Genomic DNA, 60,948 nt, shown 5'->3' on the forward strand with positions numbered 1-60,948 from the left:
AATTTATTCATCTAAAGGCTCGAAAAGAAAAGAGTAGTGCTAGCTGAAAAAAGAGAATGCGAAATTCATTTTCTTTGGTTGGTTTTCTGAGGGGACTCGAACTTCATATTTGAAATTATAGGATGATTTTCATGTACTCAAGAAAAATATATTGTGGCAAAGACAAACCCATTGTTCAAAATTCACTTAAATCAAAATGGTATCGTATATTAAGGTCCAATTACAACAATATGTACCAATTAGATAATACGAATTTTATACAAGATTTAATCGTGGTAAAGATTCATTAGACATTACGTACTATTAAAAAAATTGCATATATTGAAGCCAAAAGTAGAGTTTGCGCTTGCGGACTGCTTTGTTAAAATTTGTATGATTCAAGTGAATCTATAAGATAAAGCGCATATTTTCACATGGCTGGATAGATATATTGACTTTTGATGCAGCACAAGCAAATCCTTCACCTTTCTTTTCTTGTGGCAGAAGATCAATATTTGGTAGATTTGCTAATAAAGTATATAGTATGATCCATCTTCTTAAGTGGAATCAATAATAATTCAAGATTTAATGGGTATATATGTATGTCAACAATTAAAATTAAAAAAAAAACATTTTCTTAAATAAAATAAAAATGCATTATCATAAATTAAGCTTTATTTGTCATTATATGTGATGTGACAATTATCTCAACTTTAATTAATGAACCTTTTGACTTTTTTCCTGTGAAATGTTGATAATTTTGGATGGCAAAACTATTAGCCTTGTGATCTTGAATTATTGTGGATTTAAGCCTAATTTAATTTAATTTAATTTAATTTAATTATTGTGAGGTCAGTGAATTAGTTAGTGTTAAGCATAATCATGACATTGCATTTTAATAATATAAATTCCAAACTAATATTTTGATTGGAGTTGGATTTGTTAATTTGTAGATTCCATCAATCATCATGTTACTTTTGATTTCAATCATATGAAGTGGGTGGCTATGATGCTGCTTCTGACTAATCACTTGATTAAGTTGAATTTTTTTGTCATTGTCTTCCCATTATCCATCTATTAAGGAGAGTGGAACTTAATTAGTGTGACAAATTAAGGCAAAGAGAGTTCAACAAGGCTGTGGTATTTGATTTGTAGTACAAGCTTAAACTAGCACTTCTCTTTAGTGGTAACGCTTAAGGATATCCAATATCTAATTATCTTAAGGATGATTACAATGAATCTTATTGTATATCAAATCAAACTAATAATTTGAATTTTGTTAAGTTGACATCAGAAATGTGACATAAAAGATTGCAATTTATATATGATTTCACTCTTATTTGCACCAAACATTTTGCGATAAAACTCAATACTTGTCGAGTTGTGCAAGTTGTTAAGTTTAGACAATAATTAGTAATATACCGCTAATATGATTGAAAATCTTGACGATTCTCAAATCTTACTTCAGCACCCAAAATCTTTCCTATACATTTTCAATTTGGAATTCTAATATCATAGTTCACCTATTAATGGATCTCAAAATCTTCCACGTATTTAAAATAGTCAACTGAAATTGACTTTTGGATTCCTAACCCTTGCTTGTTTCATTACCCAAAATATTCTTATGCGCATTTTCGATGTGGGAATTGGGTAATAAAAACAATTTATCGTATACTTTGTGTAGGGATGACAATTCAAACTGTTAAACTCAATAACTGTAAATAACTGTTCGAATGGAGTGGATTTGGGTATGAAAATTTGGGTATATTATGGATATGGGGAAAAATCATGAACTTTATTCGGTTATGGTTTTGGATATGGTTATAGGGGTCTCCAATCCATATCCGTCCTCAAATCCAAACCGAATAATATATATATATATAAATAATATAATATAATATAATAGTATTCACCGAACCTATACTATATTCATTATCGTCAAATCCTATACTATATACATTAGGCACCAAACATTATGTTTATGCCAACATCATCAATGTTTTATTCAATACTCTTATTTTTATACTCTAAAAAATTCATTCATTGTTGTGTTTTTTATTATTGGATGTGGCTATTTAATGACAAAATTAGTATCTACGAAATTATTGTGCGTCAAGTGTATGAGTATAACTTTTTATTTTTGACGAAAATGGATATAACCGTTAATCGATGGGAAATCCATTACCCGGTGGGTATGGTTATGGATAATCTCCGTTGGTTAATTTGCGGTTATGGATATGGTTAATTTTTGTGGTTATGGGGATAGATATAGCATTTCCGTCCCCAAATCGAACCGTTGCCATCCCTAACTTTGTGGTATGTTGATTCATGGTAACAAAAAAAAATTAAACAATATGTTCTGCTAAACTTGGTGCTTATTATGAGGTTTAGAGTTTAACATTAAGAATCTGAATTAAGTTTATTACTGTGTCCAATTTCAAAACAACATAATATCATAAGATAGATTAAAAATAAACGATTTTTATGGTGTTTCAAAGTATTAGATATTCGAATTTTTAACCGTTGTTATGAGTTCATTTGAAGTAAAGTAAGATTCGTTGTAGTTAATTATGAGTTCATTTGAACTTGTTCAGCTGGGAATATTCTTGTCTGGCTTTAAAAATGAATTTTATTGGGGGATTTAAAGTATAAGTAAGAGGAAATTGCGGTAATAGTCTCTAAACTAAAATTCATGATCATTGGTCCTTTAACTCCTCAAAACATGCAACAATGGTTATTTTTGTTAGGGGTGGGCATAGTTTAGTTCGGTGCAGTTTTGAGTGAAACCGAAACCGAAACCGAAACCGAAACAGAAATTTTTTGCGGTTCGGTATGGTTTTGAAGCCAAAACCGAAATAAAACCAAACCGTTTGGTTCAGTTCGGTGCGGTTTCAAACGGTTTTAGTTTGGTTTTTAAGAAAAAATGTACAATTTGCAATTTAACATATTAATAAGCATTTTCCAATAGCAATAGGAAAAAGACATTTGTTATGTAAACAATTAGCATGTTGCATGCAGTTGTGATGTTAAAACATGTTTGTGCAACAAAAGGGTGTCCCTTATAATGTTTATCATAAAACAAGTTGAATAAATTTGAATTCATTAAACGTGAGCGAAACTTTGATACTAGAATATGTGATATCATGCTTCAAATGAGTGGACTTCATTAGATCATTGTTCGACTCTTGATAACAAGATTAGTCCACCCTTGTACATATATGTGTGTGTGATGGTATAAATTAACAAAGGTCTTTCAAGTTAATGGATGAAAGAAAGTGATGAATGATGATATTCTAGTGTGGTTGAGTCTCATACTAAGTGTATGGATTCTAACAAACAACCAATTAAAACATGAAATATAATATGGACATTTAATTAAATGTTTATTAATATTTTCAGTGTGGTTTTCAAAAGCCAAAACCAAAACCAAACCATTTTCTATGTTGCGGTTTGATTTCAAAACCGAAACCGTTTCTAAACCGCAAAACCAAACCGTTCGGTGCGGTTCGATTTGGTTCGTGTTTCGGTTTCGGTTTTCAGTTCTAAGTGCCCACCCCTAATTTTCGTTAACTCCATCAGAATTTTTGTCAAAACGAGTTAAGTTGGAAGAATCATTACTATGATTGGCTTAAAACTGAGAGACCATTACTCCAATTAGGTTAAAGTCGAGGGATAATTTCTCCAATTGGGTTAAAGTTTAGGGACCATTTCTACAATTTTCTCATTTAGTTTCCCATATTTTGTCCCTTGCCTCAAGTGTGTGGCATGTGACTCATTTTGACGGAACTTTTAACGATATTGACGAAAATGACCATAACTACCAATTTTAATGAGTTAAACGACCAATGGTCATACATTTTGAATTGAAGGACCATGCTACAATTTTTAATATAAGTAAATATGAGTTTTTTATTTTTTATTTTTGTGATGCGGTGACCAATAATAGGCTTATAATGTGGCTCAAATATTATTTGATGTGCTACACATTGGGCGCAGTACAAGTAAATGTGATTGACGGCAAAGGTCATTCTTTGTTGGGCCGATAGAGTGGGGGACATACTTACATGCTGGTAAAATTCGTACGCAGTAATCTTTTAGGATTGGTAAAATTTTGAAGTACTCTCGCCTTCATGTAGTATGTTCCTAAACGTGTGAGATTCTGGAGGTGGAGAGGTGACATATAATCCCACTAATGTCTCTCCATCTTGCGATGTTAGCAATTTTCTTTCCACTTTATTTCCAAATCTTCAAATGTGACATCATAACTAACATCGTTTAAACATCAAACCCAAAAGAGGAATATATCACGATGATCATTTTAGTGAAATATGTGCGGAAAACTAATGAAAATAATTTGAAAACTTTGAGTTTTAATCAAAATGACAAAAAGGTGTTGTAAGTGAATAGTACAAGAAGTGACTTTTTAGAGTAAAAATGTCATTTTTCGTTAAATTGAACGGTATTAGGAGTGTTTCGTTAAAACTTCCAAATATGTGATCATAATTATTTCATCAGCTAGATGTTGTCACATGGTGTATTGCACTAACATCGGTGAAGCGCTCAAGGAAAAAACATTTAATTTAATTTTTGACTTGAATTCTCCAAAAGTTCATATAGTTTTAATTTTATGGTAGTAATTTTTGCCACCTTCAATTTCCTCAAAAAAAAAAAAAAAAAAAAAAAAAAAAACCATTTAGAGATTTATGTAGTTAATTTGCCCTATTTTCAACCAAGTTCTTATACTTTGGTCAATTTAGTCGTCTCGACTACTTCAAATTATTTGAATAACTTAAGTAACATGTGTAAAAATGTGTAAAGACGTAATCATGCCGTCCATTGATTCACAAAAAAAAGGATTTGTATTTAAATTGCAAACACCAGACAACAAGGATAGAACTTAACAAAACAAAACTACGTGGACTTGACGAAAGCTGAGCAAGTTATATATCAAACGTAATTCATTGAACCATCGCTTTAAGATCTCGGCCACCCAATGTTATCCGAAGATGTTCAAATTATTGCTTGGAAATAGTATATGATCATCTCTCCTTTTTTCCATAAGTGATATAGAAGTCCTTCTAAAATGGAGCGTTTGATCGAGCTGTCACACGGGAGGAGTTGAGTGATCATTTTCAAAAACAACTCACATTTATGAAATTGCCATGAGTGTGACATTTCATCATTGGATTTATTGGTGTTGGCATCTCACAACAACTATATGTATAACACCATGCATTTTATTTTGTCTTATGTGCTTTTTAGGATTAGCAATGATTCATATACAGGACAAGATAAGATTTTGAAACAAGAGTTTTACATATTTACCTTTTCCATGTCAAAAATTTTACATATGATGCTTCGGGGTATAAGATATTTCGGACTTTTTAACTGTTGAATCTTAATGTATTTTTTATTAACGAACTAACGGTTAAAATATTCATAGTATCCGATACTAAGAAATATCGAAAACTACCACATGTGTGTTATATTACTATCTAAATTTCGTTGGTGTGCAAATATTTGTGGATGAAACTTTATTCATCATTCGGAAAAGAAATTGGATCACATGCATGTTGACACTCGGCACATCAAACGAATCTGGTGTTTTTAATTTTCCGTAAAGTTGATGTTTCTAGTTGTAGTTGACCAATACATCCCCCTTTTAAACCAGATGGTGGCACTGATCAGCACGCACTTAGACACATATAGAAGTGGGAGAAGAAATGAAACTGGTTAAGTCAAATTTTAAAGGTTAGTGCGAAGAGCAATTGCCCGAGTCATAGATCGATACATTTCCAAGTCAAGTTATAAATATTAAATATAAGTATTGGTACGTAGGACCTGTTTGCCACTTATACACGTACGATGGATGCCCTTGACAGATTTAGGGTTTGGTTATTGGGTTGGCCTATATGAAAACTACCAAATTTTGCACCTTTGTGGTTTGGTAAAACTTGACAAAAGCTATTAAAATTCAAAGAAAGAAAAGAACAAATTGATTACAAACTCTTATCATTATTTCATTGACCTTATATATTTACAATGACGGTTGCATGACATGAAAAGACTACGTTTTGTCAAACCTAATGTCGGTCAAGTAAGTCAAAATTTGTATTTACAAAGACCAAATTCTTAATAAACAAGAAAGCAATAGTAAATCTTAGTAAATAATAGAAAAATGATCATATTTCTTATCCTACTACAAAATTCTAGCACATAAAATTCCTAAAATACATGACATAAAATCACCAATTTACTAACTTATCCAATAAAAACAACTCTTTAAGTTACACTATTAGCTCCTCAATCTATTTTACTATATATCAAGAAAACTACCATTTAAGTATTTATTGATGTGGCAATCAGTGAGGGAGTTTTATATTTAATTTTTAATATCGAACAAATCTTCGTTAAGAGCAATTAAGACTAACATAGAAAATGCATGTCAAACGTGTGTCAAAGAGAAACCACACAACTCATGGAGTATGAATAAGAGGCCACACATGCCACAAGAAACATCATAACTCCACAATTACAAACTCACCACAAATAAAAGACAATTTCTCAGCCACAGTGGATTCGCATCCAAATTATAAGAAAGATAATATAGAAAACTAGATTTGAATCTTTAAATAAGATGAAGTTAAAAAAAATGTCTTATACAAGATTAAAATTTGATTTTAGTCCCTATACTGACACACCCCAAGCTAAATCAGGGCATGCTGCCGTCACATGGGAGTGACGTAACCATGTACACAATGCGGAAACAATAAAGATAAAAGGAAATTTTGAAGGAATAAAAAGCCAAACTACTAGCAGAACTAGCTAAGATAAAGTGCTAGTGCGAGATTAAGGGTGAAATACATAACCAGAGCATAAATATTCTAAGTGCAGTCAAGCAGGACAAGTGCTAATTATACAACACCCAAAGGTGATCCTACATTTATGATATTTTGTTAGAACCCCCGTCGAAATCCTTGTGATCCACCAAGCACTTCTACCTAAAACCTGGAGGGGCGCAAAACAGAAAGTGTGAGTGGGCAAAAACAAAGCTTTTCAAAATCATTTCATTTCTCAAAAGTTCTAACCCCTCGCTGTAAAACCTGTATAATTTCCAAGAAAATAATAATAATAATAATAATAATAATAAGTTGTATTCGAAATCATACTCAAGATGAAAATCCATAGAAGTATACCATGCCAAAGTATCTCAATGCAATGTTATAGGTAAACCAGGCAAAATATATAAATGTCAAATATCGCATCAGCCAAATCTCTCTAACTCAATCTGCACGACTGAGTATATAGCTAATAACCAATCTCAATCATATCAAATCAAATCCTGCACACGAGTCGGAACCACCTAAAGTGGTATGTACGACAAGACTAGGTGTAAAGTAAATATGCTCTAGTGCTACATATATATTCTATTTAATGACAACATATTAAATGTCTCTTTTATTTATTTATAATTTTATGGTGTTCATAAATTAAATTTTGTTAAAATATTATAAATTTTAATTCTCTTTAATTATGGTAAGTATCTTATATAAGAAAAAAATTTGTAAAGATTTTTCGGTACACATGTTTTTGCATATTTTATTATGTGCCACTAATTCATTACAATATATTTAGGTATGAACATTTCGGTACACCATGTTAGTATAATATGTTTAGGTATGGATATTTTGGTAGACTAGTTTATTATAATATATTTAGGTACCAACATTTCGGTACATTAGTTTAGTATTATATATTTAGGTACAGAATTTTTCGGTACACTTATGTTTTTGCATATTTTCTTATGTGCCACTAATTCACTACAATATATTTACGTATGAACATTTTGGCACACTAATTTAGTAAAATATATTATGATACGAACATTTAGGTACACTAATTAGAGGAAATAAAATAAATATAATGAATTAAAATGTGTATAATAATAAATAATTTTAATTTTAATGTAATGACATTAAATAAGATATCTATTAAATATTAAAACAAAAATATAATATAAATTTAAATTAAGTACACATTAGAGGACTAAAATCAATATCGAATCTAACACCAGGTTTTTTATTGAATTTTAATCTTCTTCAAGGATTAAAGTTCAAAAACCCCAAGATAATATTCCCAAGACATAAACCTTGCAAGTCAGTGAACTACTGTAAAGGCACCATGAGGAAAAAAATTGGGCCAAACTCTATTGATCTTGTAACCATCAACAAAGAAGCATTGCTATGAATTACTTCCAACAAATGTCAAACTTCCTCTTCATAATCTTTTACCAAGCACACAAACCACAATCCAAGATATGATCAAAAGTCATTGCTCTATGATTTATTATTGAGCAGTGAGTCATATCCGCTACAAAAGGTTGTTCTCAATAGAGGAGAGAGCGACCACAACCACAAATGCTCTTTTTAATGGAGCGAAAGGGGAATCACAACCTCGATATGAATAAAGTTAGAAGATAAGAGAATTAGGAAGAGAGAAGAGAGGGAGCAGACCAAGAGGAATTGTCACTGATCCCAAGATCAAAGGCAGGGGGTCGGTGGTGGGAATGCTTTGCTTTGTTTTCTCTCTAGCATGTAGAGTTTTGAAAAATAGACATCGATGTAGAGCATGTGCTTTGTTTACAAGTATTGTAGGACGTGTGGAGTTTGGTTGGGACGGTATATTTGTTAAAGGATGAGATAAGTAATTAAGTTTAACGGGAATAGAAATCTCGTCTCGAGAGGATGGTATGATAGTATTTTGTATCGCAATAGTAGTTGTCCATGTGTCCGTCATTCTCATCAATACCTATGCCCTAAATAGTAGGTCCACAAGAAAAATGAAGATTTTAACGTAGGAATGAGAGTCGTTGGGCAGCAATTAACAATGCTTCTCCCCATTGCAGTGTTGCAAATTCATACATTCCTTTCGTGTCCTTCTTAATACAGCCCTCACCACCCGGTCTACCCCCACCACATTCACTAAAAGCTCATCAAAGCATTCACTTTCACCAGTGCCATCACGTGCTAGATATTGTGCATATACATGATCTCTATGCTGCCACATTGCTGTCATTGCTATGTGCTCTGTATTATGCCACAATGCTACTAGCTCTCTATACTAATCAAATGGCTGGAAATCTTTCCCTCTCAGTTTCCCTTTCAGCGAAACATGCTTGTGCCACCGATCTACGTATATAATTTATTCAACTAGCTACTTACGACATGTATTTAATGATAATCTTCATCAAAGTTTTAGAGACATACACTAGCTAGCGGCTAACTACTAATCACATTGTTGTTCTAATTTAACTATTTGCACGTTTCGACAGATGTTGAGTTGTCTCACAAAAGACCTCTGTTTAATTAGAAATAAATATTCTCACACATTTCTGATATAACTCGATCAATCATTTTGTGTATGTCATATGTTGGTTTTGATGCAAAAACTATGCCGTTCTAGTAATAAAATTTCTAGTTACAAATCTTTTAAGACGTCATCATTTCTCTCCTTCATCCACGTCAACCAAGTTTCAGCAGTTTTTCATGAAATCGACGTCCCGCGGAAATGAAACAAGGAAACGTTCATGTACTACTTAAATACGTGATAGTCGAGGCCTTGGAATCTCATAACAAATGTGAAAGAATCCAACGCATCTTCTGATGAATGATAATCTTGATGGAGGAAGCTACGGACTCTAAATACATTCTCTCTTTTTCGATGCAATTATTATGATTGCGTGACAGCCACAGGGATCGTAGCAGTTATATATGCATGGCATTGGCATGTGCTTCAACAGTGACAACCTCTCGCATCTACCAACCGGAGGCCGGGGATAATCGTTCAGAGTTTCATCACAATTTTTAATGATTATTATAGTCCTATTTATTATGTATTTGCCAACTGATTAATTATATCTAGCTACTTTATAATCTGATTAATCCTTTATGGACGTAATATGATTAACTACGCATGCAGACGACTTTACCTCGCTAGGTTTTAATCATCTAATGGCACTGAGAGAGTTACCTAATACATTCAATGATGGAGCTAGGAAATTTATCGGGTGAGTTAGTTTAAAGATTTAAATCTTTATAACAAAAAAACTTAATACTGTATTTTTAAGAGTATGCTCTAGCTTAAGAAAATTTCACAAGGTGAGCTAAGAATTTTCGTTATTAAACAAATACGTGTTAAAATTCAAATAAATCCAAACTTGTACATGTACAAGAAGTGTCACATCTCGGCCCGGGTCCACCACATCCCGGGCCCGATCCACCACCGTAGCACGATATTGTCCGCTTTGGGCTTACCATTCCCTCACGGTTTTGTTTTTGGGAACTCACGAGCAACTTCCTAGTGGGTCACTCATCTTAGGAATGCTCTGGCCCCTTCTCGCTTAACTTTGGAGTTCCTACGGAACCCGAAGCCAGTGAGCTCCCAAAAGGCCTCGTGCTAGGTAGGGATGAGAATATATATTTAAGGATCACTCCCCTGGGCTGGGATGTTACAATCCACACCCCTTAGGGGCCTGATGTCATTGTCGGCACACTTCCGGCCAAGGATTGGCTCTGATACCATTTCTCAAATCCCAGCCCGGGTCCACCACTCCCGGGCCCGATCCACCACCGTAGCACGATATTGTCCGCTTTGGGCTTACCATTCCCTCACGGTTTTGTTTTTGGGAACTCACGAGCAACTTCCCAGTGGGTCACCCATCCTGAGAATGTTCTGGCCTCCTTCTCGCTTAACTTCGAAGTTCCTACGGAACCCGAAGCCAGTGAGCTCCCAAAAGGCCTCGTGCTAGGTAGGGATGAGAATATACATTTAAGGATCACTCCCTTGGGTGATGTGAGATGTTACAAGAAGCGATGAGAAAAAGGGTGTAAAAAAAAGAGATGGTTTGTAAATTGTATTATATAATTTTATATGGTTAAACCAAGAAAATTAAGATTAATGACTAAATATATAATAGGCTACATTTGAAAATCAATAAAAATTTCATGTAAAATATTAATTTTTTACGGAAAGCTACTTGGGCTATAGCTCAGTGTAGCCCTTAACATGGCTACACCATTGAATACATTTATGTTAAATCAATACAGTACTTTTGGTACTTAATTTCATTCATCCAATCTTTATAAGATAAATGCTAGCAATCTTCTCATTTGGACCTTCTTGTTTTATCTTATTAAGTCTTTTCTTATCTTGAAAAGTTGCAGAATGATCCAATCTTTATTTTTATATAATTGATCCTTAAAGAGTGATGTAAACAGTAAACGATTCAAATTACAAAGCAACATTGTAGAACTAAAAGCAAAGCTGAGAAGGTCGTTTGAAAAGAGGTTGCAAACATTATTATTGCCACATTAGTTAAAAGAAAATGGAAAGCGAAAAGATTAATTTAATTCTTCTATCTTGGTTAACTAAGTTAGGGAAAAATTGTGTGTCTCCCAGCCCATCAATGCCAGGGAGATATACATTTTAGAGCACTTTGAAATATTAGCAAACTATACATAATGATTAATAAATCTAATTGGATCCAATTATAGAGATTGTAAGAAATTAGACCTAAAGTACAACTGAACTACATACTTTATATTATACGTACATACGTTTGGACCATTGGATGCATGCACGTCGATATGTATGTTAAAAACAAGCTTGGATTAAAAAAATATAAAACAGTTATTATTATGTTTGGACATGTAGACCGAGTAATTTAGTTAGCCCATCATTGGGTTCTGTCCCTTTTGGGATGAATTTCAGACTTTTGGCAAGGAGAGAAATAATATTCCCACCAGATGGTGGTGGATGGTGGAAGAGATGATTTACCATAAACCTTTATCTTTTCTTCACCAAATTCTTATGAGCCCCAGCTGTTTAAGAACCTGACAAATGCTTGTTAATCATCCTTTGTTTTTCAAGTGTTATCTTGGTGTTCTTTTCCAACATTAGTGCTTATCCGCCCCACATCCTCATTATGCAAATGTTGCTTTTTATAACATGGGGTGGGTTAGAAAATTTAAACATCAAGATTTTTTAGTTTTTAACCTACGGTTTATATGCAACCAGTTACATCTGAGACATTCTCTCAAAAAAAATGAAAAAAAAATTTATAATTTACCACCAGTTGTATGCAATTATGTATCTCTCTTTTATCACAAGACTAGTCATATAACGAGAAAGATAGACAGTTGTATACAATAGGTTAAGACTAAAGTTTACTTGTGACGAGAACGATAGAAAAAGAAAAGAAAAAAGATATTAGAAAAATGTGCATAATTTGTCTATAATATGTAACCTTCTACACATGAGGTATTCTCTTTTGAGAATGGTGAAAAAACTTCTCTATCACCTTATATGTAATTATGTGTTTATCTGTTTTGTTGCGAGACTGGTTATGTGATAAAAAATAAGAAAGATAGATAGTCGAATACAACCGGGTCAGCACTAAAGTTTCTCATGATGAGAATGATACTCATAAATGAAAATTTTGGAGGGAGACATTGATGGCTGCCGGAATGTGCATCAATATGTAAAATATGTAATCGTGTAGGCTTAAAGCCTAACTAAGATCTAAGCAGATATGATTATGTTGTCCTAAACTTTGCAAAACCTTATTTTTACCATATCAACTTATTTAACTGTTATTGGATCGATCTATCATGTGCATTGGTTCAAATTTCATGTGCCATGGTGATTTAATAAAACTATATATAGATTAAGAATGGCAATGATATGGGTGCCCAAATGACATTGAAGTTGTAAGATACCCATCCTTGATTCAAGAGATTTTTTAATGTTTTGAACATGAACCGTCATAATATAAATGGAAGAATATTAAAAAATACATTCTCTCTTCATTTATATTATTATTATATGTGATATACGAGCTGTGTTTTGAAAAATCTCTCATTTGATTTGATGCAAATAGTTTGTGTAGCCAAAAACATAATCAAAATCTCTCATTATTATAAGTCAAAAGAGAAATGGGGTAGCTTAAGTTGGGCTGGTCAGTGGTCACAATTTTGGGACCCTTTATTATTTTTAATATCGATAATTATTAATTATTATAAAGCTCACCAATACATAACCTTCTTGCTATATATTTTATATCAAGTCGTTTTCTTACATATATTCATGGAGTGTGGTCAAAGGCATGTGTCCCCTTTAATGTATGAGAAAAGGGTTATCTTATTGGCAATATTTGCCTTACCATGTGGATTTTCTGTGTATGGGCGTGGGGATACACTACTTAATCATTCAAACGGTCGATAAAAATATTGAGGAGAAAATGATTTGGATAGTACCAAGCAACTTGTGGCCGATTTTTTGATCTTGTGTCCTCGTAAAACTCAAGCAAAAGAGCATGATAAATGGCTGCCATATGCATGAGGTGCATTGATAGTCAAATTAAGCCGCAACATTATAGAAATTTTAACTTGTGGTAAAAAATTAAATAAAGATATATTTCACTGAGACACAATTTAGTAATTTCGATATGAAGAATTCATGGGCCAACAGGCAGACGATACAGAATTGGCGGACACTATAAACCAAATTTGGTTTTCGCCGATAAAGCGTTGGTAGCTTGCTTCCTATTAATTAGTCCAACATGAGTACTATATCTAACTTAACCAATTTAACATGGCAGCAAGTGTGATGTTTTATCAATAGCCAAACTAGTCGTTTATATACATATATTTTAATTTATCAAGTTTGTTGTTAATACTCAAAACTGATGAGGTTAACAAAAGTTGAATGAAGAGTGTTTATCTTTGATAGATTTAGGCTTTGCAAACAAATATGAATAGACACAGAATTTAAGTGATTGACCCTTCAAAACTGGGCTACATCCATTGAGTTTTCTTACATAAATTGAGGACAAGGTTACAAATAGCGCTAAGCTAGAATAGTATAATTCATCTCTCAATTCGTCCGACCCCCCTCAAAGGACTACTCGTCTTCCTTATATAGGCATTCTTCTCTACCTTCAGTCTCTAGGTCCAAGTCCCCCACTTCTTTGCATTTAATGTGCAAAATCCACATACTAAACCTACTAACCGTCCCTCAGTTCTTTAGCCGACACATGGAAACGAGGGGATACTGAGCAGGTCCATTTGTCAGTTTCTAGGATGACATAGCTGATTGATTGGTAGAACTCGTATTTGAGCGCCCTACCTATCAGCCTTTATGTCCCTTCGTAAGCTTATGTTCTCTTGTCTAGCTACCACATGACTTGGAGTTGACGTCTAACTAGGTCTGTTCTTGTTGTCTTTGGGACCTCGTGCCTTAAAGTTGTTAGTTGCCAAAGTTGCCAACTTGCTCTTTGATGCTCGGAAAATACCTTATGAGGAAGCACTCAGCTTGATTATTGATAAGATGTTCGAGGCCATCAACCCTTCGGAGCTCGCAAATTCTTTGGGCCTTGACTCTCATTTGGGTCCCGTGTTTCTTTGTGCCTGTCAGGGTAAAAAAAGACCTTGCATTAAAAAGACATCCAACTATTTGCCCAAGAGCTCTTCCTTGAGAGGGGAGTTGCAAGAGTTGGTTGGGACCTAAAAATGGCATTTTGAAATTTGTGTAGTATTCTGAGAGTGAGGGCTATGAAGGTCGGGGCCTTGGACGCTCGGCTCGAAATTTTATCGGTCTCCAAATTTAGGAGTTGGAGATTAGTGCAACTTACTATGGGTGTATGCTGATTGTGTGTCCATCGTGGGTTAGAGGACAAATCAAGGTTGTGGGACCATGATTTCCTAAGGCTGGAGTAAGATGGATCGGAGTACACCTACCTTAGAAGACCGGTCATAGACTTCACAGCCTTCATAGTAGAGCTAACTAAAAAGATTAACGATGCCACCATCATCCTGTTCCGGAATCAGTGGACAAATTTCATCGCTTCGCTGAGATAGATCATTCTTGTTATGCAACATTCAGTAATCCAATCTAGTATGGAATCAACAAGTTTCCTTTAATCTTGGAGGCCTTACAATCTAAAGGTTGAGGTGCGTCACAAGTAATCACACTCTTGAGAGGATGCATTATCTACTTCTTAGATATCCTCATGAATTCTTTTGGTTGAGTAAGGATTCTACTATCCTAAAAATTCATCTCCTCGATTGGTATAAATATACCATTATAGGGTTCATCTCTAGTAACGCAAACTCTACACATTATCCTCTCGTCCACTACTTGAGTTTTAATATTACTTACTACCTTTGACCGGCACACCCTACCCACATGTACCAACGGTTGTGCGTTCTTTTACAGGTAAATAGATTCAAGCATTTTTGTCACCAAGTTTCCAAAGTAACAAAACTTCCCCATTTTCCTTTCTAAGTGGTAGCACAAAAGTCCTCCTTCATATATATTTGTTATGAAAGTTGTTAGGCCCAAAGAAGATGAGGCCTAGGCAATTTTGTTTTTTTTGAATTTTCGAATTTTTGAATTTTTGAATTTTTGAAAAAAAATATATATATATTTTTAAGCTTTATGTGTGAAGCTTTGTAGGTGAAGCTTTGAGGTTGAAGCTTTGTTGGGTACCATGAATTGATTTTGCTTCACACTATCTTGATCAAGATAGTGTGAAGCTTTTGTAGGTGAAGCTTTTGTGTTGAAGCTTTTGTGGTGGGTGAAGCTTTTGTTGGTGAAGCTTTTATGGTGGGGGAAGCTTTTGTGGTAGGGGAGGCTTTTGTGGGTGAAGCTTTTATGGGTGAAGCTTTTGTAGCTGAAGCTTTTATGGTGGATAAAGCTTTTGTTGGTGAAGCTTTTATAGGTGAAGCTATTGTGAGTGAAGCTTTTGTAGGTGAAGCTTTTGTGGTGGGTGAAGCTTTTATGGGTGAAGCTATTGTGGGTGAAGCTTTTGTATGTGAAGCTTTTGTGGTGGGTGAAGCTTTTATGGGTGAAGCTAGTATTGTGGGTGAAGCTTTTGTAGGTAAAGCTTTGGAGTTGAAGCTTTTGTTGGGTACCATGAATTGATTTTGCTTCACACTATCTTGATCAAGATAGTGTGAAGCTTTTGAGAATTTGTAGTTGTCCTCCATTGATGAAGTTTTTGTTGGTGAAACGTTGTTGGGTACCACGACTTGATTTTACTTCACACTATCTTGATCAAGATAGTGTGAAGTTTTTAAGAATTTGTAGTTGTCCTCCATTGATGAAGCTTTGTTGAATTTCCCTTTTTTTTTTTGGGAAACTAGAAATTTGAAAATGTGGGAGAGACAACATATAGAAATTTTGCTTCCACACTGTTGAGCAAGAGATTGTGATGCAAGCCACACCTTGTAGTAGTCGAAGGTTTGGATGGACCATATAAATTGAATTTGCTTCGAACAGTCTTGAATTTGCCTCGAAGGTTTGAGAATTGTAGTTGCCCTCCATTGATGAAGCTTTTGTTGGCACCATAAATTGGTTTTGCTTCACAATGTCTTGATCAAGAGTGTGTGATGCTTTTGAGAATTGTGGTTGCCCTCAATTGATTGAGTTCTTGTTGGCACCATAAATTGGTTTTGCTTCACACTGTCTTGATCAAGAGTGTGTGAAGCTTTTAAGAATTGTGGTTGAACTCTTTTGATGAAGCTTTTGTTGGCATCATAAATTGGTTTTGCTTCACACTGTCTTGATCAAGAGTGTGTGAAGCTTTTGAGAACTGTGGTTGCCCTCCATTGATGAAGCTCTTGTTGGCACCATAAATTGGTTTTGCTTCACACTGTCTTGATCAAGAGTGTGTGAAGCTTTTGAGAATTGTGGTTGAACTCCTTTGATAAAGCTTTTGTTGGCACCATAAATTGGTTTTGCTTCACACTGTCTTGATCAAGAGTGTGTGAAGCTTTTGAGAATTGTGGTTGCCCTCCATTGATAAAGCTTTTGTTGGCATCATAAATTGGTTTTGCTTCACACTGTCTTGATCAAAAGTGTGTGAAGCTTTTAAGAATTGTGGTTGAACTCATTTGATGAAGCTCTTATTGGCACCATAAATTGGTTTTGCTTCACACTGTCTTGATCAAGAGTGTGAAGCTTTCTACGAGTTGTATGTTTGCATTGTTACAGAGGGGAAATGTCTGAAGCAGATGCAAGAGGGTTGAATAGCTTGATCTTCGTATGCCATGCACTGAAGTTGTTGTTGGCTTGCAATAAAACTTTGTTGGTGACTATAACCCTTGTTGGGCATAAGTGCTCCCCTAGTTGAGTTGTCAAGCTTGAGGGTTTTTGATTATTTGTGAATGCTAGGAGTTCACATGTACAAGTTGTACCACTTATTTTCTGGTACGTGGAATGAATGGTGAGTTGCTTTCATCACTTGGTTGGTGGTACGAAGGTGAGTTCCTTCATCACCTTTCATCACATTTCATCACCTGGTTGGTGGCACGAGGATGAGTTCCTTCTTCACCTCGTTGGTGGCATGAATGGCAAGTTGCCAAATGATATTAGAGTACGGGTTGTACATTTCATCACCTGGTTGGTGGCATGAAGGAGAGTACTGGTTGTACATTTCATCACCTGGTTGGTGGCATGAAGATGAGTTCCCTTTTCACCTGGTTGGTGGCATGAGTGGCAAGTTGCCAAATGATATTAGAGTATTGGTTATACATTTCATCACCTGGTTGATAGCATGAAGAAGAGTACGGGTTGTACATTTCATCACCTGGTTGGTGGCACGAAGATGAGTTCCTTCTTCACCTGGTTGGTGGCATAAGGGAGAGTACGGGTTGTACCTTTCATCACCTGGTTGGTGGCATGAAGATGAGTTCCTTCTTCACCTGGTTGGTAGCATGAGTGGTAAGTTGTCAAATGATATTAGAGTACGAGTTGTACATTCCATCACCTGGTTGGTGGCATAAAGGAAAGTACGGGTTGTACATTTCATCACCTGGTTGGTGAGAATAAAGGCAAGGTGTCGAGGCACATTGTAGCAAGTGTCGAAGACACAAAGTATGTTGAACCCTTTCGAAGCATAGTTGCCTTATGTATGGATGTGTTGGAATGTATGATGTTTATGTATGAATGTGTTGGAATGTATAATGTTTATGTATGAATGTGTTGGAATCTATAATGTTTATGTTGATTGATATGAGTGATGCTTATGAATGTTTTGCTATACATGAAGGGATCCATGCTTTTGATATGTAAACCAAGTTGGTTGTAACACTTAGTATCACATACTTTGTGTCAAAGTACTCATGTTGAAGCTCTGAGTTGGAGTATAAGGGTAGGTCAGCATAGACCAAGTGTTCCAGTGCTAGGAACGCAAAAGACTCAGAAGAAGTTGTCTGAATTCCTTCTTCTTTAAATATTTGTCGAATGGCATGTGTGACAAAAGATCTCAAGCGGTTGAGAGTCAAAACATTTGTAATGTGTATTCCTTCTTATAATAACATTTCCTTCAGTACCTAGTTCTCCACTTTGAAAGAGTGAGGCTTGGCCCCATAGTCATAATAGTCGACGGTATGTTCACCCTTGGTTGTCTTGATACGAACTTTTTCCCTCTTGTTGTAATGGGCTTGCTGAGAGTAAAAATCCATCCTCTTACCGAGAGATAGATACGTTTGGTGACTTAGCGAGTAGCTAAATGAGGCAGGAGATGATGCAATGGGTGTCTGAATGCCAATATCTCCTCACTTGGTAGAACTTGACTTCCACTTCCCATTTGTTGATAGGGGTTAACCATATGGGGGTTCCCTTGGTATGTCCTTGCTTCGGCGGAGGCATGGTTTTAAGTTTGTGCCATCACCTCAGAATAAGTCTTCCAAGTGTTGGCATTGATCATGTACTTGAAGAAACAATCACGTAGGCCTACCGTGAAGGCCTTGATGGTGGTCTTATCATCTGCCTCAGCGCAGCGAGAATACTTATGGTGAAGCGACCGGCATACTCACGTAGTGACTCGTCCGGCTTCTGGCGAATAGTGTACAAGTCATCTGCAGAATGCAAGTGATCGGTCTGGAAGATATGTTGAGAGACAAACAGTTTCCTCAATTCCTCAAATGAGTCTACTGTCTCTGGTGGAAGACGACAATACCAGTTTAGAGCTCCGCTAGAGAGGGTGGAGGGGAAGAAAAGACATCGCTCTTTATCGGTGTGCATCTGATATGCCATGGTGGACTCAAAGAGGTGAAGGTGTTCAATTGGGCCCTCCCTTCCAGTATAGAGTTGTAAACCAAGCTTTTCTTTTGTCTTCGCTTGAAGGGGGTGTTGAGAATCCTTCTTGTGAGAGGGCTAGGCCTGGGTTGGTTCCAGTCAGGTATCTCGGCCTGACATTAGGCCTTCAACTTGTTTACTTCCTCAAGGAGCTGCAGGACAAGGGGGTCATGAATGAAGTTATGTACCACTGGAACTTTCTTTCGTAAGTCTTTATCGCATTTTGAAAGTAGAAAAGTTTGAGCATGGGCATGTGGTTATTTCTTGGACTCGCCGTACTGACTTCTAGGGTGAGTCTGTCGGAATACCTCATAGTCCCCCGTACCTTTATGTTCATCTGGGACCTGTCGTTTTTTTCCTAAATTGGCAGCTGGCTTGGGTCGTGGGAGGGGACCAAGTCTTTCAGAAACCCTTGGGTCATTGATCTTCGAGCATATGTGGAGGGGATTCTCTCGACATTGCTTTAGGAAGTCTCGCTAGTCACGATAAACAGCTTTCGATCCTTCCAACCCTTCTGCAATGAGGTGTCTTCCTCCACTTCTTCTACTTCAGGTCGAAGCATCTGGGTTGAGAGAAGTCTCATGTTGATCAATGTTTTGATGATTAGCTCGCTCCTCATCAAGGATACCCATGTCGAATGGAGGTGACCCTCCGTGTTAGGGGGCACCCAGATAATGGTTGATGTCCACAGGGGCAACGAGCTCGTGTGTTTGAGTACGCCTAGTTTCGTGGAGCGTCTCAAAGAGCTTCTCATACTGCTCCTAGAAGACCTCATTCTTCATTGCTATCTTGTTATTCTGAGCTTCTAGCTCATCGACTTTAGCTTGAAGAGCAACCCTCTTTCCTTTCTTCTTTCGTTGCTTCGCACTAGGTGCAAGAGGGGTATCATTCTGTGTGCTATGGCTTCCTTCGCTCCCCATGTTGGAGAATGATGCTTGGTCAAAAGAGAGTGTACGAATGGTGGAAACCAGCTTGGCAAAGCTGAAGAGAGTGGGAATAAGTGTCATTCCCACAGACGGCACCAAATGTTGATGCACAAAATCAGTGAGGACTTTGGTACAACAGAAAGTGTTAAGTTTGTGACCTTCGCTAGTGTGGATAAGTATGTAAATGGATAGAGATAGGGAAGCAAACACAAGATGTACGTGGTTCACCCAGATTAGCTACGTCTACGGAGTAAAGGAGTTCTCATTAATTGTGAAAAGGTTTACACAAGTACATAGGTTCAAGCTCTCCTTTAGTGAGTACTAGTGAATGATTTAGTACAAATGACCTTAGGAAATATTGTGAGAGAATGATCTCTATTTATAGAAGAGAGTTTCTAGTTTCATTCTGACATTGACACATGTCGTGTTGTGATTGGCTTCTGATGTTGACACGTGTTGCGCTGTGATTGGCCTCCTGGTTTGAGGGAAACTCTTCTAGATCATTGACGATATAATGTTGACCGGTGCTCAGTAGTTTCGGGATTGGTCAAGTATGGTACAAGCAAGTTTCATTGTGTTAGTAGGGTTTAACGGTTGGTTTCCCCCTAAGTGGCTTTATATATTTCAACCTTTGGGGCGTTTGTTCTCCCCACAAAACTCCTTGGTTTTGATCTTCTCATTTCCTAGTGCTTTCACAATGACAAACTCCCAGCTTGCTGCTTCTCATTCCAACAACGCTTGTAGGCCTAGAATTTGCTCGAAGGGTTATATCCCGAGTTGGGAGAACCCTTTTTCTATTCCTCAGCCTGGGCAGAACCCAGTGGTTGTCAAAAAAGCTATGAGCACTTTCACTATGAAGCGTGGTGTGACTAGGGTTAATACCCACCTTTGCTCATCCATCAATGTTGAGCATATACTTTCTAGGGTATTTATGGGGAAGGTGTTTGGTTAACCATTTGATGCTCACTTGATCAAGTGGAAGCTGGGACTCTTATGGAAGAATGAGGTGAATAATACTTTTTATTTAGATCACTTCGGCAGAAAATGGTTTGCTCTCGAGTTTGCTGATGAAGATGATCTAAAATTTGTCATCAAGAATAGGCCGTGGTACGTGCATGGCCAAATTTTCCATCTTGAAAGGTGGACAACAAGCTTTAAGGATACTTATGTCATTAACAAGTTGGTTATGTAGGCGCGTTTACCTAGGCTCCCGGTCTAATATAAAGAGGAAAAGTTTATCAAAGATATTACTCAACCTATTGGACGAGTGATTAAAGTGGATGAAGTGACGCTAGGATTGAATGGCATATTTGTAAAAGTTCTGTTAAAGATGGATTTACGTTTTCCCCTTAAACATGTGTTCATTGTCAACCATGAGGAGGATTATCCAATCTTGATTAGCTATGATTTGTTTTTTGAGGTTTGTTTCTATTGCGGAAGAAGAAGAAGGATTGAATGACATGTGTGTCCGGAAGTGGAAGCGGATGATGGTTGCTTTATGATTGATAAAGTTTTTGAGGATGAGTCATCTGTCTACCCGAAGGATGTGATTGTGGATGAGGATGTCATAGCCTGCTTACAGAAGGATGTGATGCTTTGCTTTCCCAATGCTATAATTGTGGAGAAGGATTTTACTGAGTATGAGGAATCTGGACAGCGAGTGAAGGAAAAAGGCTCGGATGAGGAGGGATGGACTACAGTGATTCCAAGGTGGAGGAGAAAAAGGGATAATAGAAAATCGGGTGATAGTTCAAGGGAAGATGGATCGTATAAGGAGGTGTTTGCCAGCCCGAAGCCAAAATGGGTGGCTAAGGCAGACTTGGTGCAGGATTTGAGGAAATGTAGGAAAGCAAAGGAATGTGATCAGCAGGTAAGTGTAGGGTTTTTAGATTATCGGGGCATTGATAGATTCAAATTTCGACTAGTTGTTAATTTCCTTAATGATTGGGTCTTGCATGATAATGGTGTGTTTGATGATCTATCTGATTTAAATCTCATGTTTGAGTCTTATTATGCTAGTGATCTTAGCTTAGGCAAAATAAATTTCTTTGATGCCATGTTTATTTTGGAACAAAATCAGGATGTTGTGATGTCAAATGTGGGAAGTGGTGATATTGAGGCTAGGGAGAACTCTGAGGGGTTTGTTGTTGCAATGCTTGCGGCTGAAGCAACTTCAGCAAGTGGTAGGCCAACTGTAGGAATACTGAGTCCGAGGAAACGCGTCCGAGAGGAGAATGCCGATGAGGTTGGACCATCTGCGTACCTTGACAAGCTAGACTGATGAAGGGAATTATGTGGAACTGCAGGGGTATGGGAAGACCAGAGTTCAAGATTAATTTTAGTTATCTTTGTAGTTTGGCTAAATTAGATTTCTTTTGTTTTGTTGAAACTAAATCTGATGTAGAAAAGGCCCATGTTAATTGTTTTAGTAGGTGTTTTGATCAATTTTTTGGTAGTAACCCCGAAGGGAGATCCAGGGGAGTCTATCTTTGTTGGAACTCTGGCATGATGAATGTTACTGTGCTTTCTGTCTCTACTAGATTTATTCACACTTTAGTCAAGGATGTGTGCTTGAACATTGAATTTTTTGCTACTTTTGTTTATGTCTATCCCCAGAAGTCTCTTTAAGAGAATATGTGGGCTGAGTTATTAGGTCTTAACCCCGTTAATAAACCCTGGATGGGTCTATCTTTGTTGGAACTCTGGCATGATGAATGTTACTGTGCTTTTTGTCCCTACTACATTTATTCACGCTTTAGTCAAGGATGTGTGCTTGAACATTGAATTTTTTACTACTTTTGTTTATGTCTATCCCCAGAAGTCTCTTTAAGAGAATATGTGGGATGAGTTATTAGGTCTTAACCCCGTTAATAAACCCTGGATGGGTCTAGGTGATTTTAATTGTATTACTAGTATTCAGGAAAAATGGGGTGGAAATCAGAGTCGAAATATTTATATGACAAAGTTTGTGAATTTCTTAAACAATGATGGCCTTATTTCCTTACAAGCTTCCAGTGTTCCTTTTACTTGGACAAATAAACACAAGGATGAAACGCTTATTTTTTAGAGATTGGATAAAGTGGTTGCTAATTCCTACTGGCTTGAAATGCACCCCAACTACTCCCTCCATAATCATCCTATCCTGGGTTCAGATTATAGTCCTCTTTTATTAGACACTGTTGACTCTCAAATTAGGCAATGAAGGAGGGCTATCAAGTTTGAGGCCATGTGGAACTTACATCGGACTTTAAAAGTTTTGTGAAGGGTGCTTGGAGTTGCAGTGAGGGGATGTCACCAATAGCTCATTTTAGGGGCTGCTTAGGCAAGTTCTCATTCCTTGTTAAAAATTGGAACCATGTGATTTTTGGTTCGGTCAAAGAAAGAAAATAAAAGATTTTAAATGATCTTGACCAAGTTCAGCAGGAAATTATGTCTTTTAATGACAATTCAAATGTTACAAATACTCTTCTTGATAAAATCCAATTAGAGGCTCATATAAATGAGCAACTTACTCAAGTTCTTAAGGAGGAGGAGGTAATGTGGGCTCAAAAAGCTATAGCCAACATGCTAAAATATGGAGATAAAAATACAGAATTTTTCCAACTGAGTGCCACGATAAGGAAGAAGCGTAATGAAATCAACAGGATTAGGGATGGTAATGGCCTTTGGTGGGCTAGAAGAGAGGGGATGGAACAAATGTTTGTGCATGAGTTTAAAATGCAGTTCACTAGAGATCACAATGTTACCAATGACCAGCTTAGTTTGGTCTCTCAAGTTATTGATCCACATATATCAAATGATCAAAATATCATGTTAACTGCTATTCCTTCAAATGATGAGATCTGGAATGCTGTCAAGAGTATTAGTGCTCTTAAAGCCCCGGGACCAGGTGGTATCCCTACTAGCTTTTATTAGAAGTGTTGGGAGTTGGTTGAACCCTCAGTGTGCAACATGGTAAAAGATTTTTTTTTTTTTTGCAAATAATACTAGCCTTAAGCTAATTAACCATACAAACATTGCTTTAATCTCGAAGGTGGAGAACCCAGAAATGGTCAATAATTATCGCCCAATGTCTTTGCAATGTTAGCTACAAAATTATCACAAAAGTTATGATTACCAGATTGAAATCCCTTCTTCATTTATGCATCTCACATAACCAGGGAGCTTTTGTGCCGGGGAGATCTATATAGGATAATATACTCATCGCTCATGAATTATTTACAAGTTTTAACAGGAAGAAGGGTAGGATGGGAGATCTAGCCATTAAACTCAACTTGGAAAAGGCTTATGATCTGCTTAATTGGGATTATATCAAGTGTGTTTTAGAAAGGTTTGGTTTTTGTCAAAGGTGGATTAGCTTAATTATGGAATGCATTACTTTTACTTCGTTCTCAGTTAATATTCCCATGGATATTTTAATGCAAGTAGGGGTATTAGACAAGGTGACCCTCTATCTCCCTATATTTTCATTCTTTGCATGGAACCTTTAATTAGAAGCTTAAATGATTTAGCAATTACCCCAAAGTTCCATATTGGTTTGCACACCTCCCCTTTTGGCTATAAAGTCTTAAATTTAATCTTTGCAGATGACTATCTTATTTTTGCAAAATCAACTACTAAGGGCGCTAGGAAAGTTCTTGAGGTCTTAAATAAGCTTGCAAATGCTTCAGAACAACAAATAAATTTCAACAAATCTTCCCTATACTTCTCTTCTAATACAAATAACTAGGTTAAAATTGATTTAGTTACTATTCTCCAAATCTAGCATAAAAGTACTATTGGTAAATACCCTATGAATGGAAGTGAGCTGATCAGGAGGGTTAAGCAAAAACCGACAGGTTGGAAAGCAAATACTTTGTCTAAGGCTGGGAGACTCACTCTGATCTAATCAAACCTTACAGGTATGCCTAATCACATAATGTCTTGCTTCAAGTGTCTTCATAAACTAACCAGTTAATTGAATAAAGACCGCATACAGTTTTTTTGGGATAATGCTCATAAATGTAATCCAGTGAGTTGGAAGAATGTTGGTAGACCTAAACAAGTTGGGGGTTTAGGTATAAAAAACATTGAACATTTCAATAAGGCTTGTCTTGTAAAAGTTGGGATGGAAAGTAATGTTTGATAAGGATAATTGGTGGGCTAATATAGTTAGAAGGAAATATCTTAGAAGTGATTCTTTTATGGAGACTAGAACAAAGCAAAACCATTCGACTGCTTGGAAAGGCATTCTAGGCTCCAGGGATATTATCTCAAAGGTTATGAGGTGGGTAATTGGTGATGGCAAAGACATTTTGTTCTGGACCCACAACTGGGTTTTTCCTTACCTCCTTTTTCACCTCATATCAGAAAACCAAACGCATCGTATCTAATGGGATATCAAGGTTGATGAGTTTATAATTGACGGTCAGTCGGATAGAAAGAAACTAAGCCATGTATTGGATAGTGACATTGTGAACAAAATATGTGACATACCTCTCCCCCTCGCTGCATCGATGGACACTATTGTTTGGGGCCCAAGTAAAAATGGCAAATTCTCGGTTAAATCAGCGGGTTCCTCTTCAACGGAAAAGCTTTTGAACAAGATATGGAAGCAAGTAGTACCGCCAAAGATTAAGTTGTTCACCTGAAGTCTTGTTAAGGGTAAATTATAAACTAGAAAGAAGCTTAGCAAGTTTATAGCAAATATAAGTACCCAATGTTCGTTGTGTAATAGCCATGAGGAGGATCAGGATCACCTTTTTCTCCATTGCTCATATGCTAAACAGGTTTGGAAATGCTCAAATGATAGTTTATAATCAAATTTTGACGGTAACCTTAAGGTGAGTGAATGGTTGGGTGGCTTGACACACCTGGATAAGAATACAGTGAGTAGTTTAAGTAAAGCTCTTGTAATTTGCTGGCAAATTTGGAATGATAGAAATGTTAGTATTTTCAAGAATGAAAATCCCTTTCATTACATATCTTTTACTCGAGCCATGACTACGGTTAATGATTATTTCAAGGATAATTTTGGTCACTTAGAGGAAGCAGAAGCAGTTGCAGAAGAAAACTTGATTAAGTGGCAATGCCCAATGTCCCCTTACGTTAAAATTAACTTTGATGGTTCGGTTTCAAACTATGTGGCAGTCGGAGGCTTCGTTATTAGAAATTGGGATAACAAACCTATCCTCGCTGGAGCGATGAACCTAGGCTCTGTGACCATCAATGTTGTCGAGGCTCTAGCTTTACGTGAAGCGTTGATCTGGGCTAGGAGGAGGAACTTGAAATACGTGTTTATGGAACGTGACTCAAAGCTTGTCATTGATGCGGTTCGTGGTGCTTCTGATGTGCCTTGGAACTTAAGATCCATCATTGAAGACATCAGGTGGTGCGCTACAAATTTCCAGGATATCAAGTGGAGGCATATCTTTAGGGAAGCAAACTTTGTTGCGGATGCCAGAGCTTCTGTTGGGTTTTAAGAGAAATGAGCTTTGTATTTGAGATGCTAGTCTCCCAATGGAAGCAAATTTGGCTTTTCTTTTCAATTGTAATGCCTATGGCTGTGTAAGGGGTTCTTCTCTTCAATGCATTTTATTTTTTTTTATCAAAAAAAAAAAGAAAATATAAGACAATGATGCGGGTTTAGCAATTCTCAAAAAAAAAAAAAAAAAAAACTAGGATTCTTGGTTTAATTATTATATAAGTAAAAGTTATGCTTCTTCAACCTTGAGAAGTGAGACCAGAATCGCTAGTCACCCCTGACAGGTAACCAAAGCCTAGGCTTGTTCGTAGGGAGGAATCACGTGCCACATGGCACATATATAAATCCCTTCTTCTCGTTCTTGCCCCCAAAAAATATATTAAAAAAAAAAGAAAATTTGTAACTTACTCAACCGTCTACTGTAGCCGGTGGCCGGTAAAATTTATGAAGCACTGACTACAAATATAGGATAAAAGGAAGAAAAAAAAACAGCGTGAACCGCGAGATAAAGTGACTTTTAGGTTTGCACCAATTAACGAGGAGGTTAAAGTTAAACAATTGTTAACTCCCAATTATTTGTTGTTAAGTACGTCGTCGAGCCGGTGCACAAGTTTTAACGGTGACGTTAATGATGACTGAGCGATTTCCAACTTCCGAGGTAAAATTAGAGAGGACCAAAATGTGGATTTGTGACTTGTGAGGCAGTTGACTAACACCGTCCAGCTGACCCGATTTCCTAATCGGGAGAGGGTTAACGAGTAGATAACGGCGTTTGTGCTTGGATAGGGCACGTGAATGTCAGTCGTCTGTAAAACACGCTGTGATTAGTCAAAATCAATGCCCCTGCGGAGTTGCTCTTTTTGAGAAGGGTACTTCACCTGTCCTTCAGCTCAGCTGAAAAAGGGTTGAATTGTTTCATAAAGTTACTGTAAGATCCTCTCCCACTCTTGAATTCATATTTAAAAATTTTAACAAAGAAAATTTAAATTTTGACTCAAAAAAAGTTTTTATGTTCTAATTTTTTTGGATTAAATTTTTAGTTCGAGATTATTAAATAATAAATTTAACATAATTATTTTTGTTAATGTAACTTCTAATAAAAATTATGTAGACTATCATAATTTAATGTTATAATTTTTTTTTTAGTATAACGATATATTTTAGACTCAGGAGATGAAGAGTTTGGCTAAGTCACATGGGCAACCAAATTTGATATCGAATTCGTTATCCATGAAATTCAACCTAAGATCTCTCACTTATAAGTGAAGAGGAATACTATAAGACCATAGTACAATTTCATGAACATTTTTACCTAAACATATTTATGAACTTCTTGAATTATTTTTTTTTATCCGTAAAATCTTCAATTAAAATGGTGATCTAGATGAGTAATTTCCAGTGGGGGAATTCTAGCAATCTTTCTGTTGACTTTCTCCATTCTCTTATTTATTATATAATGTTATACAAGATCAGTTGACAATACAGAAAAATAAATAAATTAAAGTTACTCATTAGCAATCAGTTTTATAAAAAATAAATTAATTTGAAATACTCATTTTTAATATTACTAAATAAATAGACAAACCATGATAGTCAATTAGCACTAAAACTTTAACAATGTTGATCGAAAATTCACACATGCTTCACGTCACCCAATTTGTGTTACTCACTTGTTACGATTGAAAATTCACTTAATCTGTGTTGCCTATGTGTTAGCATTGAGAATTCGCCACACATGACGAAGGACCAAACCATGCAAGAGTTTTAAAAAAAGAAAACTAATGAAAATGATTTGAAAACTTTGAGTTTTAACGATAAGGACAAAATAAAGGGTAAAGTTAATAGTACCAGAATTGATTTTTTAGTGTAAAAATGTGGTTTTTCATTAAAGTGAACAGTACTGTGAGCTTTTCGTTAAAGTTCCCCTTAAAAGAAGGTTGGCTACTTTCCATATTGCTAATTATATATATGGTGAAACCCTCACTTTCTTCCTCTTTAAACAATAAACTTAAACAGTGCTTAAATGTAGAAGATTTTGATTATCGTACAACACACAAATAAGAAGGTTGATAGCATCTCCAAAGTATAAGTTATGCTGTCCTGTTCGTACAAATCAACTCTTTTACTTGTACTTTAAGATCGAAAATTTGAGAAATCATTAACCAAAAAACCAAGAGCTCGTTTGAATGTACTTTTAAAATGACTAAAAACGCTTTTGGTGAAAATATTTTTGGAAAAAAATCCTTACTAAATGCATCAATTTTTGGTTCAAGTATCATGTAAGGAATTTCTTGCTAATTGAACATGTATATGGAGATAGCATTCGTGCATAGACGTTGCATATTGATGCATGCATACAAGAAAATATATGAACATATATATGTGAAATATGTTTTGGGTAGAATTGTTATTGTCCATATATGGCAAATCTGTATACATTGGTGTAATTTGGGTTTTATTTTGTAATGATCTTATTTTCATTAGTTGACCCAAATTAGATTTTGTGGCGATATATATTGATCTTAGCCTTAAAAATTTACTTATGATTATATAGGTCAAGCTATAAATTTTGAGAATTAGCTTGTGTCATCCATATACAAGGATGATAAACAAATTAGCTTATGCGAGATGTTGTATATATTTATGAATTCATAAGGAAGCCTGTGCTTATTGTATTGTGAAAATCATGGAGTTTAAGATGCATGCTTATTGTATATGAATATTTGTGATTTCATTTATGATGCATGCTTTCGCCATTATGTTTTGGTTGAAATCACAAATAGGGAGGAAGATGAACTTTGAGTTCTCCAGAAGAAATAGTGGTCTTGATTATCTCGTTTTAATCAAGACATATTGTTGTGATATATATCCAGACATTATCAAAATTTGGTTGATCTTGCTCGATGGATATTGAACTATATATTGAACTAGTTAGGATAAAATTGAATGCAAAAGTATTGTGCTTGCTATTCTGATTTTGATCATTGTTGAAACTGGTGATTTTGGGTTTATGTGAGATAAGTTTTTCTGAATGGATTGTGACTATCTTTTGATACATAGACTGTTTTGCATAATGGTTTAGGTGTATATGACTAAATTGTGATTATGCAATAGGTAAGGAATCGGGAACCAATTGGTTCATATCTTCGGTTTCTTTATCAGCTGTGCAGTATATTCTGCTTATGCTTAGGTGGGAGAATCATATGTTCGAATGTAAGCTTAAGGCTAAGAGTATTTAGGCCGGCCATTATAATTCATATGGATGCTTAAAAACCAGTTTATGGTTTTATTGAAGCAATTGGTTGAATTTTTTGTGTTACTTAATTTGTTTAAGTAATGGGAAGGATCCTATTATGTTAGCATTCAAAAGGAAACGAATTTGGTTTCCATATGGATTCTGATTCGTCATTCATTGTATTGGAATGATTTTTAGTTAATAAAGTTGCTATTAACTTGTACTTAACTTGGTTGTGTTGAGTATGGCCTAGATAAGTGGGAGCAAATTGGTTTGGTTTGCTATAATGGTTCACATAATTACAAAGTGCAAATTAAGTCTGTTGTAACTTTTGAGTTAATTCTGCGATGTAACAGAAAAGATTCTTAAGTTCAATACTTTAAAATGCATAGGTAAGTTGTATGTGAGGTTAAGCTTTTGTTATCCAAAAGATTTGGTGATATGATAAAGTTGTTGATTGATATAATTGTGCTATTCATACAATCATGAATAATTTTAAGAGTTTACTGTCAAGAATGTTTGATATTTTTTATTTTGGGCTATATGAGTGGGAGTAGACGTCTTGGTTTACTCTTGAGCTTAGATACATTGCTATGAACATGAACTGGACATTGTGATTTATAAGTTAAAAATGTATTTTGTGTTGCAGAGGCAATTATAAATTCATTGTTTTGGTTTATGTAAGCTGGTTGTATCTATGTACTAGTGTGTTGATGAATGACTTATGTGATCACCTTTATATTGAATTTGAGATGGTTATTTACTGTTGTGAATCATACTCAAGTGGGAGAATGTTAGAGTATGAGTGTGATTCTCACAGTTTAGTAATAATCATTGTTATTTCAGATTGGTATAAAGAGGTCTTAATGTGTTTATAAGAGTTAATTCAACTTTGGTTTGGATTGAAACTCTACTGTTGGCTTGAGAATAGAACTCATACTTGTACAAGGATTTGGTCTTGTATTCCTTGTAGGATTATTATAGGGTAATCCAGATTTTGTAGTATAAAAACCACAAGCCCCTGCTCTCACAAAAACACGCTCTTATTGTTCCAATTACCTATAACTTGGAGAGCATTGAGTTTTGCAGAGAGGAGAAGGTTGTGTGTAGAGGGTGTCTTGGTATGTGTCTATGTGACAGTTAAAGAAGATGGAGAAGTCGGATTGTACATGCAGTGCCACGGCTTGGTGCTTTACGTGTCTTGCTGTATTCTTGAATCCAGTTCCTCCTTGATACCCTAGCAGTCATGGCTTCTTCTTCTACATCGAATTCTGCAGGTATGTTTTCTTCTTGTCCTTGCATTGCAATATTGTTCTTGTGCTTCGTGATTTAATAGCATATCTATGATCTATGGTCTGTGTTAAGCATCTGTCTTACAATGCTTCTTGTAGAAAGCGCTTAAAGTGCTTTTAGAACCTAAAAACATTTTTTTTTCTAAAGACGCTTTCGGTAATTTTAAAAGCACATCCAAACGAGCACCAAAACATGAGAGATTCATATTTTCTACATAAACTAATTATTGATTTCACGAAAGAATTTGGGTTGACCATCATATTTGAAGGCCATTCCAAAAATCTATGGATGATAGGTTTGCCACCAGATTCAAAAAAAGCTGCTGCTTGCATATAATTTATATGGTTCAGAAATCTTTATCGCATTAATGGTGTGCCTAAGTTTTTCATAAACAAAGTTAGTTCATAGCTTTCTCAATTATTAGATAATTATTTTGGCAAAAGTAGGCACCTAGCTTGCTTGCTAAATTGTTATGGCCAATGAAAAACTAGGTTGCCATACTTAAATACATGTTCAATTAGATCAAATTTATTTAATGATTTAGGTTTTGGTTATGCTATGGTCAACCTATCAAACCTTATAGGCAATTTAGTAAGCTCATTAACATCCCAAATATGACCATTTCATCCTAATTAACATATTTTCTTTGCTAACGAATTACGCTTCCGGGATTTTAAACAAAAAAAGTTTATTGTCGCCTATATAGGATGCTACTGTCATTCACATTAACTTGAGTGAGTTTGATTTTTTTAACTCAATCCGGTATGAGTTCGATTTCTATAACCCTAGTGCGAGTTTGATGAAGCCGAGTTAAATTGAAGATTAATTTTCCAATCCACAATAGAAGGCTCTTGTAAAACCTAAAAATAAGACAAATAATGGAGTCAAATAATATAAGCAACAGTGCCATTGAAATTTCATGGGGCTAGGATTTGCTTGATTCTCTGTCTGTAGCTTCTCTGGGATTTTGGATTCCTAGGGATCGATGCAGCAATAATAATCCACAATCACAAATCAGTCGGTGAAATGACCATTAAAGCCCTCCCGTCAATGATTCCAACCATTCAATAGTATAAAGATCAACTTCAGATCTTTGTATTAAAAAATCGTGGACTAAGAAATTCAGACGATTCGATTTTAATCATACAATTCTTATTAGCTTAATTGCATTGCCCCACTTGATAAAAATTAAAAGAAATTCAGACGATTCAATTTCAATCATACAATTCTTATTAGCTTATTACATTGCCCCACTTGATAACAATTATAAAACTTGAACAATTCAGATCTCCTCGTAAACTTTATATACAAACTTCTAGAATGAATCTCTTTCCCATTCAGTATGGGCATTATTTTTCTCCAACGGAATGGACCCCACACTGGAATGGATAGGAGCAGGGAGAGAGAGGGATCAAAGTTTTGGGGGGTCATCCTCCTAGTCTGTGACTCTCTGCGCACTGCAGTAACACCAACCTCACTGTGTTGAGTTATAAACCAATTTGGAAATTTTGTATTTTGCTATGTCAAGTAAAGGTAAAAGGGTGTACAAGAGTAAGAAAAAAGATAGCCACCCTCCAACCTATCCATTTCATTCCAAGATCTCATCCCTACCCAAAAGTACAATAATATGGTACAGTGAGAGGTCCGAAATTGTACTATGTTTCGGTGTATTTTCAAGATCGTAACTTATTAGTCATTACATCTTGATAGTTAGACGTTTGGTTAATGATTTAATGACTAAAATTTTCAGTGTATTAACAAAGCCAAAGTATAAAAGATTTAACGGCTGAAAAACCTGATTTACACGGTATACCAAGGTTACTATTCGGTTCAAAACTTGGCCTACTTCATCGTTATGGCACATACACACAAAAAACAACACTTGCCCATCTCTTGATTTTTCAGGCTCACCAAACTCCCACCGTTTGGTCTCACCCTCGTCTATTTAGCCGTAGTCCAAGTGCCAGACAAAAGAGTCTCGCCAAAATTAGAGCATACAAAAAAAATAAGAAGTCATTTCGTAAGAACATTGTAGAAACATTCAATATGTAATATCTTTTTTTATCGATAAGTAAGAAGTTTTAAATTTACGAGTTTGAAATTCACATCTCTAGATTTTAGTCTAGTGTAACCGTGCCGTTATGTCATATTAGATAAAGGAGTCGTGCGTGCAGCAGAGGTCGGTGTCCCGTCCAAACATGGAAATGGGGGCACTGATGCCTCAATTCCAAGAGCGGGTCCGGTTGACTTGTTACTGTTTGGATAGGTAAAATTAAAAACAACCTCCACTTGCCGGTCACCTAATTAAAAATGTTAATCCCAATGGCATCAATCTTCTAATTTGTTTTCCCCAATTAAAGTATAAATATCATAAATAAATGTTGATAATAATGGAAGGGAAGGGAAGGGAAAGGAAGCCTCTGTTGTATATTGGCATTATATCATACATCTATCATCCTATAGGTAGAGCCGTAGAGGCCCAGAGAGAGAAAGAGTTCTAGAGAGAGAAACATTGGAGAGAGAGAGCATTGAATTTTGGCAAGAGCAGCGAAGACTTTCCAATTGCTGTGTTGTGTTCTGAATTCTGAAAGAAAGAGAAAGCACAGAGGAGAACGCAGAGCAATTGATGCAAAATAAGAAAAGCAGAAGCAGAACTACTTCTTACTCAGAGGCTGCAGAGTAACATGGGAAATGGAAACATGCGAAAGACCAAGGTGACAACCCCATCTGCTTCTTCCTAAACCCCACTCTTTTCCAAATCAAACCCCTCTTTTTCTTCCTCCACAAGTGCTTATTCGAGAAGCAGATTTCGAGAGAGGCTCGAAAATGGTGACTGGCTGGCGAAGGGCCTTCTGCACATCCATCACCAAAGACAGAGACTCAAAAGTGCTTATTGAGAAGCAGCAGCAACATCACAACAACGGCAATCAGCAGAGCCCCAGAATCAACTCCAAATTTGGATTCTTTTCCAACCCTTCAACCACACGCCTCCAATCTCAATCCCAAGCTCAATCTGTAGTCTCCAGCCCCGCCCTCCGCTGCCGAACCACCGCCACCAACACCCCCACTTCCTCACTTCCCAACTCCCCAAAACTCCAATGCAACGTCTCCTCCGCCGCCACAACCCCCCAAAAAGCCAGCAGCTACAGCCCTAGACTGCTTTTTCACTTCCAGCGCTCCAACCCATCGTCCCCAAAATCCCCCTCCAGCTTCTCCCTCCTCAAGTCCACCCTACGCCTCTCCAAAGTAAGCATCTTTTTCCACAATCCCCTTTTCATAATTTCCTTTTTTTTTTAAAAAAAAACAGAGAAAAAAAAAATTCAACTTTTAGTACCAAAAACATTATAGTGACGACTCCTTCTTTTTGCAGAGTAGATGCGGAATCTGCTTACATAGTGTGAAAAGCGGTCAGGGCACCGCCATTTTTACAGCGGAGTGCTCCCATTCCTTCCACTTCGCCTGCATCTCCGCCCACGTCAAGAAGAACAGCCTCCTCCTGTGCCCCGTCTGCAGTACCGCCTGGAAGGAGCTGCCGTTAATCTCCGTCCACAAACCGCCACCAATTTCATCGCCCAAGAAGCCCAGAGACGTCAAGACTAAGCCTCTGAGAGTTTACAATGACGATGAGCCGCTTTCGTCCCCAACCTCCGGTTCCCGCTTCAACCCAATACCAGAAGAGAACGACGACGAAAACGACGCCGTTGAATTCCAGGGGTTCTTTGTGAATACGAGTTCCAAGCCTCAATCGCGTTTTGCCTCGGCTGACCGGAATGTTAAGAATGTGGAGGTCAGTCTGTTGCCGGAATCGGCGGTTGTGGCGGTCGGGAGGAGTTATGAGACACACGCGGTGGTTCTGAAGCTCAAGGCACCGCAAACCAATGAGTCGAAGACGGCGTCTTTAGAGCGTCGAGCTCCGATTGACTTGGTGACGGTGGTGGACGTGAGCGTAAGTGCGAGCAATGCGAAGATTCAGATGATGAAGCGCGCGATGCGACTTGTCGTTTCGTCGCTCCGTGACACTGACCGTCTCTCAATCGTCGCGTATTCCTCCACTTCGAAGAGGCTGCTACCACTACGGCGAATGACCTCTGCTGGTCGTCGTTCGGCGCGTCGGATTGTGGACGCGCTCTGCGGCGTCGGCCAGGGGATGTGCGTTAACGACGCGCTCAAGAAGGCCGCGAAGGTGGTCCAAGACCGGCGCGAGAAAAATGCCGTCGCGAGTATCATGCTTCTATCGGATGCCGTACAACCAGAAGCCAATCATAAGCGATCTTCCCCCGTCGTGTCCTCCACGCGCCTCCCTCACCTCGACATCCCCGTCCACACCGTCGCACTCGGGGATGGTTGCGACGACGCGCTAGCGAAGTGCGTCGGAGGCTTACTAAGCGTCGTGGTCCAGGATCTCAGTCTCCAACTTGGTGTCGTTTCGGGTTCAAGCCCGGCCGAGATCGCCGCTGTGTATTCACTCACGGGTCGGCCCGCTGCTCTAGGATCCGGGTCGATCCGACTCGGAGATCTCTACGCCGGAGAGGAGCGAGAGTTGTTAGTCGAACTGAAAGTAGCGGTTTCCGCCACCGGCGGGCCCCACTCATCCCAGAACGTGATGTCCGTGAGGTCCACACACAGGGACCCGTCGTCCAATGAGCTTGTGTATTCAAAAGAGCGGGTCCTCCTCGTACCTCGATCACAGACCGTCCGATCCTCATCGTCGAACCCAAACATCGAGCGGCTAAGGAACCTCCACGTGGCGGCAAGAGCCGTGGCGGAGTCGCGGAGGTTCGTGGAGAGGAGCAGCGACTTCTCGGGCGCGTACCACCTGCTATCGTCGGCGCGAACGTTGCTCGTGCAGTCGAGCTCGGCATCGGCGGAGGAGTTCCTCCGCGGCTTGGAGGGGGAGATGGCGGAGCTTCAGCGGCGGCGGCAGATTCAGCTGCTAGCGGAGGTTGAGGCGAAGCAAAGCAAGAAGGGATGCAGTAATGGACAGGCGGAGGAGAAGCAAGAGCCGCTAACGCCGACGTCGGCTTGGCGCGCGGCTGAGAAATTGGCTAAGGTGGCTACGATGAGGAAGTCGATGAACAGAGTAAGCGACTTACACGGCTTCGAAAATGCCAGATTTTAGTTTAATTTATTTTTGATATATTTTGTAAGTGTAATACAAAAAGGAATATGATGATATTAAAAATTAAATGATGATGAGAAAAAATATTTCAAATAATGGGCCCAGGCCCATAATGGCGACAAGCGGTAACGGACGGCGTGGCCCTTTTGGAAGGGAGTGGATGGTGATAGTGATAGTCGAGCGCAAGAGAGAAAAAAGGAAAAAACATTGAACAAAACCCCACAAGAAAAAATTTATATGTTGGTGGGGGTGACTCTTTTGGTTTTGTCTCTATCAATCAGTATATTCCCCACCAAAAACCCATGGAGTTGTGCTTTATTAGTGGCATGGCGTCTTAGCCGTTGATGAAGACGAGAGCTACAGTAGCATCGACCATCATCAACGGCTATATCGGCATTTACATGCGACTGAAGCTAGCATTTCTGATACTTCAAACCCCGATAATGTGATATTTATTTAACTAATTCATATATATATATATATATTATGTAAAGGAGCAGAAGGGGATGGGTTTTGGATTTTTTATATGATGATGCATGTTTTTGTTTTTGGTTATTTTTGGAAATGGTGGATGGGTCTAATCAATAAAGAGTTGCAGGTGATACTGTATGGGTTAGGGTTTTGTAAGTTAGTGTGAGCTGGTGTGATGTTGGTGTGGTTTTTGGTGGGTTTAAAGACAAATTGGCCACCAAATGACTGACTCCATGACAAACAATCATGCTTTTGCAGGTGATGCCAAGGGCCAAAACTGTTTGAATATAGATTGTTTTTTTTCTTTCCAATAATTCTATACTGTTTCGGAGTATATGATACTTTCGCTTAAGAATTTTAGAGTTGAGGGGATTTGATTAGGCCTAATCAGTGTCCGATTTCTATGAACAAATTGGATTTTTTTAATGGACACCAAGTGATTGATTTAATTAAAGGGGAATTTAGCACTAGATATGGATGGTACATTGCATGTGTTCAAATTTGACTGCCTTTATTCTTTTTTTTTTTTTTTTGTTTATCATGTGTGGCGCACTTCTGAGATTTATTATCCTATTTTGTAAGGGTAGTGATTTCTACGTTCCCACCTTGCTTTAGCTATTAGATTGAATTAATCAAAAGATAATCCGTAAATATAATTAAGCAAAAAGTGCAAAAGATTAAAAAGGAAGTGTGAAAATCACTTCCTATTTTGTAAATCCAAATTCATGTGTTAGTTTATTATTTTGAACCTCTTGAAATTATTACATGTAGCTCTAGCTCAAGTAGATAAGATGTGTAACCATTCACCTGATGTCTTGTATTTGGATTCGCCTCTCTCACTTGTATCACAAAAATAAAATATGCATAAAATATACAAACAAAAGGAGGAAAGGAAAGAGAGAGATGTGCACATGTTCCCTTTATCCATCATAATGTTAGGAGAGGAGGGTCATTCCCAATCAATGGAGATCCCACGATTGTCACAAATGAAATGGGGGTCATGAGAACTTGTTTGGATAGCATGCATGCACGTTACTTTAATACAAATTATATATAAGTATGTTTATGTATGTGTGTGTGTGTATCACCACAACCACATTTAAGTTTCTGAATTGATATGCCATCTTCCCTCCTCCATTTAACATATGTTGGTTTGTGTGAATCTGTGTGAATCTGTGTGATGCAACTATTATTGGCAAGGTCCTATAGCTTGATATATATATATATATATTTTTTTTTTAATAAACGATATGATCTACAATGAGTGGGAGAGGGGCAAGCTTAGCCTTATAATAGGCTAATAATAATGTGGTTCAAATTCGCTTTTGGAGAGAATCGAACTTAAGACTTCTCCCTTACCAGTGAAGAGGAATATCACTAGACCATAGTACTAAGTGGCTACAACTTGATATTTAAAACTCACTCAAATAACTTGTTTGCAGATATTCATGCTCCGAGAATGTCATTCTGTAATCGAACATCTATATTTTACAAAATGAGTGAAGAACGACAAAAGAAGAGTATGAAATGTGTACATCGAAAGCTTGTGAGCAACCTGATTTACCAAAACAAACAAAAATGTTCTCCGGTCATCTAGTGAAAGCACATTCATTTATTCTCCACTCATAATATCCAATCTAACTCTTGGTCACCATGCGACCAAGAGAACGAGACTCACAAAACAAAACTTGTAAATATATCAAGATGTCCAAATCTCCACCCTTAACTAGGAAATAATCACATGCTTTGTATAATTAAGAAATAATCTTCCCCTCCCATGGAAGTAACTAATCACATGCTTATATTCATGAACCATTTACATTCCCATCATATTTACTCCTAATACCATGACTTGAGTTGCACGTTAGTAAAAAGTTAAAAAGGTAAAAATAATAAAAGGTTCTCAAACACTTTACAAGGCTAAATCTTTACATAAAGGGGAGGGAGTTGACAGTAACTTAAGCTTGCAAAAGGGGCTTTGATTTCTTCTGAATCACACTCTTCCTTCTTTCCATGGTTCTCTTGTGGCCACTGGAAGCACTTTTTAGGGGGAAACTCATCATTTCCTTAAATTTCGCACACTTTGGAAGCACTTTTTCCATGAGTGGCTGCTTTTTTTATTGCTGCTGCTGCTGCTTTTCAAATGTGCTTATCTCAAAAGCACCACCAATATAATTTATATCCCAAAAGGCATATCCATATAAGCTTAACACTAAAACTCTGCCTACATAATTCACCACCATGATATGATTACATGTGCGTGTGGAACTGTGGGGGTATCCTAGTTCCCACAATGTGTGACATGAATCAGGGAATCATAAGATTACTTAATTCGTTTACATATGAAAGGAGTTGGAGGGCTTATTTGTGAAGAACCCTCGTAATCATATGAAATGTCCAAAATGAATGAAACTTTTCTCAGATCATGGAGGCAACAAGAAAAGAGGAAAGAAGCCAAACAAGATAAGAATCCAAAGATCTATCTAAAATTTGTTTGCTAAGACAAGAAATGGACAAAGCTGACTTGATTGAATTACTATAAGTACAAAGTTACTGTCTGTGTTGTGTTGGTAAACAGATACATATAAGAGAAAAGTGAGAAATTATTCAACAGCCTTTGTAGTATCGGGTCAACACTTAAGGCCGAAGCCTGAGGAGCCCATTACAGTTTACATGACCCAGCAGGAGATAGCAGGACAAGTATAACTTACTCAGAAGGATGAGGCTGCATGTCCTTGTCTTGGGATCCAGATCATGATGCATTCAAATTAGTCCCAGGGAAGTGGATTTCTTTGACCGCTCGCCAGTAAAAAGAATTTACTATTTACAACAAATGCCACAACAAACCAAACAAACTGGCTTTTGACAAGGCACCATAAACACACATCCTAACTACACAACACAGCATGACTAGTCTCCACAAGCTTTACCCAGTGTGGAAGAAACACGGTTGCAACGAGTTCCTTTTGCAGATACATCAGAAAACAAGCGGCCTACACTGTGCGGAATTGACATCGGAAGGACAGTATGGACACTTGAAAGATTTTGTACCGTTCTTTGACATCTTCGTAATAGACTGCTTGCAGAGCACATGTCCACATGACATCAACATAGGCGGATTTTCTTCTGTTGATTGTTCCTTTGATACTGGACACACAAATATAGAATGGAAATGAAACTCACGGTCTAACTCCACTGGTACAGGTAACTGCTTCATAGACTGCCATTCCAATCTCTTTCCTGCCATTACGTTCATAAACTTGAGAAGAGGTGGCAAACCACGAATCCCTGCCTCCATGGTCACACTTAACGGGCTCTTGTAAGACTGACCCAGAATATTGCAGAACAGCCTGGTTAGCTCCCCCGTCACTGTGTCCCAATTGGCTGGTGATAATAAGTGAGAATATGGGGAGTGCTCAAGCCTTCCAGTCCACAGAAGAGCCCCCATAAGCTTTTGTATTTCAACCATATGGTTGGAAGCAAACGGAGCAAGACAAGCTTTTGAATACTGGAGAGCTCTATCTCTATTTCCCTTTTGCACTATTTCAACAAATTGCAGTCTGTGAAGTTTCAGTAATAGGTCTGATCCATTTGGTTTGAGTTTATCAGAGTTAAACATGGCCCAGTTCAGTGCTGGCTCTAGATTCCGATGTTTCATTGCATCAACTATCCCAAACAATTCCTGAAACTGAGATTTCATAGCCAATGCAGATACTGATTCCCCAGTCTCACTTGTAAAACAATCACCAACTTCGAATAGGCCCTGCCGATAGAAATGGCTGCCAATTATCTCATTGACTGTGTGGGTATCAAAGTCAATGTTTCTATAAGCCTTGGATATATCAGGAACGAAGGATTTCTCCACAATCTTTGGATACTTGCTAAGTGCTAGGTTCAGTTCCTTCTGCGTGCTTTCCAACTGACTGAGTGGAGCTATATCTTTTAACTTGGCTTTAAGATCAGCAAGAACAGACTTACAATCAATCCGAGATTCACGATCATTAGATGATTGTAGCTTCTGTAATGTCTGCTTGATTTCTTTGTCGATCAGATCGAACACTTCTTGAACTTTAGAGTTTGACAGCTTTTGTTTCTTTGTAACACGATCAAATGCATCTTTAATGGCTGTCAGCTCCATTTTCATTTATACTACTGTATCGGTATCAGCAGTAGTTTGTGATGAGAAATGAAGATGAAAGGATCTACACAAAAAAGAGGAAAGAGTTTTTGTAAGCTTAAAACATTAAAGCATAGTGTACAACTGTATCTTATGAAAATGCACATGAGAAATCAAAGGCCTGATTGGAAACTGCCAAATACATTCCTATACACAGACATTAAGAAGCAACATAAATAAGGTTTGCTTAACTTCACATGAAATAGTTTATTCTCAAAACACGAATAGAGAAATACACCCCCAAAAATAAAAAAGGATAGGGCTTTTCACATTTAAGCCCTTGATTACAGAAAAACAGTTAAAACTCAATACTTCAGAGAAAAACTTAACTTACTTCGTAACACCATATGAATTTCACAACTAAGAATCATTTAGAACATGACAAGTGGATAGATGAGGGTTTTTATTTTCCTTCACCAATTGAGCTCTTCAAGTGTTTTTCTATAAAATAAAATAAAAAAACCTTATAGTTGGGGTGTTTTTCTAATTTACAAAATAACGATATGGAAGAATAATGGGTGTGAAAGTTCACATTGATGGCTTAAAGCAAACGAAATATTCTTACAACGAAAATCTTCGGCGAACACAGCTAATCAGGTGTCACAAATTTACCCAAAATGTAGAAGAGTCCCTTGACTCATTCAAATGATATGGAAAATTGTATTTCTCACATATTTGGGATACCATGTGATTTATAAGTGGCTTTAGCCTCCCTATGCATTATTTCCTCCCAACGGGAGATACAGATCAACCATATGAGTTCGGAGCTAGTTAGGCATTGGACCTGTGCAGCAAGAGCTATGGCATAAGTCATCTTACACACTAGAACAAACAAAGATTGACAGTGTATTTCCAAATTCTTTCCACATTTGTCTGTTGCCCCCAAAAACATACAGCCACCTTAACATACAATAATTTGGATATGCAGTGTACATAAAGTGAAAGAAGTATGGTATTTGTGCAAAATATAATGTGAGAGTTAATTCCCTACACTAATCGCCTTTCGCGTTAGCAAGGTAAAAATCAGAGAGCTTAAAACGGGTGAAAAATCTAAGTCAGTTAAAAGACTAGAATTAAACACTTGCACTTAATCAAGCTTCTTCTTGGTTGTTACTGGGAAATTGTAAATCATTTACAGACGTATTATGGCATGGGAAAACTAGATATCCTCCCCAGATTACAAACTGGTTCAAGGGTCAACCATTTTTTTTTATTTTAATATTTTATACAGTTATGTTTTAAACTACTCCATTCTACAGGGAGAGAGATTTGAACTCAGATTCAATGGAGGGAGCATACTGGCCAACTAGCCTAATTCGCAGCGGAAATCAGCAATCTGGTATTAAAAGGGAAGCCTTGACATACTAAAAGAACCGAAAAATTCGACATGCTGGGTCAAATTTTTTTTGGGTAATTAACATAGCACTAAGTATTACGATGATTGAACAGCTACACTGCTATATAGAGAAGTCCAATACAAGCTTGAAGCTTTTTTTTTTTTTCTTTTTGCTTCAGAAATCAAGCGATCGATAATTCCCTCTCTTTGAGATTTCAAGTGATGCATATGAATTAAACTGATCAACGAAAACTAAAGATTCATTGAACAATTACATCCGCTATTACCTTCAATCTTTCATCTTTTCTAACCTGCACAATTGAAAGAAATTTTATATTTCTGTGCCGTGAGGGAGAGAGAGAGATACCTTGAGATGAGTTCGAAGTTGGGAGAGTAGTAGCGAAGGGTTTCTGCACATCAGCCGGAGATGTGGCGAAAGAGAGTTGCAGATCGGCGAAAGAGATGGCGAACATGTGTGATTTAGGTTTTGTCAGTTAAAGTTCTAGGGCTCGATTTTGTAAGAACAATGATTATAAAGGGTAACACGCTACCAAAACTCTGTTTTATTTTTATTTTTCTACTCTTAACATTCCGTATCGATTAATAGAATTTCGTGTTTATAATCAAAATTATTCATATTATATATTATTTTTTCAAAAAAAATCATCTTTGCAAAAAGAAAAGAAAAAAAATTAAATAAAACTAAAGTCGTTTAGTCAATAACCTGTAACAAATAAATAGACGTTTTATAATGCTTTTACTAAATCCGTCCAATTGTTTTTATATAGTTCGATGACTAAATTTTTAAGATTTTATTGATAATAAAAACTTTACATAGTGCTTTATAATATTAACAGTTCCGATAATAGACACAAAGTTTTGTAATTCACTCACGAAGTATTTCAAGGAGGAACGCCAAGTTAATTCCTTTTTCTTTGTTTACCCTTTTTCTGCTTTTTGTTTGTTAAAAAAAAATATTTGTTTGATCTTGGTAACTTGTAAATAAATCAAAGGATATAAGCCTAGGGGTGTTTTTGGACGGATCGAACCGGAAATAACACTTTCAATTCTCGTTTCAAAATTTTGGAACGGGATCGGATTTTCAGAATCGGAGTAATTCTAATAATTTTAAAAATTCACATCATTTATATTTTTTGATATTTCTTTGGACTTTCTCATACATGCAATTTGTTGTATTTTCTTAATATTTAGTGCATACTTAATGTATAAATTCAATTAACGTTTTGGTATACTAGTAGGTTTATCCTTTTTTTAATATATAGTAATATTTGCCTACACACTTTGTATGTATGAACATATTTTTTTAGAAAATAGGAAGGAGAGAGGGAGAGAATGAGAATGTGGGGGGAGTGAGGTTTTTTTTTTCTTTTTTTTTAAATATTAGAAGTATTTTAACATCATTTGTAGATGAGACTTTAATAAAAAAAAGTAAAATTTGAACCTATGAAATTACATTATTACCCATCATTTTTTTTTAGGGATAGAAGACTAATTTATCTTTTTACCCTCTTTTGGTTGACAAAGATGATTTTATTAATTAGTAGAGATAAATATGTCACTCAGTACTACGGTCTGATAATATTCCTGGTTATAGTTTACATGACCCAAACGACGCAGCTTTGTAATATCGGGTCAACAATTGAGCCCCGAAGCCTGATGAGCACATTAGAGTTTACATGACCCAGCAGGAGACAGATAGAGAAGTATAACTTACTCAGAAGGATGAGGCAGCATGCCCTTGTCTTGGGGTCCAGATCATGATGCATTCAAATTAGCCCCAGGGGAAGTGGATTTCTTTAACCGCCGGCCAGTAAAAGGAATTTTCTGTTTACAACAAATGCTTCAACAAACCAAACAGACCGGCTTTTGACACTTTTGACACGGCACCATAACCACATATCGTAACTACACAACACAGCATGACTAGTTTCTACAAGCCTAATCCAGTGAGAGGAGAAACACGGTTGCAACTAGTTCCTTTTGCAGATGCATCAGAAAACAAGCGGCCTACACTGTGCGGAATTGACGTCTGAAGGACAGTATGGACACTTGAAAGATTTTGTACCGTTCTTTGACATCTTCATAATAGACTGCTTGCAGAGCACATGTCCACATGACATCAACATAGGCGGATTTTCTTCTGTTGATTGTTCCCTTGATACTGGACACACAAATATAGAATGGAAATGAAACTCACGGTCTAACTCCACTGGTACAGGTAACTGCTTCATAGATTGCCATTCCTGTCTCTTTCCTGCCATTACATTCATAAACTTGAGAAGAGGTGGCAAACCCTGAATCCCTGCCTCCATTGTCACACTTAACGGGCTCTTGTAAGACTGACCCAGAATATTGCAGAACTGCCTGGTTAGCTCCCCCATCACTTTGTCCCAATTGGCTGGTGATAATAAGTGAGAGTATGGGGAGTGCTCAAGCCTTCCAGTCCACAGAAGACCCCCCATCAGCTTTTGTATTTCAGCCATATGGTCGGAAGCAAAAGGAGCAAGACAAGTTTTTGAATACTGGAGAGCCCCATCTCTATTTCCCTTTTGCACTATTTCGACAAACTGCAGACTGTGAAGTTTCAGTAATAGGTCTGATCCATTTGGTTTGAGTTTATCAGAGTTAGTCACGGCCCAGTTCAGTGCTGGCTCTAGATTCCGATGTTTCATTGCTTCAACTATCTGAAACAATTCCTGAAACTGAGATTTCATAGCAGCTGCAGATTCTGATTCCTCAGTCTCATTTATGAAACAGTCACCAACTTCGAATAGGCCCTGCCGATATAAATGGCTGCCAATTATCTCATTAACTGTGTCGGTATCAAAGTCAATGTTTCTATAAGCCTTGGATATATCAGGAATGCAGGATTTCTCCAGAATCTTTGGATACTTGCTAAGTGCTAGGTTCAGTTCCTTCTGCGTGCTTTCCAACTGACTGAGTGGAGCTATATCTTTTAATTTGGCTTTAAGTTCAGCAAGAGAAGACTTACAATCAATCTGAGATTCACGATCATTAGATGATTGTAGCTTCTGTAATGTCTGCTTGATTTCTTTGTCGATCAGATCGAACACTTCTTGAGCTTTAGAGCTTGACAGCTTTTGCTTCTTTGTAACACGATCAAATGCATCTTTAATGGTGGTCAGCTCCATTTTTATTTATACTAATGTATCGGTATCAGCAGTAGTTTGGGATGAGAAATGAAGAAGAAAGGATCTACAAAAAAAGAGGAAAGAATTCCTATAAGCTTAAAATGTTAAAGCATAGCGTACAACTGTATCTGATAAAAAAGCACACGAGAAATCAAAGGCCTGATTGGAAACTGCCAAATATGTTCCTATACACACACATTAAGAAACAACATAAATAAGGTTAACTAAACTTCACATGAAATAGTTTATTCTCAAAATACTAAAAGAGAAATACACCCCAAAAAACAAGGATAGGGCTTTTCACATTTAAGCCCTTGATAACATCACACTTAACAGAAAAACAGTTAAACTCAATACTTCACAGAACAACTTAACTTACTTCGTAATTCCCTAGAAATTTCACAAATAAGAATCATTTAGAACAGGACAAGTGGATAGACAACGGTTTTTATTTTTTTTTCTCCAATTGAGGTGTTTTTCTAATTTACAAAATAACAATATGGGAATATAATGGTCGTCAAAGTTCATATTGATGGCTTAAAGCAAACGAAAAATTTCTTACAAGGAAAATCTTCGGCGAACACAGGTAATCAGGTGTCACAAATTTATTAAAATGTAGAAGAGTCCCTTGACTTATTCAAATGATATGGAAAATCGTATTTCTCACATATTTTGGATACCATGTGATTTATAAGTGGCTTTAGTCTCCCTATGCTTTGTTTCCTCCCAACGGGGATACACATCAACCATATGAGTTCGGAGCTAGTTAGGCATTGGACCCATACGGCAAGGGCAATGGCATAAGTCATCTTACACGCTAGAACAAACAAAGACTGACAGTGTATTTCCAAATTCTTTCCACAGTTGTCTATTGCCCCCAAAAACATACAGCCACCTTAAAATACAATAATTTGGATATGCAGTGTACATAAAGTGAAAGAACTATGGGATTTCTGTAAAATATAACGAGAGAGTTAATTCCCTACACTAATCGCCTTTCGAGTTAGCAAGGTAAAAATCAGAGCTTAAAAGGGTTAAAAATCTAAGTCAAATAAAAGATTTTGAATAATCACTTGCACTTATTTAAGCTTCTTCTTGGTTGTTACTAGGAAATTGTAAATCATTTACAGGCATATTATGGCACGGGAATTCTATGAAATCCTCCCCAGATTACAAACTGGTTCAAGGGTCAACCATTTTTTTTTCTTTTAACATTTTGTACAGCTATGTTTTAAACTATACTAATCTACAGGGAGAGAGATTTGAACTCCGATTCAATGGAGGGAGCACGCTGTACTGTCCAACTAGCCTAATCCGCAGCGGAAATCAGCAATATGGTATGAAAAGGGAAAGCCTTGACATACAAAAAGAACCTAATTCGACATGTTGGGTCAATTTTTTTAGGGTAATTAACGTAATACTAAGTATAAAATACGATGATTGAACACCAACAGCAACAGTGCTATATAGAGAAGTCCAATACGAGTTTGAAGCATTTTTTCTTTTTGCTTCAGAAATCAAGCGATCGATAATTCTTTCTCTTTGAGATTTCAAGTGATGCATATGAATTAAATTGATTAACGGAAACTAAATATTCATTGAACAATCACATCTGCTATTACGTTAAATCTTTCATCTTTTTTAACTTGCACAATTGAAAGAAATTTCATATTTCTGTGCCGTGTGTCCTGTGCGTGCGTGTGTGTGTGTGAGAGAGAGAGAGAGAGAGAGAGAGTACCGTAAGATGCATTCGAAGTTGGGAGAGTAGCGAAGGGTTTCTGCACATCAGCCGGAGATACGGCGGAAGAGAGTTGCAGACCAGCGTCAGAGATGGCGGATATGTGTGATTTAGGTTTTGTCAGTTAAAATTCTTAGGGGTCGATTTTGTAAGAACAATGATTATAAAGGGTAAAAGGGTACCAAAACTCTGTTTTATTTTTATTTTTCTCAGAGTAATATTTTTCTTTGAATAATGGTTAGCTCATCAGGGTTGGGGAAGGGTTCATACTCTAAACACTCCATGGACAATTTACATAATTTCGTGTTTATAATCCAAAACAATCCGTATTATATATTATTGTGTAAAAAAACTCATCTCTGTAAAAAAAAAAAAAAGTAAAGTTAAGGTTGTTTAATGATAACTTGTAATAAATAGATTGACAGTTTGTAATGCTTTTATCAAATTTATCTATTGTTTTTATATGGTTCATTGGCTAGATTTTTATTTTATTGATTTTTTGTAGAAAAAAACTTTACATAATAATTTATAATATTAACGATCCCGATTATGTACACAAAGTTTCATGAATTAGTCACGAAATATTTCAAGAAGGAGCATTTGTTTAATCTTTTTCTGCTTTCTGTTTGTTAAAAAAAAATATTATTTATCTGATCTTGGCTTCTTGTAAATAAATCAAAGGATATAGGCCTAGGGGTGTTTTTGGACCGATTGAACCGGAAATAACTTCTCAATTTCGTTTTAAATTTTGAAATCGAATTGGATTATATTATAATTTTTATATTCAAATATTCAGAATTTTAAGAATCGGAGTCGTTCTAAAAATTTTGAAAATTCAGATCATTTATATTTTTTAATATATTTGGACTTTCTCATACTTGCCGTTTGTTGTATTTTCTTAATATTTGGTATATGCTTATGTATAAATTCAATTAAGTTTTTGGTATACTAGTAGGTTTACCCTTTTTAATATATATAAGTGTATACTAGTAGGTTTACCCTTTTTAATATATATAAGTGTATACTAGTAGAGCTTCAGTGCTTTTGGCTCGGGTGTTTCTAATACCATCACCTTCTTTTTGTTGTCTGCTTTTATTGACAGTGTTGCTCATGATCATTGATCGCTGGTTCTCTTAACTTCGTGGCTGTGCTCGGATAGATGATTGGGGTTGGATGATGAGATCGACAAGGAGATGCTTGGTTGGGGAGGTGGATTTGTGCTAGTCGAGACGCACTGGAAATATCAGTCTTTTTAGTTTTTTTTTTTTTTTTTGTTTTCGGGCCTCAACTTTTGGTTGGGTTTTTATTGGTTTGTTTGGGTGGTCCACTTTTGCTTGTTTGTGCTTGTTGGTCTTTGAGTCTTTATATTGTAATTTGTGTTGTTGGTAATGAATATCAAAAGAAAAAAAAGATAGGAAAAAGAAAACTTGAATTTGATAAAACGTATTGATATCCCATCTCTCTCGATTGACATGTAGCCAATTATTACATATAATTTGGGGCCACTCAGGGATATGAATTTGATCTCCTCCAAGCTTGGAACTCCTACCATCTTCTGTTTTGTTTTTCTCCAAGAAATAGAAATATATAGTAGCCACCTCCCCCCAAACCAGACAAATGCTGGCCATACCATATTATGTTCATACTTCCATTCCTCTAGTTTGACACATCAATGTCACAATAAACATATAATTGCTTCTAGTTTGACACATCATAGTCCCTTCCCAATTGTTTTTATTTATTTATTTATTTTTATTTATTTTATTTTTATTAAGAGGAGAGGGAGAGTTCAAAATATTACATTAATTTAGACAAAAGAGAAAATTTCGAACTCATAATATATGGGTAGAAACCCATCACTCTTATCAGTTGGTTACTTTTCTTTCCTCCTCTAAATTAAAGCCACTATCAAACCTCACCTTATCAATTCAAGAAGAATATTCTTGAAAGTTTCCCTCCATAATTGTTAGATTATGGTTTATTTGAATTGTGAAGTGTGATATGCAGATCAATTTAAAGTTAATTAATCAAGATATAAATGGATCTGTAATTGTTACACATTACTTTGTCCATATGATTGCAATACGCAAAGAGAGTTTAAATGTATTATGTATGATATTTATCTTAACGACAACCACAAGGCTTATGATAGTGGGAGCAATACAATTACTGTCCTATAAGAGTGGGACCAATAGTCTCTTTTGACCCTAAGAACGTTTAGTTGAAGAGTATATATTTTCCTTCACACCCTATGTTAGAGTTTGAACTTTGAACTCTCATTTATATTTCTTTTGCGTGTTACAAGAAGGGATGAGGTGTTCGATACCCTTTTTTTTTTTTTTTTTTTCGATCCAAGGTGTTCGATACTTATGTGTATAAATATTAAGCCTTTTCGAATGAATAAGAATTTGCCCATGAGTCTCAACTCAACGACAAAAGATGGAATTAATTGAAGGTAAGAAAGTAAGCGTTCATTTTACATTGCAAACAAATAGATTACAAAAGCCACCATACAAATTTCAATGTTTTTTAAGTCTCTGTTCATAGATATTCTTGCAAAAAATTAATTAAATCTGAAACCATTTGTTCAATTCATTGCCATGATGATATTCAATGTTTCTTAAAACATAATATTTATCAATTTCTTCGAACTCAATTAGATGTTTCAAACATTTTCGATTTAACTAATATTGTGCAAGGATGGTCCATGACGTGCAACTTGAAAGTAGATTGTGGATGCAAATTTCCGCCTTCTTCTCATTTGACGAAAATGCACCTGTAAAATAATAACACCTAAAATTAAGGCCAAAAACCTCACGCGCCCATGATGAATGGGGTGGGGGGAGGGAGGCTTTGGCCGAAGAATTTCTGATGTCAAAGTTAGAATTTGAAAGAGAATGTGTTTGGGAATTTTTGGGTAGAGAATGGCTTAGCATTTTAGTTGGAGAATAAAGCTACTTATAGGGGAATGGCCGGCCTTATTTGGAGAATAGGGACTGGCCTTATTTGGAGAATAGGGACTGGCCTTATTTGGAGAATAGGGACTGGACTGGCCATATATGGTGGAAATATGAGTATAATTGCAAGATATTATGTGAAATAATATCTTGCAATTAATTTGTCAATTAATCCTAAATTAAATAGGAAAATTGAGAGTTACATTTTGAGTGAGGATTTGATAAGGAGTGATGAGATGGATTTGAATAAATATCATTTTGATCACTTTTGACTCTTCCTTGATTTAAGCCGTTAATGTCTGTTACATGTGCGTGGGAATCCTGGTGTGCCTCGAGTGTAATTTTGTCCTTTTTATCCAAAAGTCCACGTGTCACCTTCATAATTTTCTTGATTATTTTTTGCTCCACAAATGCCCCCACTCCTGTTGGGCTGCACGTAGGAAAGGGCAGCAGTTGTAGAGATATTCCCTTGCTTTAGGAAACATATTCCTATTTTGATGTAGATTGCCACATTAATTGGAAATTAGATCCTTCTAGGAAAGGGAAATAAATTACTTTTAAAGTCTATTTAAGTCTACTTTAAGTAGATGGTTAAATCAACTTCGGAGAGCAATTTATTCTACTCTACAAGAGAGAGAAAGCTAAAGGATATTGGTTCCACCTCCCCTAGCAATCTTCTACACGTGCCCGTGCAAATGACCGTCTTTCGTTGCTTTCTTCGTCTTCATGTTGCACCAAGGTAAGAAAAAATTAATTTTCCTTGTCTTCTTAATTTTTTTTTGGAGCCTCAGGGCTTGAAATTTGGCTTGACTGGGGTAGAGGATGTGTAAAAAATGGTTAGGGAACAACGGCATCATTGCTACCGTGGGTTACTAGGTGCGTCTCGGCTTAGGTTAAGCTAATGAGGTGCTAAACCGGTCTAAGGAGGCGTGGACCTCCTTCCTTGTTGGGCTTGGGCCCGTATGCAAAGAAAGATGAGAGAGAAAGGGAAGCGCAGGGGCGCCAGCCCCCTTCCTTTTGGATTGGGTCGTGAGACCTTTGGGCTGAGAGAGTGCTTGGCGTGCTGGGCTTCCTTGTGCGCTGGGCCACCTGGCGTGTTGGGCTGAGAGGGAGAGATAGGATCCAATGCGGGCTAGGCTGCCTTTTTTTTTCTTTTTCTGTAGTCTTCTAACGATTCTTTCTTGCGTCTTTGTAGAAAATTTGTTCGAGCATGTCTTCTTCAAGCCACAAAGGTAATGATGGTGTGGGCTACTTCAAGGCTGCTCACTTCAAAATTAGCTCTAATGACTTGTTCGGAGATTTTCTTGAAGCATATAGGCACGCCATTCTAATTAGGGTGCATGTGAAGCGTGTCAAGGAAGGTAGCAACCGTGAGCCATGTAGTGGGGCTTGGAGCCATCAAGTTTCACCCCAACTACTTCGTGTTGGGATTTATTTTTCTTATGCTGTGTTTCTTCCAAGAAGTGCTTTGCTCCATGAAGTGTTCCCCCGCTCAATGTTCTCCACATGCGGTTCGTGTGATGGTGAGATTCCTCAATCTAAGCCAATTCTTTGACTTGGATCTAACTGTCAACTAATTCTGGCACTTTTTTGACATAGGCCATATTGAAGGAGTTGGGTAGCTACAATCCCCCCATAGGCTCTTTGATCATTCGAGCAAGAAAGATCATGACTGGGCTGGAAATAAGTGGAGAGTGGGAGTCTGATTCTTCCCTTGAGCTATGTGTTCTAACAATTTTCATCATCGGTAAGTAGACTGCTTAGTTTATAGGCTGCTTTGTGCTTTTGCTGAGCTGTTCTCTGATTTTTTTATTGTTCTCCTTTGCTTATGTAGATTTGGAGTTGGACTTAACTCCCAAGACTTCTCCAGATAAGAAAAAGGTGCATGTTGCTTTAGGTATCCTCGCTGAGTACCATGAATGGCGTTGGCTGCTTAGTTCTCTTCGTAGGGAGAAAGGTGGGCTGCCCCCAAGATAAAAGATAAAGCGGATCAAGACGGAGGTGTTAGCTCGTCTGATCGCTGTCATAAAGCTTGCTATGAATGAAGGTGGAAAGAAGAAGTCTTCCCCATCTGTTCAAGAGATGTCGGCTGAGAAAAAGCCAAAGAGCCTGATGCCTATAAACTTGTGATTGACTTGACTTCTTCCAAAAGGAATAAAGATGGGGCTGTTAGATCCGAGCCAGTGACACTTGCTATGCCAAATGTGGCTAGTATGATTGCTGATATGATTGCTTAGCGTTGAGGTTCTATCGTGTCCTTAGTGCCAAAATCTATGCCAAGACGTCATTTGGAAGCTTATCCTGGTTCATATTTGGAGAGGCTTACTATTATAAAGAGCGATAAGGTGGACTTTGCTGTTAAAGTGGCGTCAAGGCCCATTCCCCTTGCTGCTGAGATCGATTCGTCTGCTAAGAAAGATAAGACTGCTCGTTTTAGCAGTTGTGAGAAATCTAACAAGCCTACTTCTGAGAAGGCCGTTGAGATTTGTGTGTTCTTGAAACCATATCTGTTTGAAGATATGGACACGTATGCCAAGCTTGTCGATGATGTTAGAGGGGTTGTTTGCCTAAGTTCCTTTGCGAAGCATACGACCGAATATAGAATGACTGCTCTGCTTGCTATGATGTAGAAAATGGTGATTTTGGTAGTTGAGTCTATGCTTCTTAACCAAGAGGATACCAAGGCTGCCAATGAGTTAGTAAAGACTATGGCAATTGAAGTTTATTCCTCTACCGAGAGGATCAAGAGGTTGAAGTCTAAGTTCGTCGCTTTGGAAGGGTCTAATATCTCTGCCCCCACTTCTATGTAGCTTGAGACCACTCGTCAAGAGATCATTGACTTGAAGACTAGGCTTGATGTAATCCAAGTTAAGTATGAAAGTGCAGAGAATGAGATTGGATGCTACATACCTCAAATTCAAGATCTTGAGCTTGCCGTTTTTGAACTTCGTTTTGCTGCTTACGCAAAGGATGAAGAGTTGATTACTGCTTATAATCAAGTGATCCACTTCAAGAAGTTTGTTGATAAGCTTGAACCCTAAGTGTTGGAACTCCAATGTGCACTAAAGATCAACGAAAGTTTAAAGAATGAAGTGGATGAGCTACAGCGCGTCCATGTTGGTCTGCTCGAGGAGAATAAGCAATTGAATGGTGAGAAGGTTGGGCTCAAGGCTTCGTTTGTTCAGAGTCAGGTCGATTTATACAAGATAGGTTATGTAGATCATCTCTTTGGTAGGCCGTCTGACTTTGAGTTTGCTGGGAAAGACTTTGAGACCTTTTTTATTTTTTTGGAAGACTTTCTTGCCTTTACTTTTGAGGCTTCCATTGGTGAAGTAGTTGGAGAAGTTGGTGCCTAGAATGGGGTAGCGGGGGTGAAGCACTAGATGATTTCGCTACTGAGGGCGTCACGGCTGCTGATGGTGTAGCGGCTAAGATGTCATGGAATGCCCAAGCTACTAAGGGGTAGTATTCTAGATAGCCTTTAGGATTTTCTTTGTTTTCCTTGTTGCTTTTGCTTTGGTTGAATTCCTTCGGCTTTTGCTATTTGTTTATCAATTTTCCTAGAAAATTTAATAAACTTGCTCTCTTCGATTTTCTTCATCTTCGTTTTTTTATTTACGCCCAACCCTTTGACCGTTAGACCCGTCGAGCTGCATGAGTCTTCGGGCTTTGACGTAGTAGGAGGTCAAGCATTGTACTTCCTCAGATTGTAGGCATTCCACTGCTTTTCGATCTCTTTGTCGTTCATGGTGGCGAGGGTGTAACTACCCTTGCCGCCTACTTTGCTGATCTTGTATTGACTTCCCATGTGGGCAGTGATGAAGGCTTTTCTTAAAACTAGATCTCTGGGTTGGAATTTCTAGATCTTGGCCCTTTTGTTGTAGCTGAAGAGAAGTTGCTGTTGGTAGGCTACGATGTGGGTGATGACATTCTTGCCTTCCTCCTCTGCCAGATCTAGATTTGTGGCCATCTCATTTTTGTTATGCTCGATGCTTGGCAGTAAAGTGCTAATACTTAGCACGATGACATTAGGAAGAATGATTACTTTTGAACTAAATGCCAAAGAGAAATGAGTCTCACCGGTTGCTCGTCGTTTGGTTGTGCGATACGCTCATGGACATCCAAGAAGTTCGTCTGGCCATTTTCCCTTCTTGTCAAAAAGGAATTTCTTAAGGCAGTCAAGAATCGTCTTATTGGACTCTTCGACCTACCCATTGCCTTGGGGATACCTCGGCGTGGACATGTAATGCTTAATGGCATATTTCTAGAAAAACTTCGCCAAATCTTTACCTATGAATTGCGAGCCGTTGTTTGTGATGATGGATTGAGGGATGCCAAATTGACAAATGATGTTCATCCATATGAAGCATTCTATGTTAGTCTGAGTTGTGGTTGTTATAGGTATGCTTCTACCCACTTAGTGAAGTACTCAGTTGCCACGATCATCATGCCTCTACCCTCAGTAGCAGGCGACATTGGCCCTACCAAGTCGATTGCCCACTGCATGAACGGCCAATGACCTATCTGCGAGTGTAGTTCACTAGCAGATAGTGCTGGTACGGGCTTGTAGCGTTGGCAGCGGTGGCACTTTTGTACTAATCTTTAGCATCTTGATGCATAGTAGGCCAGTAGTAGCTTGCGTTAAGATCCTTTTATGCTAAGGATCGACCTTTGGAGTGATTTCCATAAACACCTTCATGGATTGAACTTAGAACCTTTAGGTCCTCGAAAGGCGTTAGGCAGTGAAGATGTGGTCCAGTGTAAGATTTTCGGACGAGAATGTCGTTCCACATATAGTAACGTGCTGCCTTTGTTAGGAGCTTTCTAGACTCCAATCTTTCCATGGGGAGTGTGTCATTGAGCAGGTAGTCTATAATGGAATCTTGCCAGTTTGGAATTGTATTAACCTGTGACGCCTCAGCTGCTGGCTCCGCCTCTATGCTCAGCTTGTTTAGATATTCTGCAGGAATAGAGCATTTAAATTGATGGTCAAGGGTAGAGCCTAGGCCTATTAGCGTGTCTACGTGGGCATTGTCTGCTCGCGGAACTTGAGTGATGGTGTAAGTTTGAAGCGCCTTAAGTTACTTTCGTACCTTCACTAGGTATTGCTCCATCTTCAGATGTTTTTCCGTGTACTCCCCAGTAGTTTGGCTGGTGATTAGCTAAGAATCAAAATGAATTACAAACTTTTTCACCGCGAAGTCATTTGCCATTCGGAAGCCTACTACTAAGGCTTTGTACTCTGCTTCGTTGTAAGATGCTTTGAAGCTTAGAGTGATTACCTACTCGAGCATCGAACCGTCTGGGGTGACAAGGATCATGCCTACTCTCGAGCCCTTGTAGTTAGATACACCGTCGAAGTGCAAATGCCAGAAGTCTCCATCGGGTGAAGCATGCGTGACTAGGGCGTGCTTAGTTGCCTCTGGGGCGTCGTTGGGTCGCCTAGGCTAGGCGTGAATTTTGCTATGAAGTCGGCCAAGGCTTAGGCCTTTATTGCTGTGAGGGGTTGGAAAACTAAGTCGTATTGGCCAAGTTCCAACGCCCATTTCATTACTTGTTAAGAAGCATCCAGACCATGTCGTATTGATCATAGAGGATACTGAGTCATGACGATGACTATATGAGCTTGAAAATATGGTCTGAGTTTCTGAACCGTAACAACTAGCACTAAAATTAATTTCTCAATATTTGAATATCTGGTTTCCGCATCGAGAAGAGTTTTAGAAGTGTAGAATACTGGCAGTAGGGCCCCCAGCTCTTCACATATAAGGGCAGAGCTCACTGCTACTTCTGAGACTGCCAATTAGATGTATAAGTCATTCGCTACTTCCTATTTGGATAGTAAGGGAGGTGATGTGAGATACTTTTTCAAGTCTTGGAAAGCTCTTTCGCACTCATCATCCCATTTTTCTCGTTGTGCCTTCTTGATTGCTTTGAAAAAAGGCTTGCATCGTTCAGTGGACCACGAAAGGAAATGGTTGAGCACTGCTGCTCGTCCAGTCAAGCTTTGGATCTCCTTCAAGGTGGTTGGAGACTTCATCTCAATGATTGCTTGAATCTGCTTGGGATGTGCTTTGATTCGTCATTGGGTTACTAGGTACCCTAAGAATCTGCCTGAAGATACTCCTAATGTGCATTCGTCAGGATTAAGCTTCATTTTGTACTTTCTAAGAATGTTGAAAGTTTTCGCCAAGGTACCGATGTGTTCTAATCATTGTCTGCCCTTCACCATGATGTCGTCAACGTAGACCTCCATGGTTACTCCAATTTGTTTCTTGAACATCATGTTTACTAGTCATTATAAATGGCTCCCGCATTCTTAAGGCCAAAAGGCATGACCTTGTAGCAATAGGTGCCATGCTCGATCACGAATGTGGTTTTCTCCTTGTCGGGGTCATGCATGGCTATTTGATTGTAGTCGGAGTATGTGTCCAAGAAACTAAGCAACTGGTTCACTACAAGAAAACATGGCTTAGGTGGCAACAAACATTCGTCACATAAACATGAAAATTTGTCACATTTGATTATATGTGACGAAAATCCAGCGTCACTATGCACGTCACCTATACAGCGTCACCTATAGTTTAGTGACGAATTTTTTCATTCGCCACATGTTTTTAGTATTAGTGACGCCACATTCGTCACTTAATAACTCTACGTGTGACGAAATAAGCTTCACAAAACACAAAAGTTAGTGACCTATAAGTTCGTCACATAACAAATGTATAAGTGAGGAATTTATCATCACGCAATCTAATCATAGAATGCTATGGCTGAGGATAAGTGAGATTGAAAGCATCACATATTCCTTTGGCATGTGGCGCAATTTGTGTCACGTGTCATTTCATATACCTATTAGGAACAATTTGTACCCTGCTTTGTACCCTGCTTTGTCATCTAGAATTAGCATTCATAACAAATATGAGGTAATACTTAGGTTAATCACATTTCATTGATCAATAAGTTAGGTAACGTCCAATACATACACCAAATGTACATCTCAAAAGCTAACATAAGCATCCTAAAACCTCTAGACATATTGAGATGTTAACAAGATTCTAAGCCACTGAGTTGGTAATAAAACAAGTATACCATGTGCATGTTTGAAACCAACAACAAAATACGTAAGTCATCAACCATATCATGGTCTTCAATTCAGCACAAGTATCATTGTCATTTGAAAGATCACCATCACTACCTCAAGTGCTTCTTGAATACTTTCTCCTTTAATTCCATCCTTCTTTTTCTTCATCTTATCCTTACATTCTTTTTCTTCATCTTAACCTTACATAATAAAAGAGAAGAAAACATTGGTGTATGTTTGTCTAGACAATAGCAGGTGCATTGAGAATTTGAATAACATTAACAAAAGAGAAGAAAATAAGAATTGAAGAAATAGTTACAGTAAGAAGAACGAAACATAACAGACGAGCCTATCTAAATTACATAATGAGTTTTATATGTGCTTTAATGTCATTACCTTATGAGCCTTCCTTGCATGTTGGATTAAATGGCTTTGCCCCATTGTGGTAATACTTTAATTTGTTTCTTACGATTATATGAATTTTGCTTGCAAACATCCTAGATTAAAATTCCATTAATTAACAAGAAAAATATATCTAGTTTCATACCGTAAACTACTTATTCACTGTCATTTTAAAGCATTCAACTTTTATAAAGATCAATTTGATACCACTACTAATGAAGGCTAAACTGATATCACTACTAATGAAGGCTAAACTAATATCACTACCTTTGGAGATGCTATTGGTCTGCCCTTGGCTTGCAACCCTTCAGTTGTGCTATCATATCTTTATTCTCCTTTTGTGTATTTGATTTCACTAATTTAGCATGCCATCACAATGTAGTAGAAAAGGAAAGCTGCTCAAATTGATGATCTTGTTTAGGAATTCAGAAACTAGAAAATGAGCATTCCCAACTTAGTCCAAATGGCCTCCACTGAAGCCAACTCAAAAATTAAAAATACCACATTTGCAAACTCAATTATTTAAAAACCTTATATTACATTTAGCATAAACAAGAATACGAACACAAACTAGAGGGATAATATATGACATACTTTAAAAAAAAATCACCATTACCAAGCACTTGAAAGTTATAAGTTACTTGAAGTGAGTCAGTTGTGCCAACTAAATTTTGACTAGTAGTGCTTACCATTTGTTTTTCCTCCTCTCCCTTAATGTTACTTTCTACCCATTATTCTTTATTTTTGGTCTATAAAACGAGGGGTTATCATGTTGCAATTGAATGTTAAGAACATAAGACATATCTCTACATGCTCAGTTTCCATTAGAGTTTTAGATGTGTATTATTATGTTGGATAGTATGTACACACTTAGTAGTCAGCCCGTAGAATTTTAGGATAGAATGCTTGAACGTTCATGGTTACTTTATTCTTTTAAATTCAGAAGAATATTCTCCCAAGACCTTGGCTATATTCATATCCTTTGTCAATAGTATAGATCTTTTAAGTGTTTCTGTTTTCCTTTTTCCCTATTCAAGTTAGTTTAAACGTTTGTGATGATGATGGGCTAGAAATGATGAGAGGCACATTCTAATACTAGTTTGTTTCATCTTTAGAGTTTGGGATTTGTGCTGATGCGGTAAAGCTAAAGCTGCTAGAAATGCTATATGTTTATGGGATTTAGCAACTTATGACTTAAGTTTTAGGCTAGTCAAACAAAATGCGTGAGGGGTTCAGTATAGCAAATTAATGTTTGAATGAATATTTGTAAAGTGGGAAAACAAGTTTGGATGTGAAAAAGGCAGCTTGCTGGAAACCACTTGCTGTCTATTTTCTTGGGGCTATGTGGCTATTTTAAAATTGGTGGACCAGAAACTGACCAAAATTCCTCCGATCCTCATCTCACCTCCCATGCTAAATGACTGGGAGAGTTTATTTTAGTTTAGTTAGTTTTCTTGGATTTAAGGACACCATACATGGTTGAAGCATTGAGGTGGAAGCTATTCCATCTAAGCAAAATGTCCACATTTATAGATGTACCTCATGATTCAGGATAAATAATCTAATCAGGCAGTACATGTGAATCTTTTTTAGAACATTCTGTCATAGATATAATCATGTCTGGATTTTTGAAATTGCAGTTTCCCAAAAATCAAAGTTCAAAGTAATTAAAATTCAGAAAGTGGATTAATCATCCTCAAACCCAATCAACCAAGAAAAAAAATTACAAACCTAACTAAGATTCTCAACCAAATTCATTACCAAAAATAACTTAAAGTGATAGAGCAAATCTAAGAAAAGCACCATAAAGTTGAGACTAAACAAAAAGCTAAAGGGAAATGGATACGATCTAGAGATTGAGAACATACCCAAAGTTTTGGATAACGAAATGCATAAAAGCCCCCTGTATTGGGGATTTCAGAGATTGAATGCCCGGGCACTTCGACAGTGACAGTAAGACGAGTGGTTGATGGAGGGAGACGAAGGATAGGTTGTGGTCGCCGTCACTGGCAATCACCAAGTGGCTAGTCGTCAGAGTGAAGGCGATGGAGTATAATGAAGGCGTGCTAAAGATGGGATGGGTGAGAACAAAATGAAATAGGCTTTACAATTTAGGGGTTTTGATAATTACTTTCAATATTTTTTTTATTTTTTTAATTTTTTTAATTTTTTTAATTTTTTTAATTTTTTTAATTTTTTTAATTTAATGTTATATGTGAGGAATGGTCAGGTGGCCTTCTCTTTTGTTATGTGATGAATGTTAAATTTCGTCACATATTAACATTTCATTGGGCGGTAAACTTTCCAGCTCACTTATTTGTGACGAATCTAAAAGTATAAGTGAAGCAAAATATTTTGGTGTCCTATGAAAATCTTAATGTGACGATTTTCAAAAAAGCGTCACATATTTTACCCAAATGTGATGAATTTGCACGCGCCACAAAAAATTCAATCACCTAATCCATGTTTTCTTGTAGTGCTTCCCGAAAGTTAAACTACTAGTAGATCGACTCGGGGAACTGGATAAGGATCTTTCAGGCATGTGTTGTTAAGGTCGGTGTAGTCTACACAAACCCTTCATTTGCCCTTCTCTTTCTTCATTACTAGCACGATGTTGGCAAGTCATGCTGAGTGTGCTACCTCTTCTATAAATCCGACTTATAATAGCTTGTCGATTTCCGATTCGATGATCGCCATTCGTTTAGGTGTGAAATGCATTCTCTTTTGGATCACTGGTTTGGCAACGGGGTCGACGTGCAGCTTGTGGCAAGTTATCTTAGGATCAATGTCGAGCATGTTAGAAGGTAACCATGCAAAGATGTCACGATTTTCCCCAAGGAAAGTCGTAAGTTCCTCTTTTTCTTTCGGGCTCAGACGTTAGCCGATTCTAGTAGTTTTCTCCAGCTATTGAGGATCAAGAATGATGTGCTCAGCGTCCTCTTTGGGGTTCCATGTGAAATCCCGTCCCTAAATTTCACTATTGCAAACTACGTATGTGTATTAAGGAGTTATTATATAAATTTTGGGATTTGTATTAATTGTAGAGTGTTGAGATTGTGTATTCAAAAGATATCATGGTGCAAAAGCTACAATTAAAAAATTGCCCTTAATTAATTAAGGAGAAAAAAAACAAAAGAAAAAAAAAGATTAAAGAAAAAGCCACGAGGGGTGGCTGAAAAAAAAAGGGAAATGGAGAAAGAAAAAGAAAAGGAAAGGAAGAGGAATTTGAGGAGAGAAATGAGGAAGGCTTGGCCAACAGGAAGGAGAGGGAGAAAGGAGGAGCAGCCAATTAGAAAACAGACCAAGGAGGGGAAAGGAGAAAGACCCGGGTTGAGTCATTTTTGACCCGCGAACCTCCATATTTAACCCGGCCATATCTCCTTCATCCGAACTCCGTTTTGGGTGATCTTGGTGCCCATGGAAAGCCCTTGATGAGCCCTACATTTTTGTAGTGT

General features: G+C 37.2%; 3 protein-coding genes across 5 annotated transcripts; 1 reads left to right on the plus strand and 2 right to left on the minus strand.

The window, feature by feature from the left end:
• Window positions 1–33,353: 33,353 nt before the first annotated feature.
• On the plus strand, window positions 33,354–36,223 carry LOC103417568 (probable E3 ubiquitin-protein ligase EDA40). Its single transcript, XM_008355745.4, has 2 exons — window positions 33,354–34,282; window positions 34,407–36,223. The coding sequence occupies exons 1-2, from the start codon at window positions 33,863–33,865 to the stop codon at window positions 36,153–36,155; spliced, it is 2,169 nt and encodes a 722-aa protein (XP_008353967.2). The 5' UTR covers window positions 33,354–33,862; the 3' UTR covers window positions 36,156–36,223.
• A 2,913-nt stretch (window positions 36,224–39,136) lies between these two features.
• Window positions 39,137–42,676, minus strand: LOC103417567 (protein RMD5 homolog). 3 transcript variants are annotated; one of them, XM_008355744.4, is made up of 3 exons: window positions 42,507–42,646; window positions 41,488–41,587; window positions 39,137–40,828 (listed from the first exon to the last, which is right to left on the minus strand). In XM_008355744.4, the coding sequence occupies exon 3, from the start codon at window positions 40,768–40,770 to the stop codon at window positions 39,604–39,606; it is 1,167 nt and encodes a 388-aa protein (XP_008353966.2). In that variant the 5' UTR covers window positions 40,771–40,828; window positions 41,488–41,587; window positions 42,507–42,646; the 3' UTR covers window positions 39,137–39,603. The 3 variants fall into 3 exon arrangements, with proteins under 3 accessions (XP_008353966.2, XP_028945491.1, XP_008353964.2); XM_029089658.2 differs by having other exon boundaries at window positions 41,369–41,587; XM_008355742.4 differs by lacking the exon at window positions 41,488–41,587 and having other exon boundaries at window positions 42,507–42,676.
• A 993-nt stretch (window positions 42,677–43,669) lies between these two features.
• LOC103417566 (protein RMD5 homolog) lies at window positions 43,670–47,275 on the minus strand. The gene is made up of 2 exons (XM_008355741.4): window positions 47,051–47,275; window positions 43,670–45,376 (listed from the first exon to the last, which is right to left on the minus strand). Exon 2 carries the CDS (start codon window positions 45,310–45,312, stop codon window positions 44,152–44,154), a length of 1,161 nt encoding a protein of 386 aa, XP_008353963.1. The 5' UTR covers window positions 45,313–45,376; window positions 47,051–47,275; the 3' UTR covers window positions 43,670–44,151.
• Window positions 47,276–60,948: the final 13,673 nt, after the last annotated feature.

This window comes from Malus domestica, chromosome 01 (assembly GCF_042453785.1).
Source record: "Malus domestica chromosome 01, GDT2T_hap1".
NCBI classification, from domain to species: domain Eukaryota; kingdom Viridiplantae; phylum Streptophyta; class Magnoliopsida; order Rosales; family Rosaceae; genus Malus; species Malus domestica.

Excerpts from the sequence above, each read along its gene's own strand:
- LOC103417568 (XM_008355745.4), top strand. The coding sequence starts at position 33,863 with ATGGTGACTGGCTGGCGAAGGGCCTTCTGCACATCCATCACCAAAGAC. Across the intron at positions 34,283-34,406 it reads CCACCCTACGCCTCTCCAAA|AGTAGATGCGGAATCTGCTT; the intron begins GTAAGCATCTTT and ends TTCTTTTTGCAG.
- LOC103417567 (XM_008355742.4), bottom strand. The coding sequence starts at position 40,770 with ATGAAAATGGAGCTGACAGCCATTAAAGATGCATTTGATCGTGTTACA.
- LOC103417566 (XM_008355741.4), bottom strand. The coding sequence starts at position 45,312 with ATGGAGCTGACCACCATTAAAGATGCATTTGATCGTGTTACAAAGAAG.